This window comes from Anopheles marshallii, chromosome 2 (assembly GCF_943734725.1).
Source record: "Anopheles marshallii chromosome 2, idAnoMarsDA_429_01, whole genome shotgun sequence".
In the NCBI taxonomy this organism is placed as follows: Eukaryota; Metazoa; Arthropoda; class Insecta; order Diptera; family Culicidae; genus Anopheles; species Anopheles marshallii.
Genome location: NC_071326.1, coordinates 77,534,862 through 77,605,924, shown reverse-complemented (window position 1 = coordinate 77,605,924; position 71,063 = coordinate 77,534,862). Strand labels below are relative to the sequence as shown.

At 44.6% G+C, this 71,063-nt stretch overlaps 5 protein-coding genes across 5 annotated transcripts in view; 2 read left to right on the top strand and 3 right to left on the bottom strand.

The window, feature by feature from the left end:
- LOC128719955 (mucin-5AC) overlaps positions 1–6,967 on the bottom strand; it is a 7,359-nt gene extending 392 nt beyond the window's left edge. Inside the window, exons 1-7 of the mRNA XM_053813598.1 lie at positions 6,947–6,967; positions 6,750–6,866; positions 1,862–2,071; positions 1,704–1,790; positions 1,399–1,552; positions 408–776; positions 1–345 (exon numbers count right to left, since the gene is read on the bottom strand). The exon at positions 1–345 is cut by the window's left edge and continues 392 nt beyond it. Coding sequence (XP_053669573.1) covers positions 1–345; positions 408–776; positions 1,399–1,552; positions 1,704–1,790; positions 1,862–2,071; positions 6,750–6,866; positions 6,947–6,967 — 1,303 coding nt within the window. The remainder of the gene's footprint in view (positions 346–407; positions 777–1,398; positions 1,553–1,703; positions 1,791–1,861; positions 2,072–6,749; positions 6,867–6,946) is intronic.
- An 8,520-nt stretch (positions 6,968–15,487) lies between these two features.
- On the bottom strand, positions 15,488–19,711 carry LOC128710516 (transient receptor potential cation channel subfamily V member 5). The gene is made up of 6 exons (XM_053805572.1): positions 19,313–19,711; positions 16,582–17,859; positions 16,363–16,514; positions 16,010–16,283; positions 15,705–15,947; positions 15,488–15,631 (listed from the first exon to the last, which is right to left on the bottom strand). Exons 1-6 carry the CDS (start codon positions 19,709–19,711, stop codon positions 15,488–15,490), a joined length of 2,490 nt encoding a protein of 829 aa, XP_053661547.1.
- Positions 19,712–20,878: 1,167 nt separating this feature from the next.
- LOC128707166 (drebrin-like protein A) lies at positions 20,879–22,581 on the bottom strand. Its single transcript, XM_053802113.1, has 4 exons — positions 22,327–22,581; positions 21,898–22,090; positions 21,650–21,813; positions 20,879–21,576 (listed from the first exon to the last, which is right to left on the bottom strand). The coding sequence occupies exons 1-4, from the start codon at positions 22,579–22,581 to the stop codon at positions 20,902–20,904; spliced, it is 1,287 nt and encodes a 428-aa protein (XP_053658088.1). The 3' UTR covers positions 20,879–20,901.
- A 2,778-nt stretch (positions 22,582–25,359) lies between these two features.
- On the top strand, positions 25,360–26,722 carry LOC128708920 (uncharacterized). Its single transcript, XM_053803901.1, has 3 exons — positions 25,360–25,402; positions 25,471–25,707; positions 25,797–26,722. Exons 1-3 carry the CDS (start codon positions 25,360–25,362, stop codon positions 26,720–26,722), a joined length of 1,206 nt encoding a protein of 401 aa, XP_053659876.1.
- Positions 26,723–36,585: 9,863 nt separating this feature from the next.
- Positions 36,586–64,872, top strand: LOC128719783 (dual specificity protein phosphatase Mpk3). The gene is made up of 5 exons (XM_053813420.1): positions 36,586–37,036; positions 59,832–59,940; positions 63,722–63,917; positions 64,004–64,145; positions 64,220–64,872. The coding sequence occupies exons 1-5, from the start codon at positions 36,586–36,588 to the stop codon at positions 64,870–64,872; spliced, it is 1,551 nt and encodes a 516-aa protein (XP_053669395.1).
- Positions 64,873–71,063: the final 6,191 nt, after the last annotated feature.

Below are 71,063 nucleotides of genomic sequence, written 5' to 3'. Positions count from 1 at the left end.
TGGAGGTGGCTGGAGTTACCGTCGCCGTACGACCACCACTTCCGGATGGGCTCTTCTTGGGCGAACCCGTGCTACCAGGCACGGTGGTTGCTAGCGACCTTGAGGAGGCACTCTTCTTGGGAGATGCCTTCGGTGAGGACTCGGGAGTGGAACGGGGTGTTGATCGCATACTAAGGCGACGCCCCGGGCCTGGTGAGTTACCTGCCGATGTTGCACCACCCGTCGCTCCGCCGGACCCGCTAGCACCACCACTTCCGCTGGTAGATCCGAGATAGATGGCGGAACCGGTACCTCCGCTAACACTCAAGTCAACCCGCGACCCGTGTATGGACGGTGGTGCAGAGCCTGCAAAAAAAAAAAGGCGGGAGCTTTAGAGCCGCAGCGGAAGGATAACGAGCACCACGCACCTGTATAGGAATACAACCCGGCCGGGCTGCTTCGAGGACGAAAGGTACTGACGATGCTGCTACTACGCCGGAGCTCCGATATCTCCCCGAGGTCGATTTCGGCCGCGTACTCACCCGCTGCACGTGGGTTTTCGGGATTTCGCGTTGCCCCAGCACTGCCCTGACGCTGGCTCAATGCTTTCGAGCAGCGGGGCGACGTGGGACAGGACTGTGCTCCGCCACCACCACCAGGAGTTCCCACGCTCCTTACCGACAGCTGGGACGAGGTCGAGGGTGACGATGAGAGTGATGTGTTGTATTGCTTTTTGGAAGAGAGGCTCGGTTTTCGCGAAGGTCTCATGCCGCCCCGGGAGTCCGTCCGGCAGATTCCTGCGGATGTAACGTGAGAACTGTGGTTGGAATGTTTGCTCTGCCCTGTGTATTGCAATGAAACTCCTTAACAGTCTTCAATAGTGTTCCTTAGATAACTTCAATGCATACTGTTTGGTGTTTAATTCCTAGACTAAGATGTATAATCGAATGATGATTAGTGATAATGATCCTTACGTCAGTAGTTCCGAACAAAAAGGCAACTACCGTGTTGTGCCTTTGTTTTTTTTTTGTGTTTTCAAGGCGAAACATTATAGCTGCGGTGATTGCCACGTCATGGTAGGGAGGATGGATGATGGATGTCACAGCCATGGAAAGATGTCATAAAAGCAAGCCGAATGAATGAGAGAAGCATTGTGTGCGAAAGCATAGCGTGATGATGCTGGAGGGAGAGAAGCGGTCTGGAAGTAGGCATGGTAAATACAATCATTCGGTAGAAATAGGTCACAAGTTGAACACATGGTCACACATAAGCCTAAAATCTTGTTAAGTTGTGAGAAAACAGCTTGTTTAACTGTGCAAGGAACTGCCACTGTGGAAGTATCTGTGCAGTTGGAAGCAATTTACGATGGCATAATGGGGTGCAGTTATAGAAAATAGCTCTCTGGCCCTATCCACTCACCCGTGGGACAGTCTTTCCCGAACTTGCAATGTCCTTCGCATACTCCCTTGCTTTCCAGCAGCTCTTCGTAATAATCTAAAGCGATGCAACACTGCTCCTTATCCGTCGATTCAAGCGCCAGGCTAGGAAAGCGCTCCTTCAACCGCCTTCGTTCCTGGGATGTAACGAAACGGAAGAAATAATGAACACACGCCCGAAACGATTTATCACGTTAATCAATGTGGGGAAATAAAACTAGGTCCACATCCGATGGTTCCACTCCATTCCAGTGATATCATCTCGTACGTGTCCCGAGATGGTCTTACCTCGATCAGTTTGCTGGTTTCGAAATCCTGCAGCTGATTCTGAAAGCCCAGATTGGGATTAGCTATCGAGCGACCGGCACGTACCACCTGGAAGGAGAGCGAAATGTCTGTATAAGTCCCAAGGTTTCGTGTCTAATTCTCGAACCCGGCCCCGGTACCTTTAAAGCTTCCTTCCAACTTAACGGTGTGACGCACATGATGTAGGCAACGGCCACCGTTACCGACCGGGACATACCGGCCAGGCAGTGTATCAGTACGTTGCCCTCCTTTAGCCGTGCCGAATGGATGAAATCATTGCACACCGAAAAGTATTGCGACAAGTTTTGGTCCGGTTTATCTGCAGCAATCACACACAGGTAATGTTTATCCTAGATGTGGAGCGGGTTGAATAAGATGAAGAACGATTTCATTAAAGCGCATTTAATCATAATCAAATTTTTCTTGCAAATAAGGTTGAGATTCTTTAATACGCCGAAAAGTATGCAATTCTCTGTACTTTATGTCGTACTACGCTTAAATGATTGAAGCATTGCGTACATTCAGGCGTTTTCAATTTACATTTAACGCACTACATCCCGGGAGTACGAAATCGTCATCCAAATGGCATGAAACTTTGTAGTCCTTCTAGAAATGACCCAAAAAGGGGGCTGGGGATAGGGTTAGGACATTAGTTTCCTCATTTGGGCTATCTTGAAAAAAAAAGAATACTCGAAATATATAGAGATGAACAAAAATTCAAATTTTCCCTGCACAATTTTTACTTTTTCTTTATTTTCTTCGAATTTTGTTAGAAAGGTTTTCAACTATTTTTCCGAACTTTAGACACTGCAAAACACTACCTAAAAGACTAAAAATTAACCCACGAAGTGTTCCTGAGACTAAAAGCGCTTTTAAATTATTGTCTGGTAGTAAGGTGTATAAATGGACCCATTTCGTGTAATAAATACAGCTTTTTGAAAACGAGCATGTTGGCGTATGAAATTTTACACGCTAAAACATAATGGGTTAAGACTCTTTAATACGCCGCAAAGTATGCAATTCTCTCTACTTTATTGTATACTACACTTGAATACCTGAAGTATTGCATACTTTTGGGCGTTTGCAGTTTATATTTAAGTTCTTCAACAACCAAACTACATTAAGATCTTTATGAGTAAGTTAGAGTGATATCTTCTCGGAAGACAATACTGCACGACAAGAACGACCAGCTCGACCCATTTAAACCACTTACAATGTAGCTCGCACATACATTTCATGGTAGCTTATGTGTAAAGGTTAATTAAAGGAGGAGAAATTATGACATCCACCTGTCCCGAACTGTGACATTCCTGTACTAGATTAGGATATAATACTCACGCACGACGGTATGTCCCAGGTCTGTTTAAAGACTGGTGATGTGTGTGGGCACTTTCCAAACCGCACACATAATATATCTGCCTATGAACAAAAAGCATTCCGTTTTAAAAAACTTTAGTCCCATGGCAGTACCCTTGGGAGACGAGACCAGCGGTAGAACAGTTGTTCTTTCAGGTTTTCAGCAAGGCCCTTCGCTAGCCTGCTGGTGGTAGAACAATTTTAGCTCTTTGTTCGACCGGTTCGACCCTTATCTCGGAAAACTCTACAGGCGTAATAACCTTACATACGCCGCAAGTTTCCATTGGGCCTCAACCAGCTCGTCGATGATTCACCGCACGAATGTCTCATTTAAGAAAAAAAAAAACGGTCGTGCAATTGCTTGTTTTATCAGGAAAAATGTCGTGACTCCTTCACGGCACGTCGATCGTGTGTTTCGTGTGCGGTGGAAAAAATGGTATTCGCACACGAGAAAATGAAAAAAATGTCGCTTTGGACGATAACCCACATTCTGCGGGGCCCATATAGCATCTGTGTCACGCAAAGTGTTCACGAGCGGAGTATTGATTAGAAGGGAGAAAAACCCGCCTTCCAAAGCCGTAACACGGCAGCTCCTTGAAATGCCACCCAAAAACCGTTTCCCAAACTACTTCCTCAAGTGGTGTTCAAGAAATTGTCGGTTTGCAATTGGGAACAAGCGGATGACATAGCAAAATGTTTGCGGAACTTTGCGAAACCGAAAGGCTGCTCCCATCGTTAATGCGCATCGACTGGCAGGCGGATAGAGGCTTTTTTATTATTAAATTTTGCACTTTATAAACATATCCGTACCGGTCGGTGTTGTGCAACCCCTTTGAACATGACACACGATACGAAGCAAGGCTTTCAAGCGAACAAGATTGATGAACGCTACTTACCGCACAAAGTGGTCAGAATTCTGAGAATTCTGAGCGGAACGGTACGGGAAAGTGGAAAAAAAAACACTTCCCTATGCATTGGATGGTCCCCATTAGACCGAAAGATCCTCAACATACTGGAGAAGAAATGGGGGGGAAAAAAACCATGAGAACGATACGGGATTCTTCCGCTTGGACCACATTGTGTCTTCTTCGTTCGCTTCCATTTGCTGCCATTTTTACATGTGTACGATAGTTCCCCTATCGGGTATTATGGGATTTGTTCTCTTCCCGGGGTGTTTCCATCCGGGTTTGCACCTTTTACATCACATTCGTTGTGGCATTCGTACAAAAGTTTGATCAATGTCCTCAAACCGTGGATGGGGACACATAGTGGTTTGTAGATAACAAAACAGTCTGTTCGATTCAACCAAACAAAAGCCCCGGTCCTCCATCTTGAATATCGGGGTGGGTTCCTCTACCGAACAACTTCTGGTCATAAAACAGAAACAAACTGCGTCTAGCGTTGCTGATGTGTGCTGTAAATCATGCAACGATTTGGGCAATATAGATAAAGACATATCGTCGCGGGATGCCTGACGTCTGGCGGCGATGATGCATTATGTAAAGCTTGTCCATTCACTTAAATGGCCCTCGAATGGGTTCCGTTTTTTTTTTCGAGTGGTACGAACGTAACTAATGAACGTTTCTAGATGCTACCCAGCCGGATTGTTATGAACCTTTCCAAATGCTTTGAGATTTTTGGGACCTTCTCCCGAGGCTTTTACGAAAGTCATTAAATCAGTTTTATCAATTTAAATGCGCTATTTTTAGATATCCCATTCCCATTCTTCAAAGCTTTTCAATTGGTTATTGGGGGATGCAGTAATGGGTTTATTAGTTTATTCCGAGAGAAATATCAAGAGGCATTTTATAGTATAGCTTCCATAATGGATTCAATTGTTAATTAAATTATTAGTACAACTAAATGCAAATGAAATACCGTCTAAAGAGTCATAAAAAAGTAAATTTGTTATTCTTATTGCATACTTTTAGGCTTAATTAAGACGGTTGCGTACAGCAACCCCATTTCTCATCGACCAGAGTAGAACCAGGTGTTTCACGATGTTTACCTCTCCCGCCCACTCAATAACAAGCTTTACCCCAATAACTACAGTAAACATCAGCTGCATGTATTCATGCCCATGCTAATGACAAAATGACGAGCAATAATATTTAATTCATACTCTTCAATTCATGCATTTGCTTCTGTCTCGCGACTTGACCGTTCTCGTGCTGAGCATACATTAATACCTCTTTAGCATAACCTGAGAAAACCCGAGTTGAAACTTATCAAACCGTTCCACAATCACGGTCCCAAATAAAACATTCGCCCTACGAAAACGACTTTTGGCATGAAATAAAACTTTCCACCGTCGACGAAAACTGAAGCAAGAACGACGATGGCGTACCGTTTATCTTACCCATTTACGATCACGTCCATCAGTGGAGGGCCTCTTGGCCGGTGATCAAATAGTTTTTTTTTTTTGCTGTTTGTTTCTTGCTGCTTCTGCTCCTTGCTACGGACACGATAGACAACAACTTTCTCCATAATAATCCATCGCACGGTGGTTATGAATGTTCGGTGTCGTTCGGTTCATTTCCCAGGCTGGATTGTCTCTTCTCACTCTACTGCCTCGCGTTACGGTATTGATCTATTCAGTGAGCTTTTCCCACTCCCAGCGCAGCTTGTTTTCCTAAGCGACCCACATGGTTTCTGGTACGTTTGTTGTTCGATGACGGCTTGCTTTGGCATGGTTTCTTCAATCAATCATACCGTTGATAAGCGTGCGATAATTGTGTCAATTATATTAATTAACGATAAACTACCCGACTATAAAAAGGTAGTAGGTGTTTATAGTTCAACCAGTTAAAAACGGTCAAGTCGTGTGGGATTACTTTAATAAAAATTGATTTCAACATCGTCCAATTTCATTTTTAATTAGTACATAATGCGGATTTCTATTTCTTCATTAACCTAGTAAATAAGTTTTTTTATGGAAATATGTTTCTTAAAAAATAATTAAAAGCGATTATCAAGGGAAAAAAGATTAAATTTGCCTAATTAGTGACATTTAATTTAAAGGTTACTATGAATAAATATTTGTCACATTTTGGGCGCCTAAAGTTATGCCAATTATTTTTTTATTCCTTGAAAAAATGAAATCCTTCCCGGGCCGAACCCTGACCAAACTGACGAGGTCCCAGGTCCCAGAAAAAGGCCTCTTGATTTGTTTTGCTAAATATTTTAGTACTCGCCTCTAAAATAATCACCAATTTATTTGACTTGCCTTGCTTGATTGTTGATAAATGAACAACGAGATAATGAAAATCTTTGCACAATCCTATAAATTTAACGTAAATCGCTTCGTTTTTTTTATTTTCAACGGTGTTCTGCGGGTAACCCTGCAGAATGTTATTGTAATATGAAAATATATTATTATATATTATTGAAACACGTACACTTTACATAAAAAAAAAACATTCATTCCATACTAAACCTCTGATTGTATGATTGATTGTAACGTCCACACAATGGACGTTTAAAAACAAACAGTTGCATACCTTCGGGCGTTTTAATGTAACGCTTTCCCACATCCCACCGTTAGTTACCGTTTGAAATGCTCTTAACAAAGTAAATAGAATCTTAAATTAAAATTGGATGCATCCAAAGATAGCAGTAGGACATTTGGTAGTGGATCAAACTAAAGATATCTCAATCTCAACAATAACTTACTGGATGAAAGCGTCGTGGACTATCGTGGATGGAAACTATGTGCGTGATCCCATATCGATCCAGCTGCTGGTAATCTTTTGAGTCCCTATAGTTGCCAATATACAACCCGGGCATGACCTGTAACACACCGACGTGAAAGAATTAAATCCTCCATTGTACAAAAGTCCCACCTAGAGCAACCTTCAAAGATCGCTTACCTTGTTCATGCCATTTCCCATCTTGCTCTCGTGTACTTCTAAGTCCTGTATACGGTTTTTGATAATAAGCAGTAGTTTGGTTTGATTTCCCAAGGTAGAAACTCCCTTGCTCCCTTACTCTGCTCCAAACCCTCCTTACGTTCTACTGATATTATGAGCACTTTGAGTTGTTAACAAACAAGCAACAACAAGCAACAAACAATTTCAACAAATGGCCGCGTACACTGTTACCTGCCGCACACAGCAAACACACGCCGACGTTGGCCAGAATTGTGGCCGGATCACTTTCACTGCCCGTTTTATGCGTCGTACGACGGATTCACCAATTGATTCATGCTGCGATCCGATCCGCTCCGGTACGGCTTTCCAATTGGGACAGCTGCCCCAGCTCGGGCTCATTGCGGGGTCGTCGTTTGTACCCCGCCGGAAGCACCAACACCACATGCCACTCGTTCACGAACATCGTCCGGTTCGCACGACAGCACATTGTTCGATTCGCGGGGCAACCGGAAGGCAACCGGCTGGCTGCTTTTGATTAACGCAACCATACCCGCCGGTGTTTTACAGGGGGGAGGAGGTTTCTCTCTCTCTCTCGCTCTCGCAGTTCGCTCGACGGAAAACCCAATATCACAAACTTTATTAAATTGACACCCGCGCCCGAGCGTCTCTGCCGCTGGATAACACTACACTAGTGCGCACACAGACCGCAGGCCGTCGTCTCCGGTTGGAAGTCGTCCCTCCTCGAAGTTAAGTTGTGACATATTTTGATTATTGCACTGTTTGTGTACTCCACCGGCCCGGCTAGGCAACGTTTGCTATTTGCGCGGTAAAGGACACGGCCGCAGTCGATTTTATAGCTGTGTTTTCATTTCCCTCACCGTGAGTGATATTTCGAACAGCACGGGGCACACAATGGAGCCATCAAACATACTGCCAGTGAGGTCGATGGATATTGGTTTCGATTGATTTCGTTTCCCCTCTTTACTGCCCCAGCAGTGCGGGATACTCCCAGGACCCCACTGTTGGAGTGTCGGTGCTAAAGGACCTCCGAACGTTAATTACTTACTTAAACGTTTTTTTTTTTCTCTACCATGGCCCGTGCCGCTCCGGTAACGCCCGGAATCATGGTTCAATGGGTGCGTTACTTCCAGCCCGGTGTGTTTTGTCGATTCCGAGATTAAATCTCGTTTTCTTCTCTTTCCCCTTCTGTTCGGTATTGATTGAATCTATTCCACGCCTTCTTCTTCTGCTGGTATTGTTATTGCACCCAGCACAACTTGCCTATTTATTGTTAGTTCAAACCATTTTTATACAATGCTTTATTGTGTTTTATTAAAACTTTCTTCGATTATTTGTTTCACAGCATGGTGAGTTTGGACATATTTGCAATCACTTCATATTCATTCATAGATTCAAATTCATATTTTTGTTTGTTTTTTAGTTAACTAAACTGCTTTTTTAGTTATTTTTTATCAACTTCTAATCACTTTTCAACAGAACGGATTTTTCATTTTGCTTTGATTTTGTAGACACGATTTTGTCTTCAATCCCACCCAGATGGGCGTAGCGCTCGTAACGGTTGCAGTCCGAATGGTTCGACACACGGTAACGCTTGCCCGGTTGTCACCAACCGATGGGTCATTAAAGCAACAAACGTGACGAGCTCTTCGCACACGTTTCCTACTGACACACGACTCCCCAAACACCCATACGCACTGCTAAAGGATGACTGTCCCGATGTACACGCAGACTATCCGCGGCATGGTTCCAGTGCATGCCGACCGCTTGCCCGTGTATTATGTAACGGCAAAGCGAACTCGTCCGAATTCGGCTGCACGAACCAGCGTTGTGCGTGCGGATTCCTTGCCCACCGGGACGAAAGCGATACCGGAGCTCGTGCCAGCGCGTACCGGAATTTATGACCGTACCGCAACAGGAGCTACCCATAATGGGCTTTCGGGCATTCTACTCTCCCGTGCTCTTGCGCTTGTTGGGCTGCCTCTCTCTATCTCTCGTGCGCGCTTTGTTTGGATGAATTGTTTCACTGTTTGTTTTTTTTTTTTGCGTGGCAGGTGACGCTCCCTTATTTTTGACATCTCCAAAACCACGCGCAATCACGCGACCTGGCTGGCGTAAACAATGTGTGGCACGGCTCCACACAACGGAGCAGCTGAGCTGCTTTAACCTCTAACTGTGATCCACACACACACACACACACGGCGTTCAACAGTCATCTACGGTACGCATACTGATAACACCGTATCGCTGGCCATCTGTTGTTGTATTGTCGTTAGACATTACCGCGGGCCAACTTTGTACCGGACCGAGTACACAACGAGCACATGTGAGGACCTGCCTGGTATTAGCTTCCACCGTCTCCTTGAGAAACACTTCGAGCGGTGTAGACAAACCGACGACAAAACCTTTGCCGCGTTGCCATGGTTGCCAAAAGTCACATTACATTGGTCGATTTTTGAGTCTCATTTTTTCCATTTCCTTTTACGAGTCTCGGAGTCGGGCCCGTTTTTTTTGGAGAGTGTGCGAGTTAGATGGGGAGAAGTCGTAAATTCTCATAACACATCTACGATGGGTAAAAGTTTTTGTGGATTTGTGCATTCGGGTATTCTTTGCTTTTGCCACCCCAAAGTCCTGCGAAACACTGTAATAAAGCGTTGCAAGGGATGAATTTAGCTTTAGATTGCTTTTTTACCTTGCCCAACACACTACTACTACACACAATCGATATCACTTCACTATCTAGTTGTAAGCCTTTCTATTTGGGTTTTTTTGTACGCTCTTTTGCTTCACCTTCATGAACTTCATCACATCAGGACGCAAAAGTCACGGTGTCAAATGGGAACGCATTTTTATGTGGTTCGTCCCCCCCAACGACACTACGATTAGATGATTGTGGGAAGAGGAAAAGGCAAGCCTTTGAACCAACCCCAACCGGGGCCGACCAAAGTCCCCGGAAAAGCCGGAAAACTCTAACTTCGTTACCGAGCGCGATCAGAAAGCGAAAGAGACTGAGCCGTTGCTGCGGATGTCCTGTGCTTCGAAGCCTTGCTCCGTGTTCGGGTTCCGCTCTCCGTGCGCGATTCCAGTTGCTCTCGTGCTCACCTTTGTACGGCGAACAAACGCCAGCAGCTGAACGGTTTTCTCACTTGCACCTTGCATTTCGCCTACAACCCACCGGGTACGGTTTTCCGCGCCACTGTTGACGAATGTCGTCGCATCAAGGAACAACGGGACCCATGCTGACGTGAGACAACTACAAAATTAGTCAGCTCACTCGTCGAGCCCTGTGTGGCTGATTGCCCCTTTATGTTTCACCGCCCGACGGTTTCGCTTTGCATACACTTTGTGGTCTTGCTTTGCCGTCTTTCATCTCGCACGAAGCGAGATCATCGCATCGGTAAACGCACCAGGTTAATTTGCATGCACCGAAGCGTTGCTGACACGATTCTGTTTCGCTCCTTGCCCTTATATGCAAACCGATTCTTTTGTTGTTATGCGAAGAGAAACGGCCCGCATAAAGATGCTGCTGTTTTTTTTTTTTTTGGCGTGTTTGTTTGGTCAAACCAGTAAGAACTGGTTTAATTAAGTTCTGGCTGGGAAATACTACTTTGAATGGTGGAAAAAATGGTTCCATTATGTTTTTCCTTTTCTACAAAGAATCTTTATATACTACTGGGTGCATCTGATTCAAATTAATAAATCGTTGAAGATCCAAAATTTTTAAATTATGTATTATGTTTTTTAATTTTTAAAGGTTTATGAAGTGTAAATATTACAGAAACTTCAAAGATTCGAGAGGCTCTTTTGCTTAGTTCAGAAATCTCTGTAGATTAAAGAATCTTCCAAGACTATAGAAAACTCTGTATATTCTTTAATCTCAGTAAACTCTAAAGATTCAGTAGTCTCTGAAGATTCAGGAATCCCTTAAGACTAAGTAACCTCTGAAGAATCAGGAATCTCTGTAGACTCAGCATTCGCTGAAGACTCAGTAACCAATGAAGATTCAGTATTCTCTAAACACTCAGCAATTTGTGAAGATTAAAGAATATCTATAGACTCAATAATATCTGAGGACTCAAGAATTTCTCAAGACTCAGAGATTTTTGAAGATTCAAGAATCTTTGAAGTTTCAGTATGTTTGTATATCTCTTAAGTCTCAGTAATCTCCGAAGACTCAGAATCCTCTGAAGACTCAGTAATATCTGAAGATTCAGGAATCTCTGAAGACTCTGGAATCACTGAAGACTCGGAAATCTCTTAAGACACAGACATTTCTGAAGACTCAGGATTCTCTAAAGTCTTATATATCTTCTGTATGTTCTTATATCTCTGAAAACTCTGGAATCTCGTAAAATCAATTAATCTCTGAAGACTCAGATCACTCTGAAAACACAGGTATCTCTGATGATTCACAATCTCAGACTCAAGAATCTCTGAAGATTCTGGAATTTCAAAGACTCATGAATCTCTACAGACTTAGATCGCTCTGAAGAATGAAGAATCGCTGAAGATTCAGGAGACTCTGAAAATTCACAATACTCTGAAGACTCAGTAATCTCTAAGAAATAATTATTCTTCTGAAATTCACAAGCATCCATAGATTCGACCTTCTCGTTTGTTTCATTTCCAAAATCTAGTTATTTTAACGCATTTTAGTTTTTTTATCTACTACAATTAAGCTTTTCTATGTACATCTTTCGGCATATCTAAATAATTCTTCTAAAATATTAACCAAACACAACATCCTTGCTATATTTTATACTTCAACTTTCTAAACAAATGACCTTAAACACGGAAAGCTCTCATCGGTATTACTTAAAAAAAAACTTTCACCTAAACAAATGCTAGAAAAAATTAATGACTTACCGTTTTAACCACGTTCGTGCTTCCAACTGTCTCATAAAATTCGCTCTGCTGTGCTATAAATCCTTCCAGATGCTACTGTCAGTTTTTGTTGTTGCTGTGTTTTTCTCGATAACGATCACCTACCTCTACTGCCCACTGCTCACCGAGCATCATCATCGAATGGTAGATGATGGTAATGTTCACTGTGTCGATGGATGCCCACGCTTATATTCGTTCGCACACTAATCTCGTTCTATCATCAACGCGCTATCAGCGGGCAACTTTCACCATATCTGCAAAAGCACTTTAACCAAAAACTGCACCAAACCGAACAGCCGCCCGCACGTACTCTCGCGTGTCACTTGCCAATTATCCCATATCGGTCCCACTCGCTTATGCCACCCTGCACCACAGATAAACAACGACGAACGCTACTACGGCGCTACCGGGGCGGATTTATGGCACGGATGCGTCGATACATTATTTAGTTGATTTAATTGCAGTGAAATTATTGCACCCACCGCACACTCGGTACGCTACCTGGGTCGCATCTCACTCTCCTTCCCACGGTTGGATCGATCACGTATGAAAGATAGATTGTCATCTGTGACGCTGCTACCGTTCGCCTGGATTGCTGCAATTTGTTCGATTGAATTCATGCGTCCCCACGGTGGACGGTGGAGACGCCCGGTGTTTCATGACAGCGAACCAGAAGCGGACGCCTGGTGGTTGGTATAAAAGATATACCAGACACCTTTTCCACTTGCTCGAACGAATGGACACGACAACGGTTGACTTGTGGGGTGTTATTAATGTGTAATTTTAGGATCATATTGAAGTGGAGTGTCAAGGTGCTTGTCACTTGTCCAATCGAATCAACATTTATAATTACTCACCGTTGGATTGAAGCTTTTCATTATTTAAAAATTAAAGCTCTTCACGATTCGGTGTGATAAAGAGTTATCTTGCGGTATTATAAGTGTAATCCTTTTGCGAAATAAACGTTCGTTTTCCTGATGAGTAAAACAATCCTGCTGCTACGCAGCTGTACGCTAAAAAGCCCTAAAGCCTTCTACCCTTGCACAGTAATTTAAACGTTTATCCACTCGTGAGAAAAAAAGTCGCCTCAAGCCTCGGAAGTGTTCTGAACGGTATGCTTTTAGCGTATAACTGCCACCAAACCTTTACACTCGGCACATTAAAAAAAAAAGCCGCCTCCCCATTAGCACTTCTCATTTGTGCCGCATTTAACCGGCATCGGGCAGCTGCTACCAAGACCCGGGGGGTAAATATTTGTGTACATACAAATTCCGTAGCTCGATGCGACCGGTCCCGTACGTCTGCAGAGGCCACGGATGGCCTTGCTGATGATGATACTTTTGAGTGCTTTGTGTATAGCGAAGCCAGCAGGGGACGTGACGCGTGGTTTCGATGTGAGACTCGTGGGGCGAACGGAATCGACCTTCATTTCCTATTAATTGCTAACCCATTCTCTGTTGGCCCATATTTAGCACTCCATCGGGGGAAAACCACGCATCCATAAACACACACACACACACACGGGGATTGTGGTGTTATTCTCCCGCAGGACATGCCTTCCGACACCTTCCATATCTTCGTGTTTGCACTGCTAACCGCATGCAATTCTGATTTTCCAGGATAAAAATGAACACTTGTCCTGATTTCTCTTCCTCCGCTTTCCATCGTCCTTCGGCCCTTCGGGGACGGGCATTATGGTGAAAGTGTGCTTTATCTTCCCGAGCCACCAACCAGCCATCCAAATAAGGCCCCACTTCTGTGCCGAAACACGCTGGTCTTTGCTCATCTTTGCTGCAAAACCACATAAAGGAGAGAGAGTTCACAGGAAAAAAGACAGGCATACAATGTACACGGCAAGATATCTAAATGCTTGGGAAGCCACACGAAACGTCACTGTTGACACAGATGTTGCCGCCGTTCGATGGATGCCTGCCCCGCAGAGCTGGGCGGTAGCTGTATGTTCACCTTTTAACCAAGCGCGTTCATTGCTCGCCATCAAACAAACCATCATTATTAATTCAAAACATTTCAAATAGGTTTCCGTTCCAGTGCTTCCGTTCATTTACTGTGGCTGTTTGACGTTTTGCGTCCACATCGTGGCATGGTAGTAAAATCAAGGCCACCGCGGCCCGTCTCTCGTCATGTCCGGGTCCCGGGTGGAAGGATGATGTGACCGAACGGAAACCGGTTCACCGCCCCATAAGCAGGGCAGTATACGTTCTGTCCATCTTTAAAAAAAAAAGCCTCGCGGAGAGCATATCTCATATTTATGATTGTTTGTATCCTTGCCCACCGCCCATAATGAGCCCTTCCGTATAGTTTCTGATGATGGGGATGCACAAGAAAAACACACTCCATCCATCCATCCGGAAAGGGATGTGGTGAATCGATTTTTGTGTGTGTGCACTGTTGTGCTTTACGACCGGTGAACAAATTCTTCATTACTAGCCGCTTTTGCTTTATGTGTTTTCTTGCGAAAACTAAATATACGCTAGATGATCCAGTAGTACTCCATCCATTACCTAACTCCAACACTAACTTTAAATTTCCATAAAATAATAGCCAAGTGCATAAAATTTGTTAAAACTCGCCTTTTGCGACAACACACAACTTCCTTTTTTTGTCTTTATTTCTCTGAACGCGAAGGCTTTTCCGGGACCTTGACTGACGCTGCATGTGTATGCGTGAGCAACAAAGGATTCAAGGTCGCTGACCCACATTCGAACACTTTGCAAGGCCGTAACTAACGGGCCGTAAAAACGCAACGTTACCGAGCTTTCATGCGAATATTTTGGCAAGCTTTGGTCCATTTAACTATTGGACTGTGGAGCTTTCAAGCTCCTTACCGACGATCTACACGACGCGCTTTTGGGCGCTTTTTTTAGGAAGCTGTTGCACAATGGGGATGGATCATGAAGGTAAATGGGCATAATTTATTTCGTTGTTTATACTACCATATTAATAAAAATATAATGATAGAAAGCAATTTATATTAAATATGGATTGCAGAAACCCTTTTATAAATTAGTCATTATATATAATTTGTAGGTGTTTTAAATATTCATACCTTGCCAAGAGATCATATGTAAATACCTTAATCTAATCTAGAAGAAGTTAAAAAAAGGCAATACCGAAAACCCTGCTTCCGTGTGTGATCTTCTTAAACCCCCAAAAAAACCTGTCAAATCTCTTAAAAAACCTTCCAGTTTACAAATTAAAGTTTGATTAACATTTACGTCAATTAAAATTGTTCGTTTTATATTTCAACAACTCATTCTGACCATGCTACTAGCGCACTGATGCCGTTGAAGCGAAGCGTTGAAAAACGCGTCGTGTAGATTGTCGGTCACACGGCAAAACAATTTTCTGCAGTAGTGATTATAGCTTCTGTATGTTAAAAATATGTGAACTATTACAGTTACTATTATGGAATAAATAAATAATAAATAAATAAATATTATCGTTATTAAAATTAACACAATTAAAACCATCAATTGACAAGATGTAAACATTTTTATTTTACCTAATGCATCGATTCGGTTAAAAATTGACCTAAAAAGCTAACAAATGATCGACGAGACGGGAAGATTTTATGCTTGAATGTTTAAATTAAGTAGCCAAAACAAGCCTTCCTGCTGCTCAAGAGGACATGTTCATGTACTTCTCCCGCAGCAGACGACGCTGCTCCGCACGCGCATCACGCTCCACCTGGCGCTTCTTGTTGAGACGATCGTGAACACGCTTCATTTCGAGTATTTCTTTCATTTCCTCCTTATCCTCATCCTGGGGCAGATAAAGACATGAAGAAATGACGTTAACTTCAAGTAGGTTTTAGATTACAGCCCACCCTACATACCGTCATGTTTAATCGAAGAACCAATGCACGCCGTCCGTCCGACATTGGTTGGCTGTACGACATCAGGTTCTTGAGCCGTTCCTTCGGCGGAACGCCACGCTCCACGACGAGCACAATGCGTGCCCACTGGCGCTGCCATTCGTTTTTCGTTTCCGCAATCTTCTGGTACGTATTGCCCATCATAGCGATCAACATGTTCACCAACAGGACGGCCACAATCACCATAAACAGTACGAACAGGATCTGCAAGAGGAGATGATCACGGGTGGTTAAGATAAGCGCTAGATGAATGCATCATCCCATACCTTAGCACACATCTCGTGGTCGGTGTTCTCCAGCGCACCGTAGTAATCGCCGAAGTTCGTCAGCGACATAAGAAACATCGCGACGATCGACTCAATCGGCGACGGCATCGGATTGGCATCACCGTCCTCTTCCGGTTTGTACGACAGAAACACGATGTAGTATGCCTGCGAAAAGCCCATCACAAACACCAGATAGATCACGACGAAACGCAACAGATCTCCCATCACCATGCGGTATATCATCACCACGAAAGGTCCGACCGTTTTGAAACCTCTGGAAGATGTTTAAAACCCACAGGTGAGTGTTTGCAGAGCAGAAGCGTTCAAGATCGCCAAGGCAATCGCAGACGTACCGGCAGAAGAACAGAAAGTAGGGTGCCGTTGTTAGCATGATCGCTACCGCGACGTGGTCCTCCATTTCCGTAAAACAAAGCACCTTTAAAAATGGTACAATCATCATTATGCAGCAGGAAAACAGAAACATAACCCGGGAGGGTGCCGTCATCTGGAAAGATAAGAACACCTCGGTTAGACATCAGCAGCGTTCACCCTTGCCAAAAAGCTCTACTCACAAGATTCTCGAAGAACATTTTGCGCCCAAGAAACTTCAGCTCGCGCAGGGCAGCCAGCAGATACAGAAACGAACCCACCAGTATGATCATCTCCGATATGAGCCGCACCTTACCTTCCATACCGTCGTAATCCATCGTGTGGCATTTGGAGTTGAAGAACAGACCGTCATCCAGCGCGGAAGGATCAAACTCAGGCGACTCCTCGGCGCTTCCGTTAAACTGCGGTAGGTCCGTAAGTTTGCCGACAAACATTTCGAGTCCAACGCTTCCATTACTACCGAGCGACGATTCGTTCCACAGTGGACGGCGAAGATCCTCCTTGGTGGAAGTGGTTTTATTGCCGCCCTCCGATCCGTCCTGCTCGTCATCCTCTGCCGGTGGTGGTCCATTGCGCAGTGTGAAGCTTACCAACGATACGCAGAAGTAGCAGAAGAACATGAAGAACTGCCGGTAGAACTTATCCTTCACGAAGGTGTTCCACTTCGTTTTGAGCAGATCTATCAGCACACCGTCCAGCAGATCGAGATGCTCATCCTTGTCGCCGAACACTACCAAATTTAGCGCGGAATCTTTACTGATGTTTCCCGTCTCTACATCGATCGTGTCGATCAGCACCAGCGGATAAGCCGCACAGGTAATACTGCCCAGCTGCCAGTAGATCTCCCGCTCGATGTTCATGATGTGGAAGAACATCTCCACACGTCCGAGCTTCGCCGCCAGCGTCAACGGTGTTAGGTTTTGGTTGTTCCGGATGCTCAACGAGGAACCCACCTCATACCCCATATCGAACGTCGTGATCTTCTCGTATATCACGAGCATATGCAGCACCGTGTTGCCGTTGAAGTCTTTGTTGTCCGGGTCGGCTCCACGGGCCAGCACGAGCCGATAGCATTCCTCCTGCCCGAGACAGGCGGCAAAGCTGAGCGGGTACTCGCCCCAGTACACGTACCCATCGTAGTTCGTCATCTGCACCATCTGGACGATTTCCGTCTCTACCGTATCGCACCGGGACGCTTTCTGGTCCTCGGGGCACATGAACGTACCGCAGCAACGCTCATTCACGTCGGAATTGTGATCGAGCAGATACTTCACCATCGCTGGATCTTCGTTTACGATCGCCAGATGTAGCACACTCTCGCCGTAGTACTCATCGCACATGTACACGTCGTTGATGAGCTTGGGATAGAAGCGCAGTAACCGTTTCGCCAAGTCCGCATGCAAAGATGTTGCGTTGAGTAGACAAAGGTGAAGAATGGTTTCCCCTACGGCGCCACGTTCCTAGAAGTGAAGAAGAACAATCTGTATCTGTAATATGTAACAAACTAATATTGTAAGGTAATGTCCGAAACTCTCAGGGCCCTTTGCTACCGCCAAGAGTCTGCGCCAAGGAGATTGGAGGTTGAAGGTTAGATTGTCTACTGTTCAGCCCAGCGCTACAAATGGGCCATCCGTGACTAGGAGGTGGTAACCTCGAGGACCCTCAGCTATAAGTCTTGACATACGCTGATGACATAGACATCATAGGTTTACGGCTCTCCTACGTAGCGGATGCTTACCAGAGCATCGTACAGATAGGTGATTGCAACTTTGAAGTTGTCACCTAACATGGGTCAAAAGTCAGTACCGACAACCACCTTGATATTGAGATATGGTTTTCTACAGTGTTCTGGAAACTTCTCTACTCAAAACACCTGTCGCGACGAACAAAGCTGGCATTTTATAGAACTTATATAGTTCCAGTACTCACATACGCCACTGAGACTGTGCTTTGGTGGGCTGGTCACGTCAGAAGAATGATACCGGACGACCCAGCCCGTAAAGTCATTTTAGTTCGTCCACATGGACAGAGGAGGCGTGGCACGCCCAAATTTAAATGGAGTGATGGCGTTGATGCTTCCGCCTATAAAGGCTGGGATAATGGATATGGTAGACGATGACCCTCGACCGCGAGCAGTTTAGAGGACTCCTGCAGCAGGCCAAGACCGGCGAAGCGGTTGTAGCGCCTGATACGTAAGTAAATAGTGTTGGGTGAATCTGATTCAGATCAATGAATCTGATTGCATATTTGAACTGGATGCATGAATCTTAATCTCTATACCAAAGATTCAGGAATCCTTCAAAATTGAAGGAACTGAGAATTCTTCTTTTAAGAGTCGATTGCTAAATTGGAATGACTGCCTGCTTATGACTCTTCTCAAAAGAATCAGTAACCAGAACGCTACACCAAATTCATGGAGAAAAGCAATTCTTGTACTCCATTAAAAATTAAATTGTCAAACCATGTCAGGAAAATCGTTAAATGTTCGAGTACAACTCCTCCATAACTCTCGGAAACATGTCAATTACACTTCCCCAACCGAATGCCTCCAAAGTTCCCATCGAAACTCGGTCACCATTCCACGCGATTCCTTATTTACAAATCACAGCTGTCACAGTTACTACGAGCCCGTTCCGTTTGGCGCGCACCTGACCATTGATGTGTTGTTGCATGTTCTCCCCACCTCACCTGTCCCGACGGGTTTGCCAATGGTTACCGACACAAGCGCACAGCGGAAGTAAACACGTGCGAGCACGTGTTCCCGAAGGCACGCTCGCAATGACGCAACGGCGCCATCTTGCGCGGGTTTTGTTTTGGACACTGTTGACAGCCCAGCCGAAGTTTGTGTGGCATTCGTTCCGTGTTTTACTCCCTCCCAGTGGCCGCTGTTATGCAACAACAATGTGCCCTTACCTTCACATTCCAGCACACCTCACGGTAGCCGGACGGGTTCATATAGTACTCCGCTTCGCTCACTTCCGGACAGACGGCATCCATGTCGAAATCTTCTTCCGGGTTCTCCATCGCGCGTATCTCTGGCAGCTGTTTGTGGCGTGGCCGTTCCCGGTTTCGTAACAGCACCAGCACCGAGACGGGGACATATTTTCCCTTGCCTTTATTGTACAGGAACGGTTCGACCTTCGTCTTGATCGCATGATCTATCTCGGCGTACTGTTTGTTCTGTATCGCCCGTTTCATCATGTCCACCAGCAAACCACCACCCTTGAGGTTTACGAACTTGTACAGCGCCTGGGTAGATACTCCGGCCTGCTTCTTAACGCCACTGGTCACATTGCTCTCGGTATTTCCCATCCTAAACGTTTAGCGCTCCACAGCTACCAGTGCCAACTTCACTTCCAAACACCGAATTCGTGGGGGAGGAGGGATTCACACCTTCTCCGACCTGCTGGGAAACCCCCGGTGGTCAAAGCACGGACTTTAAACTGGACATTAACTATTAGCCACCTAGCAGCACGGGATTTTGAAGCTCCGAACCGTCCTGAAGCGGGACATTATGCGAAATAGTTTATTGAACAAACAACAGCGACATCGGTTCGGTTGCCTACGGTGCCGAAAGCGCAACGGTTCGCCGTGTCGTGGCCGTTGCTAAGGGTGACCGGTCCCTTTTTTGCAGCCCGCCCAAAGGAGCAACTTAATGCTGGTGGCGCAAAATGCTTTTACTCGCCATAAACAAACCCGCAACGTACCGTACCTTGAGTTGTGAATGGCGCGCACTCAAGGTGGTTCGTTGGGTTAACCGAAATTGCTATGCATGTGTTTGTTTGTATGCAGGAATTACAAAACAAAAAAAAAGTTTGTTAGCCTTACTCTTGCCTTGTTGACATATTGTTGCCGCTTGACCGTGTTGGATAAGTTTTTCTTTCGCACGTTAATGTTTCGCTTAGTCTACTACAGTTTAAGGTTTCATTTTGTGTATTACTGTAACGTGGATTTAGTCTTCTTCCAGGAAATTGTATTCCCGGCATCTGAGTGTGTGTGTGTGTACAATTAAATAGTTAAAACGCTTATCTACTATTACACTAGATGGGAACCGATACGTTGGCAAGGACCGAAACGGGGAGTGCGAATGTGCGAAGCTTTGCAAATGCATTGTCATCTACCTTCCCCGATTTCAAATCGACTCGAAATGCATTATACTACTTCCGCTCGAACGCCTATCCTCACTGATTAACCGGAAACATCGAAAAAACGTGTCGAGGGAGATGAAAATAGTACATTCAAAAACACGATTCCTCTAACGGCATTGTGCTGATTCAATCATTCGTTCTGTTGGCATGTCCTGATGTAGCCCCCTTGGATCGGGCTTGTTAGTGTGCGTTTCGTTTGTTACGTGTGTGAGTGTGTCACTAAGGGTATGAGCTAATCGTGATCGTATCGCACTATGTTAACAGGACTATCTTAATCATGTGATGCTTTGTTTGTCTGTTTCTTCTTAAACAAATGATAACGATGAAGCTAAATTGCTAAACTGTCTAAATGCTTTAAATGAGCTCCACGTAGTTAGCGGGAAACAGCCCATAGGTACCGTCCGGTGCCAGCCCCTGCCACCAGCCCTCATCGATCTGATCGATGTGCGTGATGATATCGTCCGGATCGAAGCTGATCTCCGAATCGTCCGCTGCCTGATAATCGTACAATGCCCTCGCCCGGATCATGTTGTCCTCGTCGGACAGATCGATCGTTGCGTTCGGGTCGAAATACTGTCCGGCGGCCACTTCGGGCACCTCCGGTGACACCACCGAACTTTCTTCCTCCGCCGCCAGCGCCGTTCCTGCCGCTGTTAGCCCTGGTGGCGTGTCAGCACCGTTTTGGAGCTCGCTCTCTAGCTCCGCCTTTAGCTCGTTGATAATACTGCGCTCTTCAAAGGATGCCGTCGGTGAGAATGGAGGGTCCGTTAGCTCCTGCGCTACCTCGGCTTGGATGTGCGTTGGGCTTAGCTGGGCAGTACTATTAAGGAAGCGAGCCTTTGCACTGCTCACCTTTCCGCTTGCTTCGACCACCTGCTTGATTTCTCGCTCCCGTTCAGTTTTGTTCTGGTCGGACGCTTGCCGAGCGTAACTACGGTCGGGGGAAACAGGCGAAGCCGACACGGCGCTTGCACCCCCCGTGGCGCTTTCACGCTTTTCAAACTCACGCTCCTCCCGTCGACGTCGTTCCTTAAGTAGAGGAAAAAAATAATTTTAATGGAGATCATCCTTTTAAATTATCTTTGCAGTTGTTCAAACGTACTTGCTCCAACAATACTGTTTCATTGAGCTTCCGCTCATACTCCGCCTGTAGTCGATGTTTTTCCTCCTCTTCCTCTTTGCGCCAAAACTCATCCCGCTCGGCCGGATTGATCTCCTTCGTAGGATTAACGCGACTGTAATTCGTACCGACCGGTTTGGGTGAATCTAAAACAACCAACGAGTAAACCGTTCATACAATCGGTTGGTACAATAATATACTCCTGCTGAACGTTTGAATCATTCCCATACCGATCGCTTGTGAGTAATCTTTCACTTTGAAATCGTTCACCACCACCTTCTGCAGCTTTTCCAGTATGCGCGCTTCCTCGACGTCGTCCTCGTTTGTTGCGTGCACCGTAATATGAGCACCGTGTAGTAGGGCCGTAACATCGCGCACATGTTTCGCACACGTTCCCTTCCGGGCGATTGGAGCACCTTCGCCCTGTTTGGGTGCGGGATAGTAGAGTAAAGGGGGGAAAGAATTATTTGAATGTTTACTTACACATGATAAGAGGCGGAAGCTTTACTTTGTGTGATAAATTAGAAGCAACATTGCCTCTTATCGCGATAAACACACGGCCTGATAGGGATATGTTTCACTCCAATATTCCATGCTAAAAACTGACTTGAGCAACGGTTTGAAATATTGAATCAAGAACATTGAATCAATTTGCTCACCTGCCAGTTAACGAAAACGAATTTGGCGATGCCCGTTTCATTGTTGTCCACCCTCAGGAATGCGTACTGAATTTTGCCCGAGTTCAGTTCTGCAGCCAGTTCCGAAATTCCATCCTCGCCGGTTTCCTGCAGCTTCAGCACATTCGTCTGACCCTCGTACCCGAACAGTGCCCAGTTGGTGGCACATTTCCTGTCACATACGGACTTCCACGCGCCAACCATCACGTCCCGGTGTTTCTGCACATCAACCGACATCTTCTCGCGCTTGTGCCCAGTCAGCAACTGCTTTCGAACCGAAGCCTACGGGAAACCCGTCCACACACTGCTGAGACTGTCGTTGGCACCAAGTCTGGGAGCGTTGACCCACTTTCACGCACGAGTGCGCTTTCGTCGTCACACCAATCACACCGAAACAAGTTGTGGGAGTGGATCTCTCGTGGCAGGTGGCAAAGCAGACGTTCAATGCACCAACATCATGCTGCAACCCACACCCACGGGCTTGTGCCGGCCGGAAATGCTCGATGACAAGACAATGCTAATTACCGAAAGCCTCCCCAAAGACACTACCGTCCTTCTTCTTCCGTTCACCACGGTCCAAGACGTGTTCCCTTCGTGTGGGGCACTGATTTCTAAAACTTTTAAACTGTGTTTTGGGCAGAATCAAAACTGTATCACATCAAAAACATGCACTTTATGTATGAAACTGTATCCAAAATTACAATTTTCTTTATGGAGTCTAAGCAAAAACGTGTGGAACTTGGACAAAACCACCGAGTGTGGCGTATCTTTCTTCAGACATTGCCGAAATTCTTCTTGTACACCGTGGTTCGTCTTTTTCGGGTATTATTGGCTCGGGCATATTTTGGTCCGAGAACCACCACAGAATGGAACAGAAAAGGTGAGTCCATTGGCATTTATCTCACTAACACACACAAACATCTTTTGACGATTCTGGGTAGTTTTCACTATACAAACGAAGTGGGCAGGTTTTTCAATGTAAAAGCTTTATTCGACACTGAAAATGATAAAATAATTAATTTTCTTTAAATCTTGCACATTTTAACTTTAAAAAGGAAAGGAAATGGTGCTAAACGTGTAACGCTCGCTAGACAAAATTAATGCAAGATGGCAGACTAATTGCCATTGTCCAACCTCGTGTATTTTAGTGTCGCATGTCAGCAACTTCAAAACATGTGTTTTGCTTTCTAAGTTTTTTATTTAAATTCATACCTTTTTGATGAAAATCTCACTCAAATCGTTGATATCTTATAATTTTTCGACAGTTTCTTATAACTTGGGGTAATTGTGGTCTGTTTGTACGTTTCATTTCATTCAATTCTGCCCAAAACACAGCTTCCGTTGCGTCAAGCCCAAACTCAAACTGTAGTACTGAACCCATCGCTCTAGCCTACATCTTTCAGCATCAACGTAATAACAACAACAGCAGCAACAACAAAAACTCCCCGAAATTCGATCTCGTTCTGCTACAACAGGAGCAAATGTTGTCAATCGAGAGCAAAGTGCGTGAAGAGCAATAGAATAATCAAAATATAGCTGAAGGATACTACCAGCGTACGGTAGCAACAACATCGGATTGGATTAATTGCTAATCTGCACGAGTTCCGTCGTAGTGGAGCAACAGGTTAGAGTAGCAGACGTTTTACACCAAACCACCGCGAAACCGTTCGACGAAGAAAAAGGAACGATCGCGATCGTTCGCAAGTGAAGAAAGAAAGTATATTTCCGCGATCGATGTGATGTAAAGATTATGATGCAGGTTGTACAGTGTCGAGCAACAATGCAGCGAAGTGGTCAGTAACGTTGGATCTTTCCATGTTATGTTTATTTTCGATTCCGTCCAAAAGGAGACTGAACCAGAGGCATTTCTCTCCAAGCGTAAAGTAATGATCGATCGGATGTTCAATGCGCTAATCCATCTTCAACCGTGTGTTGCGTGGTTTGTTTTTCGAGCGTAGCGATATTGCTGTTTGTGTTAAGCTTGCGATCCTTATGAACAAAAACAAAGCAAAAGAAAGGTCCCATAAAAGGAAATCTATCATTCGCGTTTGCCGTTCTTCCTAGTCCGGGATCCTTTGCAACTCATCGAAAATAGCCCCCTGATAGTCGCATTAGAATCAAAAGCGAAGAAGGCTCCACTATAAAGAAAGGCGAAGAACGAAACAGAGACAAACCCTTCGCCAGTTGCACCTACCCGCACGTCCGTCTTTCCGAGTGTCTTCTCCAAAAACCATCCGTTCCAACTTCGTCTGCTGCTTTCTTCGTCGTACGCGACGTCGCGGAATCGGTTGGGGTTGAGAGTCGTGGTGAACGCGAACAGGCGTTGGTTAAAGTGAAATAGACATCCCCGTCATCCAGCTTCCGTGGGAGGAACAGAGATCGCCCGGAAAAACGAAGAAGACGCACAGCGAACTCGCCCCTCGCTTGCTCACCGTTCTTCCTGCGTTGGAAGAAGAGATACTGAAATGTGCAGTGTGTGCTTAAATCACAAAATAAAAAATAGTTTGTGATTAATTGAACCTAAGCTAATAATTCTCCGGGCTGAACATTACGCACCGGGTGCAAAGATTAGGAACAAAGTGCCAAAAACAACAAGGAAAAAAACAGCCCACCAATCTAGCAAGCTCGTGAAAGGTTTGCGTTTTGACAGTTCCTTTCTCATCGGGGCTCCCATCTCATCTGGTGAGTTGTGTTTGGGGCTCACTGTGCCTTCACGATCGTGTTCGCCCGCAATCGGAATCGCCCGTTTGCGGAAAAAGGAGAGGAACCAAATCCTGCTGGCAGGAAAACAACAAAAGCAATAGCTTAGTATTTATTTCGTACGATTCGGAGACGGGCCGCGGCTAGTGCAAACAATTCGTTAATCAACTTGCAAGCAGGTTAACCGGGGGCTTGGACTCCCGCTGTAGTGATACGATCATCAGCCGAGGTACATTTCTTTCTGGTAAACCGGACAGGGATCGCGATCCCGCAAACGCAGTCACGCTGAAAAAGTTAGTGCAAACCCGTCTCAAGATGATCCGAGATCCCGGTGGTACATCGCCAAACGAACATCAAGGTAAGTTTTTTGAAGCAAGCTAGCGTACAATCGTCCTTTATTGGTTGTTTTCCACTTTCCGTTTTCAGACTCGCCACCTTCACCTAAATACGATCGAATATTGGGACGTCCGCCACCTATGGATGAGACGGAAATACCGCTGGACATGACTGTCAGGCGGAAGGATTCGTCCGACGGTCAGGGATCGCCCACAGGGAACGATCAGTCGCGCGATATACCGATCAATCTGAATGTGCGCCCGAGTGTCATAACAAAGGCACCGCCACCACCAATAAAGAAGCGCATTAGTCACATGCACACGAATGGTAATGTATTCCCAGCTGCTCTAATGAGAATGGAAGACAAAACGCACCATTAATGCTCACTAATATAATTAATTGTTTTACTACAACAGGTGAAATCGTGCTTAAGAGTAGTGTTAGGACGACCACCGCGACTACCACCGTCGAATCGGCCCCGATCGTGAACGTTTCATCCACGTACTGTGATGTATCGATCGAGGAACATTTTCGCCGTTCGCTCGGTCCGACCTACAGCTCCATTTACGGTGACAAGCAGCAGCTACAGCAGCTGCAACTGCAACAGCAGCAGTCATCGGCACTGAATGTTTTGAACAACAACGCCACCATTGGTGGGCAAGGATCACCAGTGCATCATCATGCCACACAGCATAAAGTGCATCCACTGCCGATACCGCTGCTGTTGCAAAAGCACACGATGGAAACGGGAGACTCGTTACCGCTGACCGGACCGGCAGTTGGTACAGGTGGTGGTGGCGGTGGGATGCGGAATCACAGTAGCAGCAGTATTAGCTCCAGCTCGTCCGTCAGCTCAAACAGTAGCATATCCAGCAACCTCAGCAACACTAGCGGCATTAGTAGCAGCAGCAGCAATAATAACATCAGTATCAGACCGACCGGCCCGATCGGTGGCGTCGGTGGAATACGTGTGGTTGCGCCGGACACGATCGAGCTGAAGCTCTCGAGTGATCCCGCACCCCCAGTACCGCTCGTACCGGCTACCGTCCTGCCACCGTCGCCCGGTGCACCCTCATCGGCTGCCAGTGTGGCGATTGCGCTCACATCACCGAAACACCTGCATCAGCAACCACCACCGGCCATCTCACCGGCCTCACTCACCACCACGATGTCACTTTCGTCCTCGTCGCCATCTTCCTCGTTAGCATCTTCACCGGCTCCGTTTCTTGCAACGCAGCAGCAACAGAAGAGGCCCGACTCCGGCGAAGAGGTCGATGATCATTTCGCGAAAGCGCTCGGTGATACGTGGAAGAAAATTCAGGAGAGTAATATGAATTTGTGAGGTAACCACCATCATCTAGGTAACTTCGGTAATCGATTTCGTGTTTTATGAATGCGAAAGCTGTGAAAAGGGGATTGAAACCTGTTGGACCATGCCATTCAAGTGAGCCCGGCCATGTTTGAGGTCATCATCCTACATTTGTTTCCTTTCTTTATTCTCTTTTTATTATATGCTCTAGTTTACGGACTGTGTTTTTTTAAAGTTAATTATTAAGTTCCTTTTCTTGCTAAGGGCGAGCAAACCATTTTAATTTGTGATTTGATTGAACGCGCCTAGCAATCGCAAAAATCGCGTTTGCTGTCGCCCAGGGATAACACGGCTAGAGATTGACCAGCAACCAGGAAGAGATTATATGAAGAAATTTTGTTAAATTATATTTTTATCGCTTCCTAAAAACTAAAATCACACATCAGACGGAAAGGAAGTAGAGATAGATTTAAGCGAGCGAGTGAGCAGGATGAGGAAAACCCCGATGAGATTCGTTTAGTTATGAACATACGCGTGTGCTGTATGTTTAATAGTTTGACTATTTCACGATCACTTTAAAATATTTACTCTACTGTGCGGGCATGCGAGGAAAATGAGTCAATTGGTGCAATCGTAAGGAACACGCGTGCACACACTTTCACACTCACATTTCATTGACTTGTTTAAAACGAGTGCATTTACTAATTCCTTCTTGTTGTGTTGTATACGTATGTAGAGCGACAAATCGGTGTATCATGTGTGTGTGTGTGTATGTGTTGCATACACAGGTACTAAAGCCCAATATATTTGGCTTTCTAATACAAAATTCTTTTCCTTGAAGATGTGAAGGATGTACTCAGCGGGATTGTAAACACGGAGCTATGTATAAACACGCAACGCTCTTTATAATTCAAGCAGTTCACTGGGATTATCGTTAACGGTTAAGGTTCCCAAAAGTTGTAAATCCGCCACAAACATGCAATGGTTGTTCTAGGTAACATCAACGATTTTGCGTAGAATCAACCATTTTAATAGTCTCTGCTGCTTTAAATACTCCAGTGAGATAATGATTGATTCATCACTCGTAAGACCCGAAAGATAACTAGCAATGTAGATAGATTGTGAAACTTATTAAATCTCCAGGCAAAATTTAATTGAAGTCTCTTGAAGTGCAGAACAAGACAAGACTCACGCTTGTCACTTGCACTATTTACTCCACTTATGTTGCACTTTGCAAAGCAAATGTTTATAATGTGCATTTCCGTTTAGGCTTATAGTGGCTCACCTATTTGTTCTTTTTTTCTCTTTATGATCACTTTGTAGACTATTGTTCGAGCCTATTTTATATTGAATCGTTACAGATAGTGTCACACCTTAGAAGAGAATGAATATCATGTAGGGGTTAAACACAAAGAAGCTGTGGCCTTTACCAGGTAATGTTTTAATGTTGCATAAGCTGTACACGAATGCGGTTTTCCGGTTCGCAACAAACCGAACTGTTCCTGTAGTAAAACAAACAAAAGAAAAATGGTGAAGTAAAGGACTCCTTTATAGTTGCTGTAGTAAGTGCCCGTTAATGCACTTTCTCTTTGTAGATGTAAACCATACCATAACGTTATCTGTGTAAAGGGAAAAAGATTTTTTTTAATAAGCGCAGTAAGCGTACTGGCCGAAGTGATATAGCAAACCTAACCGCAAAAACCGGACAGACATGTAAGAATGATGTCAGCGTAATGGAATCAGAGGTTGTTTTGTTGTCTGTAATGTACACTTCCTCTGAAAATGTCTATTATATAGTAAGTTATCGCGTTAACAGCAATACTGTGCGTGCTGTCCGAATCAAACAGGACGACGTCAACGGTGTTACAGCGTAGTTGTAAAAAAAAAGGATGCGATCTCGAAAATCTTCCTTCCTTTGCTTTTGTATCGATTGGACGTATGAAACTCTACTGCGTGTGGGTGTGCGTGTTTTCTTAGTGACGTGCAATGGCAAAAAGAGGATCCGTTTTCCCGAAAAAAAATGAACACCCCCTCACAAGTCGTGTTTGCTTCGCTTCTGCTGATTGTTGGTTAAGTAAAGTTTCCACGTTGCCGTTCCCTTCTGTCCGGGTACTGATTTCGAATGGTGCTAGAACGATTTCATATGCCATCTAAGCACCGATAGGAAGCCAGTGCCCGTTAGTGATTAACCTGTTGTGTGGAGCAGCGTTGCACACGAAATGCACCCATTTGTTTTAATGTGTAAACCGATTTTGATTGAGTTCTGCAAGAACAAACGCGCATTAAAACAAGCAAACCAATTGTTGCAACACACATTGCGCGGATGAGTTTTAGCACGATATGTAGAGATTAAGCAGTGGAGCGGTGTTTGGAGATTTTACGAACTAATAGAGAGCTAATGCGGTAATGTAAATGATGTCCACCCTTAAGGTGGCAAACAATGGAGAAGGATGGAATTGAATCAAAATTTTTATATGTTACACAGGTTGAACCGATCGTGGCGTAAAGTTTAAAAAATCCTTGGTAGAGTGGATCGACACAGCAGTAAACTGTTTTAACTATAGCGATGTAAGCTGAAACTGAAATCAAACTATATGTAACGTTATGACATTATTATGCGACTTTGAGCGAAGATTTGTTTTAGAAAAAAAAACTATATTGAGTGATCTATAGGAATGGGCAGGCAATGATCCGCGTACTCGATCGACCACCGATCGACGAGTGGAGTGGTTTATAAAAGTAAAAGCAAAAGCACGATGATACATATTTTGTGATAAAGTATAAAGTGTACACTAACGGCATTAATGGTGTAGTCTTGTTTCCGGATGGTTTTTGCGAAATAACGAACTGAGATACACCTGTTTCCACCTGCGTTCGAAGCTCGTACCCGTTTGCTTCGAATCGCGTACCAATACGTTTGAATCATGTGCCGCCAACCATTGGATTTTTGACATCTCACAGTGTTTGTTCGCATCTGAACTTGGCTTGCGTTGTGCCCAGTTGCAATCCGTTTATAAACCGGTACAAGAAGGGTAACTTGAAAGTAAATTATCGCATTTAATTGCATCGAACTTTTGAGCTGTGCTCTAAGCAGGAGTTGTCAAAATTCCAATCGTAGTGGCCTGTCATTCGAACGAGATGGTACGTAAATTGAAGATTCCAATAGCAACACGAGCGGCACAAGATTCCAACGTAAGTAGAAACAGGTGTATATAGAGATGAATCCTCCACAACATATTGTCACCACACTTCAAACTGTTTAACGCACTCACTAGTTACCGGTTTTATTCAAAGGATGCGATCACTTCTATCACCGTCCGAAAACTATTGCTTCCGAATCCTGGAGGGATTGCATTCACAACACAGAACCACACGCGGGCACTCGGGCGGCCAAACACTTACTGCGCCCTGCTGGTGATCAAGTGAACGGTTTAAATCAACAAATCCTACCTGCCGAACCCGATGTCATCTACTACCACCACTAGAGCGGGAGCCCCACCAGGTGTGCGGTTTTTTTTTCTCTCGATGTGTGTTTGTGTGTCCCGCTCGGTGACAAATCTAGAACGAAGTGCAACTATATTAACGGCCACAGCAGGTAGGTGGCGCACAGGTGGATGACGTACGGCGGAGTCATCCGATACGATTACCCGGTGCGTGCAACTGGTGCGAACATGGAGATCACACACTCTCGGCTCCGTTTTGAATTGTTGCGCAAAGCCGCTCCGGACGATCGTGGACGAAAGCGGAGATCTGGATAACCTTTCATATCTGTAGTGGCATCGCCACCAAAACCGTCGGCCCGCTCGGCTTTGTGTGAGGGTGCCACGATCCATGAAGGCATGAGCGTACAGGGAACGGATCGTATTACTTCTAACCTCATGCCAGATCCAGCAGCTCCCCAATGTGCGACCCCAAAAACCCACCGCAACCGAGTCGCTGTCTGGTGTGCTGTGTAGCTCTTCGGCGGAGCACCTAGTGGGCATCGTTTTACCACGTGATTCTAGTGTTTCTTTCTCCCGGTGGTGTGGAAAGTGCACCGGTACACGACTGGCTGCACACATCTGCGCGTTTGAGCGGATGCACTTGTTTCTCACGTGTAACGGAGACGCTAGCAAAACACCTGATCCGTAGCCTACGCGGCTGCCTGTTGTTGTTGTCTGGACGCTGGAGCACAATAGAGCAGCGAGCTTTGTGTATGAGCGAACGCACCATGAGACTGATAGCTTGCACCGAGTGTTGTATTTTAGGGTATCCTCTTGGCGGGGTGTGTCCCGGCGATGCTGCTCAAACTAGCTGTATGTCCGAAGATGGTTACCCAAGCCAATGCGCATCCTTGGTGGGTGTGTGATTGTGTGTTGGCAGACATTTTCCTGCCGGGTTGTGCAAGAAAAGGTAACGCACAATCTTAATTACACCTACGTGACATGGAATGCTTGTCGTAATGCAAACCTCCACAATGCTCAGTGGCATTTGCAAAATGTCACATCTTTATGATGGCTTCTGGAAATAGTAGAGAACTGTGATATGAACCCCATGAGCTGGAAGAACTTTGAGAAATGATAACCTTTCTATGAAGTTCCTTGAATGTACACATCAGAAACCCACACGAGTTGGAGCTCGCGGAATGCTATTGCTATTTATCAAGGACCGTTCTCAGTAGTGAGTGTATACTCTAATAGTAAAATGTCCAACTATCTATAAATTGTAAAATAGGAGTAGGTCACAATAGCTGTTGGGTGAAAAGATGATACGAATCTGATTGAATCTCTATTTCAAAGATTGATGCATTGATCCTCTAAGATTCCACCTGGTCATCGGATGCTTAAGACCTCGAAGGTCTACTGTAGGTCTACTCTAGGTCCAAGGACTACTCTAAGCATTCATGAAGTTTTCGAGAGTCGATTCCAAATTTAAATGATTCCTCACCCTTGACTCGATGACTTTTCTCAAAACGTCCTTTAAGCACTCGCCGCCCCAATTAACATTAACACTAGCCCCAATAGATCCGGACTGGGTGTATTTAACATTCCATTTTGAAATTAAATCACCAACGAAAAGCTGGTCCAAGGCCGTGCCTGAGCGCTCTAGAATCATTCATAAATCTATATGTTTTCCAATTACTCTACAAAGCCAGCCTGCTTCTCAATGAAAAGTAACTAGGTTCGTAATCCTTTTTTGCATTTCCCTGTGCACCGATGCTCTTTGCGGAAAAGGGAGAAAAACTAATCCTTGCTGTTCAACTTCGAGAGTTAGAAACTTCAGCTGCAGCACCCATTCATGGCACAAGAATTGCCTACCGTTCTTCCCTGTCTCCGTTTAGTTCGGTTGGGTTAATTTAATTTCCTCCACACCGCATACACAAGCGCCATCCGCGTCGTGTATCAATCAACCGGAACGACTAGAACGAGCAAATAGCAATTTTCCACCTTTGCCAGCTGGTAATGCAGGTGCTACTGGTGCCTCTACTGATGCCGCACAACCCATTGAGCTACCACCGAGACGAGACAATTGATGAATTAAACTTCCATTTGCTGTGCCCCAATGTGTGCGCCCTGGGCGCTCCTGCCGTAACGCATGCGAACTTGCCGATTTCAGCCCGACGCGACGGAAGTGGAAGTTGTCCTTGCCTCCATGGTGCAGTAGAAGTGGAGGCCCGGTTACCCAATCGAGCCTAGAATTGTGGCAAGGACGCCCAGGCATGCAGCAGGACCTGCACTAGTGCAGTTCATGGTGCTGCAGCAAGATTCCACTGCCTCTGCTGATGCTCCGTACCGTGTCAATAGGCGCTCCTCCAAACCGCACCGATGAAACAACGGGGTCGAATTCCATGAATGAATCCGAAAAACACGGCACAAGCTCATGAGCGCTCTGTCTCACTTGCGCTCTCCCTTACGTTCGGCCGTTTTACGCTTTGTCGCACTCGTGGTCTGTTGGGCTGGGCGAAAGAATTCGTCCTTCAAGGTCTCGCGGATGTCGCTCGCTGACGGGGTGGCCCGGTGGGGGTAATGGGAGACGGGCGATCCAGCAATGTTTATCCCTTGTCATCCCTGTGCCTGCTGCCGTTTTGACGGTTGGGTGGGGTAGGGAGGCCACATGACAGGTCGGTCGGGTCGGGTTCTCTCGATGTTTGTTTGCGCGCATGTGCGTACCAAATCGAGGCGACGGTGTGAAAGCTGGCTGGTTCTGTTTTAGTTCCCATTTCACTTCTTCGGAGGCTGCAAGTATCCGACCACCAGCAATAATTCTCCATCACGGCCGGGCCTGGTACCTGACACATGCGACTGTGTTTTGTGCGAGTGTGTTCTGTGCTGTTTTGGGGGGGTGGGGGAAGAGAACTTCAAACGTTGCATCAGGACATTCGGGAACAGTGCCATTGGAAACGGCAACTCACAACCACTCAGGAGGTGTTGGACGCTTCGCCGTGTGGCAATTGTTGTGCAAGGACACGGACGCTGTAACAGGGGATTGCTTGAAGTTTGGTTCTCTTAAGCCCCAGAGAGTCCCAGCTTTTATTTACCATTGCTATATTCGTGTGCGAAACTTCGAGCGGTAGATTAAGTGTGTCTATTATCAGTAATAGCTGTGCGGGAAGAGTGATAAAGTTAACAAAAAGACGGTACGAAAGACAATCCGCCCATCGCTGCTAGTCGAGTTCGGTGGATGTGTGGTCTTCGCATAACCATCGCACCATCCTGCGATCCTACGCAGAATAGGCACGCAATGCTTCCAACTTGACGTCAATAATCGACCTGTGCGTGGGATCAACACGGGTTTTGTTCGGGGTCGTCTACATCAAACAGCATCCGATGGCGCCCTCGCAGGGATGTCTCTTTACCGAGAAAACAGAACGTTGCGGACGTGTTAGTGTACGCCTTTTCAAGAACGCCCTCCCATTCGCACGTCATTGCTTACGCATGCTGGCCGCATAGGCCGTGTGGGTGATGCAGAACCCGACTTACTGACGGCGGCGGCGTTGTGCGAAATTCATTATCCTTTTTCGACGGCGGGTGTTTTTTTTCTTTGGTACGGGACACACACTATTTACTTGCCCGCACCTTTCGATATGCCGATCGCACCAGTGTGCGCGCACACACAGTGCCACGGGCCGAGTTTTCGAGAGCATCCTTCAAAAACACACGCCTTCGCACATGAGTTCGGGCGTTGGGTGGCATTCCTAGAAAAAGGATTTACGCAATCCAATTCCTCCCATGGTCGGGTTCTAAAAACGCGCAACCCAAGCAAGGCTCGCAAGGGTACGCGTGGGTAACTCGGCTGACGGCCGATTGCGTCTGGAGGCGTTGGAGGGCGTACATCCCCTCTTTTCGCCAATCGGCACACCGCTCTGCCGATAAGACATATTTGGCTTTTTTTTGGAGCGTTCAGTTGTAATTTGAAAACGGGGACCGCACCTTGTTTCGGTTGCATTGCATCGCACGATGTGCTGAGTCTGGAGATTTATGTGCAAGAGAAGAAACCGTTTCAAGTGTGTTACATGCAATGTAATTGAAGTGCTGTGGATATTTCGCTGAATAAAAACGCAAGTGAAAGTGTGTTGACTAGCGACCTGTGGTTGGTGTGAAGTGATTAACATTTTTCATTGTTTGATGGCCTCGGAATCGGACCTCAATCCACGTATCCACGTGCTCACAAAAATCCTTGGAATTGCTGTATTTACCTCGCAATGCACGCAATGCTAATTTCAAACAGTTATTTTTTTAATTTTCCAACTGACAATTCCTGCTGTCAAAAGCCCCGAAGCGGCAACCAACTGTCATTAGGTTAGGACACAGCTACACGGCACTTTGCTGAAATGTGGAATAATTGTGGTGGTTAATATTTATGTTGGATCGTTATGTTTGGTTTGGTTGAGCAATAACAGTGAGAATAGCGTTTATAATTTGCATGTGCTTGTGGAAACAAGGTACCAAGCAGTGAGTGCAATAAAAAAAAGGCAAATTTCATAAATATAATCAAATTTCCTGAGTCGTGTAGACGGTGCTTTACAAGCTTTAATTTTTGTTGACATATTTTTCCAAACAAGGAGATTCTCTTGAAGCGAGTGGTACAGATTGGAAAAAGGACATCAAATTGCTTTTATCAAGAAACTTTAGAATTATTGAGTAAAGAAACAAAACTGGAAACAAATCGACACCGACTTCAGGTAACAAGAGTACTGGAGTGTACGCCTTAAACCGTTCACGGTAAAGGAGTGTGCGTGTGAAACGGTTTGCAAGGAGTGCATGTGTGCGTGTGTACGATTGGTTTCGAAGTGATTCAAAACACAACACCCGTTTGTTTCATCTTCGCGTACATCTTTTCATTCATTCTTGTTTCACGCTTCCTTCGCCGAAGGTGGTACAACGCTCGCGCGCAGCAAAATGCGTTTATGACCGGTTCTTCCGTTTCTTCGCGTTCCTTTTTCCAGTGCGGTTTGGTGTAAGTGTGTTTTTTCCTTCCGTGGCGGAATTTTGAGTCCAAATATTTGTTGGCAGTGTTGTCACCAATCAAGCGATAGTGAGCAAAGTGCTAGGTGTAAGTGGAAAATTTGTAACCGAGACAGACAACAGAAACTTTAGAAGCCCTCGGCAAAGGCGAAAGAAGCGTTTCATTCCAAACCCAATGGCAAGGTTCCGGTTCGAAGCTTTCTCAATATTTCATTGTTTTTTTTCGCTGGCGTATCAACTAGTGTAGTTGCGTGAATGTGTGTGAGTGCGTGTGTGGTTGTATGGGAATGTGTATAGGCGCGCGCGATTGTGAATGGCAAACAAGAGGGAAGCGACACACCAGAAGCAAAACAATCAGAACCTTTCCAAAAATGCTGTTTGCTTGCAACACTCGGAACCATTATGTTCTCCTAATGTGTACAACGCTAAACACTGCAAATGAAACATTTACGCCAAGCAGAAGCATGTATGAAACAGATATAACCTCCGCGTTCATTACGAGGTGACACAATGTAGAGCAGGCGGGAGAGGTGGAGAAGGAAGAAGAGAAAGTGGACGCGAGAAGGAAGCATTGAATTGAAAACAATTTCGTACAATTGTTTGCAACACACAAACGCGAAACGAATCAAGTCACACGCATTTAAAACTTTTTTTTTCTTTCGGTCTCTCTCTGCTCCCTCCTCGGTTTCCTGCTCTTCTTTTCCCCCTTTCCCTTGTTCCATTTCTACATGTGGTAGTGGTGGTGGTTCTCACTCAAGTCATCGGTCATCGCCAGGAATGAGCAGTTGGTGAGGATGATGAGATGAGCAAAGTTTGATCGTGCTCACTCGCATGAGAAATGATCCAACACATATTTACCTTGCGTATATGTGTGTGAATGGGTGCGCGTGTTTGTACGGTGCATTTGTGCAACCGTGCGAGACTCTCGATCGTGGCGAGGGAAACGTTGCGCTGACTGTCATTGGTGACGTCATCAGCTCCCCCCAATATTGCTGTGGTTCATTCATGGTTTTTGCTAATCATTATCTCGTTATCTCACTCTCTCTCCTCTCCTCTCCTTCGCCTACCTCTACTTTATACTTTCAAGTATTACACACGAACGTGGGCGTATATAAATGATTTTTTTTTCTTTTTTTACATAAAGTGATTCAATACGAATGATTGACGTGGTTGTGTAGTGAAAACAGTGTACTGAATGATATTTTCCCTTTAAAAAAGTGATTGAGAAATGTTCCGCTTTGAATCGTATCCGCGCGTACTGCGATAGAAGGTGCATGCGGTCCTGGTGCAGCGCATCAACAGCAAAAGGTAAACAAACAAAGTGTCAAAAGTGCGATAAGCGATAATACAGAGTCGAAGGTACCGGGAGGACGAGAACCGGCAAACTTGATAGGCAACGGCGAAGACAGGCAGAGGCTTTCCAGTCCAACATCGACCACACGTACACACACAATGCCCGATCACGATATAGAGATGATAACGAGCGAGCAGCTGCATGCGGCACTGCGCAAGTCGCAGAAGCATTTCATCATACTGGACTGCCGCAGCTCGCACGAGTACACGGAAAGCCACATCCGGACGGCGGTTAACTTCTCCATACCGTCAATCATGCTGCGCCGGTTTGCGGCCGGCAAGATCGACATCACGTCCACGATCAAGTGCCGCGATCTGAAGGAGCGCATCCTGTCCTGCTACAAGGAGAGCACCTTCGTGCTGTACAACAACAGCAACGAACCGGTCGGGGATGGTGGTGGGCGTGAAGATCTCGCCCTACTAACCGGTGGCGGAAGTTCCGGCCTAATATCGACAACAACGGCAACGGCCGCCGGAGGTAACGATACCACGATTAATGTGCTGCACCGCAAGCTCAAGCAAGATGGCTGCCGGGTGGTCTGTCTCGAAGGTAAGCTAACACTCTCCATTAACCACCGTTCTGACGCTTCATGTACTTTTAGATTTCGAAATCTTTACTGCCATCCGGATTAGTGTACGAACAAAGCGAACCCGTATGCGCAGGTCCGTTGTGTCCGGATCGTGTATTTAGCTACTAAAAGCATTTCATGTCCGGCCGCGCATTATGAATCACGCCGCGTTTTGTAAAGCGTGCGAGCGAGAGACGTGACCACTGGTGCTGTTTCATCTGGGTTGCGCATCTTCATCAGTACCCAGCATGTCTAAAACGTCCGACGTCTAAAGACCTCGAGTGACTCGAGAAACTTTAGGGGGGGATGGGGGTTTGGATTAGTCACCGTTGAAAGCATACTGAACGAATGTTTTGAACGATAAAACCCCCATTTCTTGTATGTCGTTCCTCGCAAAACATGTCGTAAATATCGCGGATATGTATGATATCCGTGTCCAGTTTCGTTTAAAGTCAGTGCAACAATTTAAATCATCACATTGCATTGTGATTACCCAGGCGGAGACACGCGGCCGTATCTTCTCCGTGCCCCATCGGGCTGTGTAAAGTAAACGCATCGGAATTTCCATTGGGTCAACAAATTAAAACAAAGCACACGCAAAGCGTCCGCTTCGCACAGTGCTGGCGGGACCAGTGCTCGCACGGAGAACATTCCGAAGTGATCGTTAAAGCGAATGTAAACGATGCAGCAGTAGCGGACCAGAAAAGGGCCACCGATGATTTTATGGTTTCTGTCTTCCTTTCTTCGCCGTATCGGTTTTCCGTGTCGGTTTTTTTTTTGTGTGGGATAGGTCGACACCACGACGCCATGACGCGGTTTCCGCAGCGCACGAGTCACACTGCAGGCCGACGGTTACGCTGCACGGCGGTGAGGTTCGACGGCGATACGCGCAAACGTTTCCCGTTTAGCGTTCCGCCGGAAACGGGTCGCTTTGGCGTTTGTATATTCAATCGTCATCTTCACGCGGGACACGAATTGTCGTTTCCTTCCAGTGCAACGGCGATGGGCAGGTATTTCCGTCTTTGCCATGTGGATCGGAAGAACACTTCCTTTCCGTGTTGGATTTTGATTTTATTTTTATGAGGGGCCGTTTGGCCGTATCACAGGGGACATACACGAGAAAAAAGAAACCCATCTTTGCTGTTCGGTTCTTTTCTGTCTTTTTCGACCGGAAAACAATTTGGTATTGTTTCGCACATCTTCACCCTTATTCGTACCCTTTCGTACAATGTAGTATGGTTTTTGTGCCGATGATTTTTTCTTGCGTCGTTTTATAGCACAGCTCAGACACATGTTCAGGTTGTCTCGCAGATAAACTATTACAGTCGGCAACGGAGATCCATGTACGTCGAATTTCCTTGTATCTCAACTCCTGTTACAATGTCGTTTGTTTTTCGGCTTTTTTAATCTATTAGCAATGCATTAGGGGCGGTCCGGTAATGCTTTGGTAGACTGCTCTGAAATCCCATCCGGACCAGAAATGGCGTAGCTTTTTGAATATTTTGAAAGTTAACAGATCCATAAGTCTGAAAGAATCTTTGAACTGAACGAATAGCTCTGAATCTCTCTTCTGATGATTCATTGATCTTTGAGAATTGATAAATTCTCATCTTCAAACATTCATGTGTCTTTGAAGATTCACGAATCTCAGAAGAATTAAGAACATTTTTACAGTCTACTCCTGATGTGGATAAATCCCCACTCCCCCACTCTCTTGTTGTGGCGATAAAGAAGAAGAAGAAGAAGAAGAAGAAGAATGTTTTTCAGTGAATTTCATGCCTTCTAAGAGGGTTTACGCTTCTTTTTCGAGCTACTAATTGTATCTATTGAGGTCCTCCTTTTTTGCACACTATTAGAAGCTGAAAAACAGACAAACCCATGCGGGTTTGCGGGTGGCTCTAGAATACATTGTTACACTACCTTATTGCCCTCGGTTAGCGAAGGTTGACATATGAGTTGAACTTTGCAATCAATGAATCAGTAGTGCAAAAAAGTGGAGAGCACTACAATCTAGCAACCACTTTGAATGTGCTTTAGCGCTCAGTTCAATTCAACCCACCCTCCCTATCTCCTCCCTGCCGCCCTCTCTCCCCCGCCACGTTTTCATTCACACACAAACGCGCAAACGGTTTTCATTCATACACCGCTGCTGGTGTCGTCCGCTTGTGCACCATTCATTTCGCGGTTGCGTGCGCGGGTTTGCGCTTCCCATTCATGTTGCTCGCCACGATCTATTGTATGAACGAAAAAAAAAACAACAACAACAAAATAAAGACCCACTTCATCAACTCGATACGGGCGCGCGCACGGCACCGATGGGTATGGGAATTTTGTGTGTGCAAAAGCAAAAGGAAAGCAAGCGAAGCAAAGCAAGAAGCAAAAGGGAAGCAAAATCATTTGCGATCGAGCAAAAACGGAAGAATTCCCACTCTGTTTTGGGGGTACGGTGCGGGGGAATGGGGGGGGTAATGTCACCTTAAAGGGAAAAGGGGAGTGTGGAACGCGCGGGTAAGCGGTTTCGTTCCGTTACGTCCCCATCTTACGCAGTCCAGCCCAAGAAGGGGCCGTTCGTTACGAATCGTTTCAGATTCGAGTGGAGTCTTTCATGTTCGCTTCCTCCGGTGTGTGTGGTTGTGCGTTGGTAGCCGTCTTCTTCTTCTTCCCTTCGGTTGTCATTTTTCGAATTCCCCGGTTTCATTCGGTGCACTTTTTCGCCCACCCGTGGGCTTTTTTTTTCGTGTGTGCAACCGAACCGAACCACCCATTTTGCGCACTTACGTGCACCCGAAACATTGGAGGGGAAAGAAAGAGCACACGGGCATGCCGAAGAAACCAAAGGAAAAAAAAAACGCATACCGGTGGCGTTGTCCAGCGAAGCGTAATCGTACCTAGGGGGAAGGGGTAGGGGTTAATGGCAAGGGGTGGAAACGGATGCAAAGTGGAATGGTAGTTGTGTGTGTGTGTGTGTTGGGGGGCAGCAAAAAAAAAACACCATGGAATGGGGGTTATGAATGGAGTTACACGAATGGAACATATAGTAAGGAGGGGTGAGAATCTTGGCAACGGAATGGTGGAGGCTGGCAGTGTGAAGAAATGATTACAACAGAGCCCATACACATTCACAAACACACTCACACACACAAACACCGAATGGCACTGGCTCACATGCATCGATGCGAGAGACACATAATAAGTCATTCATAAATATTCAAAGCAACCGTCCGCAATACCCACCACCCCCATTACAACCGAACCTACCCCCCCCCCCCCCCCCCCCCCATCCCGCGTTGTTCAGGTTCGAGTGCCTTCCGTTGCCACCCAGCGATCTACCCTCCCACCTCACGATCGGTTTATAAGTTGCTTGTACAACTTGCAAAGCAGGGAAACCACTCCACACCACACCGGCGCGCTCAAGGTATTGTTTATGGACACCGGTAAATTTATGGAAAAAGCGAGAAGAAAAAAAAACAAAATACCAACCGTAGACGGTATTTGAAACTAAAAAAACAACATCTTTCCACTTAAGTTTTAAAGGAAAACCCACGCAGAAGACAAAACCTACCGCACATCATTGGGGGGGGTGGTCCTACACAAATGGGGATTGGTGGCAACTGGAGCTGAATAACATAAAAACCAAACAAAAACCCATCAGGTTAAATCGTCACGGCCTACTAAAAATGTGTATCATCGTGTCGCGTCGCATTCTCGTCTCCCGCGGTGGCGGTTTTTTTTTTGCTGGATCTGAACATTTTGGTTACTGTCAAAACAATGAAAACACTGGATACGCGGTGCCGAAACGTGTGTTCACTTTGCACAATTTTGATCACATTTTTTTAGTGGATACCGTTCTTTTGCAGCGGAAAAGAGAGAAAAGTAGAGTTTGTTGCATTTCCGAGGGAGGAAAATCAGAGCTTAACTTGTGCTCGGAATCGGAATATGTATGTTGTTACAGGGTTTTACAATAGAAAGAAAATGACGAACAGAACATACTGAATACGCACAAACGAATAAGATAAACGGTAAGATTGATAGTGAAACACACAAACAACTTTATCGAATCGCAAAAAACTACATATGGAACTCGTGTGCACAATTTAGTGAATGCCAAATCGGTGAGCGTGTTTACGTTCAGGCGGTTTCAAAGGTTGAAATATGAAAACGAAGTTCGGAAACTAAATACAAGTTTTTATTGAAATTGAACACTGTAAGAACTAACTATTCGGCTGCGTGGTAAAATAAGTCTGGTCAATCCAGGAATGGCAGGCATGACCTAGTAGGTCGTTATAAAAGAAGAGGAAGAAGAACAAAAAAAGGAAAAAGAAGTTTTTATTTTCAGGGTTTTTATCCTTTAATCGGACAACTGCTTTGACCCACAGGTGACAACCGTGGCACCTGTGACAGGCAACCTGCTGCTGCAGGCGGACATCTTAGAGAAGGCATCGTTGAAGCTACAACATTATAGATCCCTTTAGTTTTTGATGAACTTCCTATCGTCGTACGTAGAGTTTTTTGGTTATGTTTGAAAATTAAAAAACATAAAAATAGATCAATTCTTTGCACGTTAAAAGATCCATGAAAATGTAAGGACAGATAATGCTTCATTATTAAATGTAATTTGTAAGAAAATCGGCACAATATCGGTACATTCGGCACAGTTCTGATATTCGACAACTTTTAATATTTGAAAATTGATAATTAATTCATAAACAAGATAATTTTGTATAAAGTTTAGAGTTTTTTGTGAAACTTTACGAGTGAACCTTTTGCGAGTCTCGTGAACTTTAGGCCAGTTTGTTACACTTACACAGTGTAATACCCTCTTTAATGACACTTTTTGTCACGACAAGGTGATCATTAGTAGGTTAGATTCATACGTGTGACGTTAGTGGCATGTCACCAGCGCCGCATTTCCGAACCTGTAACACAGTCGATATAAAACCGTTTGGTAGGCCAGACCGATTGCGGAATGATTATTTTTTTATAACATTGCAACCCACACACATACCCGGCACAAACTTACCTGTGGTCCCGTTCGGTAGAAATCGGAGTACACTGTAGTGTACCGTGACCGTCCCGACCAACCCACTACTAGCCCGTGTTGCTGCGAAACACGAAACAACAGCAACAAAAAGCGAGTGAAAAATGAATAACGCCGGCCCGTGTATGCTAAACAGACGCTCTCAACCAGGCCATCGTAACTCGAAACCTTACACGGTTCCCTTCCCTGGGTGACTCCACCAGTCGTGGGCAGAAGTTAGCCTTCCCATCGCCTCTTTGCCTGCCTGGGTGTCATTTGAAAATTCATTCGGACTTTGGCGTCCCAAACGTTACGAGCGCGACCATATATACCCACCCCGGGGTCGGGCCACTACACAACTCCATCTTCAAAAACTCCTTCGAAACGATCACAATTTCCGCCCCGGCAGGGAGATATTACATGTCCACCACATGTGGGCCGCGCGTGTGTGTGGACAACCCAACCCGTGGGCCGTCGTTTGTGTCCGGCCGGTTAGATGGTGGGAAGGGTAATATTTCATTTACCTAAGCGGTGTAGTAGTTTTGGATTCAATACCGTTTTTTCTCGATTGGATCATTTCCTCTGGGACAAGATTTGTTAAGTGATAATTCCGTAGCTGAAGTTGTTTCGTCTTGTAAATGAAGTGTCAAAAAGCCTGTTGAGAATTGTTTGAAAATAAGCGGCGTTTGGAAGCTAGGAGAGTGCCGGGTCTCCTACATACAACGGGAAACAACGGTGGCAACACGAGCCTCTTTTTAATATGTGTGACATTATTAGATAACAAAATGTCCATATAAAGTGAAAATACTCACAATGGCTGCCTTTGAGATTTGAACCCAGATGGGGTGTGTTGCTGAGCGAAATGCACTACCGACTGTACTATTTGACCGACGCGCAGTTGATAAGCAAAAAGTGATATTTGTTCGATATACTAAGGCAGCTGACTATATAGCCATTCATGGTGGTCTAAGTTGGGATTTGAAGAATTTCTTCTAACATTTAATTTTGTTTTAATGCAATTCTTTTAATTGCTTGTTTGATCAAACTCCAATTTATTTTCCTGAAGGCTTCCTCCACATATGAGCCTTCCTTGTGATAGAAGTTTGACAGTTGTAACTTTTGTTTTGACATTTGTTGAGCAACTTGGCCAAAAATCTAACCGTTAATGTAAAAGTTAATAAGTAATTTGATTATTTTAATAGTTATAGCAGTTCAGATGTACCTTGTTGGAGTTCAGACTACTCCGATTCTGAAACTGATAGATAGATACTGTACTTTTTGTTGATATGCCATGTTCCAGCTTATATTAACCGTCAGATTTTAATACAGCAGCAAGAACTTTTACCACAAAATCCTGGTTACACGCAGAGTAACTTAATGTTGCCAGTTAGTATTGAAAGTTAGCAGTCTCTTTAACCTTCGTACGTCAGAACGCATTAGAAAAGAACCGATTGAAGGTATCGTAACTCCCCGCGCATAAATACAGTCATGACATTTGCAGTAATCTAATACAACACACCAAGGTTACATGATAGATTCCATAAAAATGAGCGTCAATTGCTACCTTAAATCAATTCATTTTAAAGAATTCCACTCGAGACTGATTGCTCCACAATAACTTCTTCGATCCCTCACTCTCTCAACAGTGATAAGATTGTGTGCGGTCGTCCAATCATGTCGTTAATTGTCTTCCGGTGCGGTACACCCATGCACTGTCCGGCGTCTTTCTAGTGCGGATTTCCGGATTGCGCAAAACCGTGTACTTCCGTTCGCGCAATATCAAAAACAGAGCGCAAGCAGATTGTGCTGATAGCGATGGTGACACTGCTGTCCGGTGCATGTGGTGCTCCTGTTGTGTGCAACCATGCTTTTTTCGTTTGTTTATCAAGAAGACGGCACAGGAAGAGTTCGATGTGGCGCAAGAGCAAGTGATGTGTTGTAGAGATTGGAAATTGTGCGCCAATAACTGGAGAAGAAGAGTAGATGAGTAGATACTACTGGCATTGAAACTATTAAATTTTACACCAGAATTCCATTGTAGATTTTGAGAACTTTTTGAGACGAGTTAGAAGAAAGTGGTGACGTTCTGCGCGAACTGCAGCGTACTTGATGCCTTAAACCAACGTATATCTGGAGGTGACGGTGTAAATTTTGGGTGATAAAGCCGTACGTGGTAGGCACAGCGCAACCAAGCCATGTTTGACGTCACACACTCTCGATTGGCTTGACCGGACGCCAACGTTGTGTGCCGCCGTCTCTTATCGAACCTGGATGTTGATCGTTTGCTGCTGGTGCCTTGCCCACAATCATCATCCAAGCACGTCCACCGGACGAAAGTCGCTCCAAAACCTCGAGTCGGTGAAGGTGACGTTTTCGATTTTGTACCGCGATTGTGTACCGGCCAAATCGTGCCAAACCATCTCTCCGTCATCCGCCCTCTCGATCTGGGAGCATTCTGGGAGCGGAGCACGGAGGGGGGTATTATTTATAACTTCCTTATCACATGCGCGCTTCTGCCTGCGTCCGCGGGTCTGTGTGTGAGTCAGGGTTCGGGTCGTACGGTTTTTCGGTGTTTGATAGGGTTTTTGTTGTCTTTCTTCACTCCCGTAAAAGGGGGCACGATGTTGGTTTGGAGTGAAAATAGAGATTTTCTAACTAATTAAGAGCCGGGAAGTAATAAATTTAAACGGTTTTAATGTCCCATTCGCACATCCGTTCGCATTGTTTGGATGATGGCTGTTGGTGCGCTTGGAATGGCCATTTATTTTTATTTGTTTATTATTATTACTTTACGTTGAAAAATCTCATATTTTGACAACTGCATTCGAGCATGCATCATTCATCCGGCAGCACGTTCATCAACTGGTTCATTACATCTGTCAAATGTCAGTATGTTTTTTTTTCGTTATTCTACTGTCATCAATGACAGCCACAAGATCAGAGTTGGTCGATTCTCTCGTTCGAAATCGTTTGAAAATTGATTCGATTAGCGTGGGAGCCCCTACCGCTTCTCGCCCTTCGCTCGCCCCCTTCCCGACGGTGAAGCACTTGTTGCCGTTTATAGTGCGTGCACCCGTGCACACACAGCACGACGTAGGTGAGAGATGACATTAGGTTCGGGAAACAATTTAAAAGCAGTCAAGCCAAAAAAAACAACAACAAAATCGCCTGAAACGTGATTTCATCGGTTGTGAACAGCAAAATGGTGATGATATTGAATGAATATCGTGTCAGCACGAACGGATAGAAAGAGAAAGGGAGAGCGCTTGTATGTTGTGTTTGTGTGTGCGTGTTATAAGAATGAGAGAGAGAGAGAGGGAGAGAAAAAGGTACGCTTGAAGAAACAGTGTGGGCAGAGAAAATGCATGAATGAAATTCGACACACTGAAATACAGCGGCGTCTCTCTCCCTCTTCCCCATTTATACGACCTTCCCTCCTTTCTCCTTCCCTTCATTTTGTCAACCTTCTACATCCTTTGGCCAGCTCTTTTAGCTCATCTCGGTGGATTGGCTTTTTTGCTTTCTCGCTCGCGAGAGAGAGAGCTCTCCTTCTCGCTATTTCTTTTACTCGCTTGTTTGCTGTTCGTCACCTTGTTCGGTGGCAACACAGGCGCGGATTTTACCAACGCATACTTTGATGAGGAATTTTTTGTTTCCCTTATGTTCCTTATACAACAAGACGCGCAAGCGCACCATTCTCTTGCCGTTGGCATGTGTGTGAGTGTAGATTGAAGTTTTTTTTTTTGTTCAATAGTTGGTCGCGTTCGCGTTCCGTTGCTATAGTAGCTTCCCCCGTTTGCCTTACGTTTGCTCCTTCTCTTCCACCCCTTGCACGCTCTTCGACATCGTCATCGTCATCAGCGCTTATGGGTTGGGATGAGACGCGAACCGTCATCGATGAATGGAGGAAGAATCAACCGGATGCAAACGCGACAATCACCTTCGATAAACGGAAAACAACCCGACCCTCACTCCGATCTCCGCGCCCGACGATTCATCAACCCATCCTGCTCCAACTTAGAATGAAAATGTTTCCTCACGGCACAAATCAAAACGCCGAGAATGAGTTTTTTGCTGCTAGTTGGAAGTGTCTTTTCGTTGCTGTTTGTTTTGCTTGTATTCTAACTATCGTTTCGGGCGTGTGTGCGTGTTGGTGGTGATTTGATTGGCGCTTGCTAGCACTGTTTTGATGGTGTGTTGGTGAGAGGGCGGTAGAAAAAAAAGTACACTGTCGGAATGTGTTTAACACGTTCTCGTCGCACCACTCGCAGTTGGATTTAAAATTCTATAAACTGACGCTTGTTCGGATTTAATTACACTTTACTGTTGCCTGCTGTTCTGTTTACATGGGTGTGACACTTTTGTCGTTGTATTTATTTATTTGTTCTTTAGCCTTTCGAGCGGTTTACGAACATGATTTTAGCATCAAGCTTCAAGTTCAAGTCAAGTTTGCAGCTAAATTGTTGGCAACGTTTTATTGGAACAGCAAAACTAAACTGGTGAAGAAGCTTAAAATCATTCAACATGAATGATTCATAAATCCTACGAAATTTATGAATAAAAGTGAGATTCTAAGACATTCGTTCGTTTCAAAGGTTCAATCGAGCTCATGAAACAGATTCATTCCACACTATTCATTGATGAAATATTGTATGAATCATTCAGAGAACAGTTGGAAATTGTATGTTAAATGAAAATAAGATGACACTACTAAATTGATAAGTGAAATGTAACAACAGATGTCTTAAAAGTGTCTTAGAAAAGAGACGAAACGATATGTTTACACACATTATACAGCAAGAAAGCAATCAACTGTGTTTTAATTGTTGTATATTTCATTCAATTTGAATTTAATTGTTTCCCGGTTCCTGTTCAGTCTGTGCAGACAGTGCGTGGTGGCTGTCCTTGCACCAAAACCAATTACAATTAGATTTCACCATTTTCCACCATCGGCCACTTGATCATTCGACTTCTCGACACCCAATCGATCAAGCGATCGTGTGCCGCGCTGGGGCGAGAACAAACATCGATCCGATGAAAGATGGAAACACAGACCCCCCCCTCTCCTACGGGCTCCCCCCTTCGCAACCCCCGTTCCCCCAAAACAAGAAGCGAAGGGGGACCATGTGGGAGGATGATGATACCCCAACTGGTGAGGTGAAAGTTTACACGCACACACATGTTCCCGGTTCGAATTTCCTTCCCCTTCTTCTTCTTCTTCACCACCACCCTAATTTCAAACCACCCCCACTCGAGAGGAGCGGATGGGGCGAAAGGTTTTTCTTCCAAGGTCGGTCATGCATCTCGCTCGCAATTGTGTGTGCTTTTGTTTCGCTTTGCGCCAGCAGACGCAGCAACAAATCCAACATCGACGCACACACGGTGTGTATATCTGTGCCGCATGTGTTTAGGCTGTTGGATTGTAACAAAAAAAAAAAACTAATGTGAGATTGTTTACAGAGCGAGAGAGAAAGGGGAACCAATTTTCGTTTTCTTCAGAACATTTCCATCCCACCACCCTCACCCCTTCCAGGTTTTGGGGGAACGAAAGCAAGTTTGGTGGGACGCTCGTTCGTACCTTTAAACACGCGGCACGGTTGGGTCATCCGCCCGTTGTTCTGACGAAGAGTTCCGCCAGACCCAGAATGATTCCACAGTTCGCTTCATTGGATTCATCCGGTCCACGCACTCAGCGAACGATGACGCGGTTGGGCGTCAAAACACCAGCTCTGCGTTTTTGTGTGTGGGTCTCTCCCATTGGAACAGTTTGTTACAATTTCGTTTTTTGTGTGTGCACTTTTTTGTGTTTGGTTAATTAATTTTGCCCGGCTCGTAAAACCGGACCGGACAAATCATTCATTTGCAGCTAATGCAATGGGTTGGGTCTGGTCCAACCGAGAACAGAAGAAACGCACACACGGCACGCCAAAGCATTTAATTTCAACGATGATTTATAACGGTTTTTTTGTTAGTTTGTTTAAAAAAAAACCGGTAAACAAAGTATCTCCAATGTTAAGGCGCTCGTACAAGAAGGAAACTGACACCAGAAAAAAAACAGGGAGTAAAACACACACGCCCCATTCGTTCTGTGGCCGAAATTGCTGCTGTGAACATAACGATTCAATAAGAAAATCATATGGTTGCGTTTCCGCTGCGGCAGTTATTCCCACAGCGCTGCGGCCGGTACCGTCATCATCTTTTCTTGGCCTTTCGATTGCTTTCCCTTTTTGCGCCTCCCGCTTGGCTCCGGTCCATCGAGTCACAGCGAACACACAGCCCGAGTGAAAAGGCCATTCATGTGTTGTCAACGGAAACACAAGCGACCTTTCTCCCCCCCTACCCGTCACCCGTTAATTCCCTTTCTGCTCTGTCTAATTTCCATCAACTTCCGGCTTTACTGTGTTGGTCGCACCCGTGTCGAGGTCGTTTGGGAATTGGAAGAATCGGGCTGTCGTCTGGGTGTGTGTGTGTGTTACAAACCGGAAACAATAGAAAGAAGATAGATGTGTGATGCAGAAGAAGAAATGGTGGGCTCCTACATACAGTCGTTTCTTCCGTTCTGTTGATTGGTTGTTTCTCTAATTCCTTTTTCGTTTTATTTATTTGCTTATCCTGTATAATTTCAACGTTTTTCTTCTTTTAATGTTGTGTGTTATATCTGTTTTGAATGAATTATTATATTTGTTTCGTTTGTATTTTGCTATTTTCATGTGTGTTGTTCTCTTTTTCTTCCTTAATTTTAAGATGATCATTTTTTCATTATTTATTTTTATCCTTTTTATTTTTTCTCTATTAACACCCTGTTCCAGCCATTTTATGCCTATCATTTGAAATTAGAAATTCTCTCTCCGATTGTTGAATTTAAATGATAATTTGTTGGAAATCTTTTGCATAATTGCTAATTCTGTTTTTTCGCTTTCCGTTTTTGCTTTTTGTATTTGTTTATACTGCTCATCTTCAACTATTTTTTTTTTCATGTAAAGTTTGCAAATTTTCAGGTTTCGTTTTTTAATTTTTTGCTTAAAAAAACATTATATCGGTTTTTTTTATTTATTTTTTTCTACATTTTCCTAACAGCAAATCTCAACTATTTGCTTGGAATTGTCGGTTTTACATCTTCTATTTTTAATTTCAATTAAGTGATAACGAAAACATCCTTCACAATTCCGGCTTCTTTTTGCATTTCCCCAACCACACATTACTTTTTGCTTTATAATTAAGCCTTGCAATAGAGTGAAATGAAACCCCGATGCGTTGTTCTCCGGTCTCGGTGACCTTATTTCCCAGAAGTCCTACCGCTTTTGTTTGATGACAGCAAACACAGCAAAAAAAAAGGCCTAAACCTCCGTTCCTCTCGACTCTTCCATTCACCACCGCTTTGGATGTACGATTCGTTTTTTCGTTGTAACGAAGAAAATTTGACAAAATATAGACATTCACCTTTCGGGATGCAAAGCGCAAAACGTGTCCCAACTTGACGCGTGCTGAATTTGTTTGCTCTCGTCCCGCACCCGCACCATCGGGCTTCTCTTCTCCCTTCGCTTTCCATTTCGAGTGAGTGGATTCATTTGGGTGAGACATAATAAAAGTGAATCGTACGCGCTAGTAGAAACGTTCGCTTCGTTTGCCATTTTCCATGGGTTCTATTTCGATTGTGTGGAATTTTCCTATTCCATCACCCACCGGACAGATTCCTGGAAGATAAACTTGTCAAGGGAGGGTGGTTTGTTTGTAGCTTCTTCGTCATACGACACAGGCGTTGGGTTGCCATTTTGGAGCTTTCTAGCAAGTGTGTTCGCGTGCGTTTGTGAATGTTTTTGTACTTCCTGGAAAGAGATGGTTCAGCTTGTCTATTAAATGATGCAAAGCGATGTGTTATTATTTTCTTTTACATCCAATGTTGATATTAAAAGCAATCAATTATTAGTCGGAATCCAAACAGTTAAAAGCGTCCAGAATGGAATGCTTTATAAGCAATTCAATCATTTAGAGAAGGTCCTCCGTTCAATGGAGATTTGTTCTAATTAAATCTAAGATTGCATAAGAATGTATGAAGTAGAATATATTTACTTCTCTGATAATTGTATGGCAGGATTTGTGGATACCAAATGGTTCCGTGGAATGTTTAATGTTAAATATTTAAACCAAATTTTTCAAAACAAGATGCGAGACACAAAGAGAGCTAGAGGAGGTGCGTGGGGTGCACATTTTCAGACACGGTTGGGTGGGTTTTGATGCTTCGAAATGGAAAAGTCAGCCCACTTTTTCAAAAGAAACACGCGCCCCGCGAATGTGCGCCCGAGACACAATTCGATCATACGGTCGGGCGCAACCTACACCTAGACGAAAGTCGTAACACCAACGCAACACGGGGGTTGCCCTCCCGTTTGTCCACCCTTTGCCGAAATGTCGACGGTATGAATCATCCTACAAACATTTCGATAGTAACGCGAATGAAAATTCAACCGTCACGATCGAATACTTAAATGCTACTTTATTATTTCTTTAGTTTATTAAATGTTTAAATTTTGCAATAGATTAAAGTTTTTTAAATGGTAAAACAGTTCAGCAAAATATGGTATATCAACGCCCTCTTTTCTACTAGCGCTTAAATTTGCACTTGAAAAATTAAGAACATTTTGCCTTGCGGATTGCATAGTTACGGGCGGTTTGCGTAGGAAGCGCGCGAGCTAATTATAAGCGTTCTGTGCTCTCCCATTCGCTGTCGTTCCCCGTTGGAGGTGGCGCTCATTCATAAAAGCATACCACCGGCACTCATTTCTCGCATTCGCAGCACAGGACATCAGCGGGCTTCTCGCTCTCGCCAGGCGGACCCGGGCAGCTTGCTAACAGAACTTCGCATCAATGCTTTGTGGGAGCCTCGGGTGTGTGAAGAGAGAAGAGAGCAAATATAGTACCATCCTAACTCCAATGGGTTATCCGTGTTACGGAGCGGGGTCTGCTCGTGGAAAAGGATGCGCAGCTGCGTATGGTGCGGGCTGCCGTGTCTGTGCTTTCGCTTTCCTTTTTTTCCCGCTGTGGGAAGAATAAACGCGTGGGCGCACGATGAGGTTGGATGGAAAACTACCCAAAAATCAATGATCACCATCATGATGATGATGGCAAAGATGAGAAACACACCGCCCAAAAAAAAAAACACACACACACTTCTTCGCTTCCCTCCACGTGTTCTGATGGAGGCGCCCAGTAGGTTGTCCTTTCGGGGGAGGTTTTTATTGCAACCGAGGGTTGTTTTTTTCCTGGTGTTGGTGTAGCAGCATTTTGCGTGGGCTGTCGTTTTTGTTGCAAAGCGTGGGCGTACGTAACAGCCAGCTCACTTAGCACTGGTTTCCTTCGGGTCGCTTCTACTCCCTTGTGCGGTCTCTCGCGTCGGTGTACCACGGGTTTGCTGCTGGTTTTGGCTACTGTATATCCTTGATCGTTGAACTATATATGTAAAAAAAACACACACACACACACAGACAGAGAGAAGCATTATCCTCGGCACAGGTCGAGGGCGGTATTTCGTGGAGGCGTATTCGCAGAAAATAAAAACAGAAGAACCGTCCCTCGCAATCCCGTCCAACGCATCGCAAAAAAACCTTACCAACTGCTATTGGGAAGCTAGTAGGAGGCAAACGAGCCGGTCTAAATTGCACGTGCGTAGGTGCCGTTGAGACGTTACCAAAGGTAGCACCGGGTCGGCTTTTTTCTTTTAAGACCAAAATCACAAAATAAATCGAGCTGGCGTCAACAGATACGCACCCGACAGCGACGACGGGGACCGACTTCGAATGTTGTTCTCGGGCGAGTCCTCTATTTAAAGCTCCCGCGTGGCTGCTGGTGGTGATGTGTGGCTTTTTATTTGTGAGTTTCGTACAAGGATATGTGCACGAATCGGCAGCAAGGCAATTGCTGCCCACCAGAATGCTAAACTTTGGAGCGCCCTCAGGCAGTGGATAATACGGAGATGATTTCAATGTTCACGTAGGAGGAAAACGGAACGTCTAACCCAGCGGTTGGCAGTACCACCGAAACGCGCACATTGATATCAGTGATCAGACCAAAGCGCGCCCCAGAGTCTGTAAATCTGTCCCCTACACTCTTAGATTTAAATTGTTTTTTTTTCCTCAGCTTGTTTGTTGATCGACGTGGGTAGCAAACATTCATATTCGGTGCGCTTATCGTCCTGCTACCGGGCAAATATGTGTTGATTAAAATTATTTGAAGCGGGCGCCTGGTACCTCACAATACGTAGCTGGCTGCGTACGTGATTCCGTTCGGCATTACTCACGCAACAAAGGGCCGTTGATTCACTGATGTAATCAGGAGCTTAAGAGAAGTTTTTCTTTCCTAATATCTATACTTGGTATATTAAACAAATTGCGCAATAGTAGTGCTTTGTTTGATTTGTTTCGGGAATGTTATTTCCTTCCCCAATTCTGCTTAACAAACGTCCAAAAATCATATTTAGGCATCAATACCAGGAAAAGCTCCCCTTCTGTCAGTGTTCATTCGTCCGAAGGTAGAAGCTTTCGCGCTGACGTCACCGACGTATGACGTAATGCCCACCAAAGCTTCGCATGAATTCCGCACAAATGTATCGTGACGCTACCACTGCACAACCGGAGTTCTTGAAAAAGTTTGCTTCAGTTGCCACGCTTTGAAGGGCCGTTTTGCCGGCGAACGTTTTGTTCCTGGGCACGCAAGAATGGGCACCAAAAGATGGTGGAAAAATGTTAACAAATGAGCGTTGATCGCGCATTTTTAAGACGGCTAAAATGTCGTGGCATTATGGCGTCTTTGCAGTCACTTCCGCTACGAAATTAGTTCCATCGCTTTGTGGACGTACGGTTGATGGCTTTGTTTCGTTGCCGGGTGCAAACATAATGTTGGTGGTAGCAGCAGCAACTGCGTGAAGCAAATCAAACCTGATTGTCTTCGTTACGGTTGCGTTGCGTCGGAACGCTATTTCCGGCGATCGGTTGATGGTTTCCGACTGTTCCGTTTCACTGCTGTGTCGTAGCAAGTGCTTTGAGAAGGTTCTCGGCGCGAAGTTCACTTAGTCTACCAAACAAAGAATTATTACTTTGCCCTTTTAACATTTGCCTGCATGCCTGGGCTCTTTAAACGAATGAAGTTCAGCTCAACTGGATGCGATATTTGACGCTTTCCACCTTCATTTGTCACTTTCGCATGCGTGTCCAGGTGCTAGCGTGCTTGTGATACGTTAGGCTTTCTGCAAGTGGAATATATAACATGCGATATCATGTCCAGTGTGCGTTCCGTGTACGAATAAACCGTCTCCGCTGTGTGTTTCCTTGTGGAAAACGGGTATTAAAGGTGCTACTGTGTCCACGGGGCACTGCCACGTTCCAAATCGATAGCTTTTCTTTGTTTGGATTCGTTTGTACTGGTCTGGTAAGCAACGTAAGAATATTTAAGAAAGATATTTTAGATAAAAGTGGGCAAACAGAACGGAAATGATGATAATACATCGAATAACAGCAGTTCGTTCCTCTCTTTACTGTCTTTCATCGTTTAACTTTGTTTTTCTAAAAGAATTTAAACCTCAAACACACAACGCACATTGTTAAAAGTTTCGGCAAGTTCTTTTCTAACGTGCGCACGTATTTAATGTTTTTTTTCCTCCTCTATTTCTCTGCTCACTGTGGCGTAATCTATATTCCTTTACCTCACCAAAAAAAACAGAAAAGAGGAGAGCAAAAACTGGCCACCTTACTCCCTCGGTGTATGTGTGTGTGTGTGTGCACCATTTTTTGGCCGAGCAGAAATCGATCCACACAACACAATTTTCTGAATGAATCCCACGCGCGCTCCACCGATGTGGGGCATGCGCAGTTTCGCAGCTGCCCCGAGCGGAACCTTGTGTAAGGGCGTTTTTACACCACCCCAGACCCACCGAGCAACCCCCCTCGAATTGCGGGGGTTGCGGAGAAAGGCATCGTAAAAATTATCTTTTTCAATGAACCGGGTGGCGCACGGGAGGGAGAACTCACGATCGATGAGTGGCACTTGTCGAATGGAAACCCGGCGATAGGTTGGCTGCTGGTTTGATGATGGATGTATTGGAGCAATAGAAGGGAGGGGGGCGGGGTTTTTCTTTTTGGGGTGATCGTGACAAATTAATGTAGGAGTTTACCCTTCCCATGCACATGATGCATGATGGATTGTAAATGAATTATCGATCGTTTCTCTGGCGGAGACCCTTTGGAAGTGACAGCTCAAAATTCACCAACACAAAATTATGTACCACACACGGGGTTTCAAAAGGGGTTTCTTGAGCGCAGGCTGTGTTCCGGGGGTGTCATTTTAGATCACCGACCACCGCAGGGACACCCCATTAGCCTTCGCCCACCAACACACCCAGCCGCCGGGCAGGGTGTTTGTGTCATGTGTTGGATGAGTAAAAGAATCCCGTTCCACGCCGGACCGCGTGGGTTTACAGTGGCGACACGATATCACCTTTTTACGAGAACGAGCAAACGAACGGTATAACAAAATGTCGAATGAGTGTAAAGCACGCGCCACCACCGACCGAAGAAGAAATGGAGCAATAAAAAGCTTATGAATGAAACTACACCCACGCAAATCACCGCCCGCCGGGAAGGTGGTGCTTACCCAAACACCAACACAGCTGCACCGTGTGGGGTAGTGTCTCCCGCCGGCCTCCATCGTCCGTTGCTTGCCCTTTTGGGTGGTTGGTGGCTGTAATTTGCACACCGCGAAGGCAAAAGACACGTTCCACTCGTTGCGTTACGTGGCGTTTGTCTTGGGCGGGTTTAGTTGATAAGTCTCCCCGGGGGGGGGGGGGGGGGGCAAACAATACCAACCGGTTCGGTCCAGTAATAAGAAGCGAATTTGCCAGCGTAAACATTCGCACTTCGTCTCGGAATATGGCTCGGGGGTGCGACAAACACAACCAGATTGCAGTACGGTACTGGCAGTAATTTTAATAATCTCTAGAATATCTAGTGCTTGCGCTAAAGTTTTCCCACAGAAAGGCTATCAAATTGGGACATTTTGCAGGTTTTTTTTTTGTGTTTAAGAGGCAAAGTTAGACCCTATCTATGTTTTTTTTCCTAGTTGAAGTTGAACATTTACAGGGCAAAGTAGACATTTTCGTCCATCTATTCCTTCTTTTGTAACATGAAGTAGTTGCTGTCGAAAGCTTTATAAGTTGCCCCATTTTGACATGATAGTGAAACGTTTGTTTTCTCAAAAGTCTTAAAAAGTAGTAAATATACTTCATTTATTTGTACAAAATTTACTTAAAAAGAATCGAAATAAATTTCACAATTTGCGCCCTTGAACAAGAAACCCCTGTAAAGTGGCCTTCAAACATATTATTCATATTAAACAATTTTACAACTAACTTCAACATTATCAATCAGCTCCAAGAAGAAACTCCCCTCGTGGGTGATCTCTTCAAGATTTTGCAGGGTTTCCGCATTCAAGTTAAAATTGGAACTATTTTTGGACTCTTTTCAAAGTGAAATATGAGGAGGTAGATGTGAAATCATTCCATCTTTCTACCGCTTTCTGAAATGGGCAGATTATGAGGCAGATCATAGGATAAGTTAGAAAAATTAAGCTTTATGACCAGTTCACGTGCCTTTTCGTCCAAATAACGTCATTATTTACACTGAATTTACAGGGTGGTCACGTCAGTAAAATGATACCGTACTGTCAACCAGATCCATAATTCTATCTAATGATGCCCATATACATGAAAAAGTTAAAATTTTCCCCCGAATAACTATTGGAATCAGATGATTATGTAGTGCTCTCTACGTATAACAACTACTACTCATAACACAACAGTCCACTTAAGTAGCATTCGCGAATTTATTGGAGTTTTTTTTAAGGTACTGCCTGTCATCTCAACCCGTTTAATTGCCTTGCTTTTCATAATAGTACTCTACTTTGTCCAAATGCCTCCTACGTTAGACATTAACAAGCGGCACCTTACAGAGAAAATGGAACCAGAACGTCCTGCCTCACAAACGGAGCTATAGCGACCGAGTTATGTCAACGATTGGCTCACGATTTTGCCGTTCGGTTCTGTTCTAATCAACTCGTAACTAGGTACAAGGTATTATGTGAATGAGTTGTTCATTTTCACTCACATTGTCTGCACTTGACGTTACGATTGTGCCTGTGTCGGAATGTTTGCAGCTTCAGCAGCGTAGGAGGACAACGATTCGTTCGTAAGATTTATGAGGCTGGACTGAATTGTGTCACTTACGTAATTAGCTGAGATTTGGCAATATGTTGGAATGGTTTTTTTTTAAATAAAAACCCCACAATGATGCCGCTTGATCGGTGCGATTATTTAACACTAGAACTGCCAAGCGTTTTAAGCGTTTGTCATTGACGATCACTTTACAAACAATTTCAATGTCCTAGATTGTGTTTTAAAACGTTTTTGAGTTCGTTATACATAAAAGATATGTAAAAGTCACGCATCAGCTGTGGTAGAATTGTTTTACTGCAAAAATTTATGTAATGAAAATTAAGCGTTTCAAGAAAAAAAAAATGGCTGGTCTGATGGTTGTAGTGTCAATAAATATAGTTACAGTGGAGCACCGATTATCCGGGTCCCATTTTATCAGGTGTTGGATTATCCGGATGCAGCTCGGAAATGACAGTTCCAAAGGTAATTTGATCTGAACGTCGGGTAACACCGATAACAGGAGAATAAAAGACGTGTTTGCAACAGTAAAAAACTGACAACAGGAAAAATAAATTAGGCACCAAAAAAATACCCTACGCATGATGCTGGTTTTTATCACAAAAAGCAGATGTGCCTATTATCCGTGCTATCCGATTATCCGGCAAGCGTCAAGCCCCGCGGAGCACGGATAATCGGCGCTGCGATGTATATTGTTTATGCATTTGTGTAAGATAAAAGTTAAATAGATTCATTCATTATCGATGAGAGACTATGATTGATATTTTTTCACATGACGTTCCTTACACCTCCCCATCACTAGCGTTCCCGGTCTCTACCGCGCTATTCAATATGAATTGTTTAATTTATAAATAAAGCACAGCTTTCACTTCGTTTACCAGCTAGTTTTCAATTAAAACAGCTTATCAAAACCAACAAAGCTCCGAGTCGCAAACAGTTCACTTCAGCCCCGGTGCACACAAATAGCAGTGGCAAAGCTTTTCTGCTGCAGCATATTTTTAGCACAGGTGCGCGGAATAAAACAGGCCATTTCCCCTCTCCCGGAAATGGAAAACCGGTGCATATGTATTGTATGTGAGGCGCTTGTATGTCAACCACTCGTTATGTGCCGTTTCGGTTTCATTCATGCCAGCTTATCTGAAATTGAAAGCTAAACATAGACGCATCGATAGAATAAATACACACCGACCTGCTGCAGATAGGAACCTGCTGCCCGGTTCGGTGTCTGCAGCAGACGGTTTGCGCACGTGGGCGTCCACCGAACCGGGCAGCGGGCGTCCTTTTCAGTGTCCTATTTCGATTTGGCTAAAATTAGACATCCATCACAACTCGCCCCTTCCACCGGCGCTGGATCAACGGCAGCTCGGGGGACCGTACGGGGTGGTGGTTTTCGGCGATGTAACGCTGCAGGTGGGCGTCCGTTACATCCAACAAAGTAACAGCACGCGTAATTGGGTAGCATTGTGGCAAGCATTACCCCGTCCCGATTAATGGGTACTGACCGCGTGAGAAATACCTTGCCACACTGAAGGAGAAGAAAGGAAGTTGGAATGTTTCGGTACGGAACCCAATCCGCGCCAGCTTTCGATTTGCTGCAGCGGGCATCCCCATCACCCCCTTCAGATTCTGAGTGATCCTAAAAATAAGTTTACTCAATGAATCGCTTCTGTCGCTTCCCTCCGTGTTCTCCTCCATCAGCGGGTTGGTGATGGTGTGCTTTCGTCGATTCAAAAGCAGAGATTGAATGTAACATCTCAACAATGGAGACGACGCTCACGCTTATATACGCCTCGGAGCTTCAAGAACTCCCACGCTAGAACTTGCCGGCGTTCGATTTTGTTTTTTTCGGTCTACTCCATGCAAGGTGCTGCTTGGACATCCTCCGTTGGTGGGTTGATATATAAGAGCTACTACATACATATATCCCTTTCACCCAGGACGTATGTACCACCTGCAAACACCCATTTGTAAAGCAGATGCTCCAGAGACCTGAGCCCCAGAGAATCGCTCTTGAAGAGCGGCCACAGATTTTTGTGTCGACCCCCGGGAGAACGTTCTGCTGGAAAGGTGGAAACTCCGGATGCCCCACCAATCACCAATCTCCCTCGGCAAATTCTTGGTCTCATCGTTCCCTCTCGCTCTCTACATATACTGGTTTACGTCACAAGCGATGATTCATCGTTGGTGCCCTATGTACAGTGTCTAGCGCGCATCGTTCTCCGGCCAAAATCGGTATCGATCGGGCGAACCAAGGGTTTTGTGATGCTAGAACGATAGCGTCAGAATGGAGTTTCTCCTCGCACGGACCTCAGTAAATTCTCTCCGGTATGGAGCAGAATTCCATCCCCGATGCATCCTCCACACCCCGCTGTCACGGTGATTCTAGAGACTTCTTGTAATGGGGGCCACGTGTAATCGAAATGTGTGTGTGTGTGTGTATACACCTTGGCTTTGATGCAAATGCTTTCAACGCCCACATGGCCACAACAATCAAGCTCGCTTTTGCGGTAGTTGCGAGAAGAGGGATGGTTTTGGTGTGCGGGACGACAGACGACTTCCTGCGACACATTCTCAGCAAAACCTCCCTCCAAACTCGCCCACGCGCGCCTTTTAGCTCGGTTCGGTTTGCTTTACTTTCGGTTTCTGTTTTGATCGTCCGCACACAAACCGTCCCTACATGCTGTTATGATGGTGTGTGGGTGTAATGCGTGTGTGTGTGTGTGTGTGGGCGCCATCGTTAGGTCGAGAGTAGTAAGAAATGCTCGGAAGCTTAGCGGGAATTGCTGTGTGTGTGTGTGTGTATATACGATCATTATCGGTGCTTATGGGCAAGTGGAACCGGTGGTTGGTTGGTGAGTAAACTCTTACATTCCAACTCCCTTTACCCCACCCACCACCCCTCTTACTCCCTCTACTCACATGGACATCGCCACCGCAAGGACGTCAATGTGCGAACCGTGAGGGGGGAGGTAACGAAAAGATGAATGAACGAGAAACCATGAATGAATTCGTTGGTGGACGGACGACGAGACAAGACCAGAATTGATAGCAGGTGGGAAGGGTTGGGGGTGGGATTTTACGTAGGCGAGCTTATAACCGTGTCTCTACCCGTAACGTACGCAGCCAAGTCAGCGTGGTATGGACGCACACATTTGTGTATATATCGCCGGATTGAGTTGTAATTCCCGTTCCCAGTCGCGCTTTAGTTACATCGCGTCATCCAATAAACATGGTAGAATCACAATCATGACCAATAATAATAACAGACAGAGAAAAAAAAAACATTTACCGGAAGTATTGTTTCGATGTAATGATTGGGGGAGGAATGAGACTATGTAAACGAAGGCGCCCCGGTCCCCCCTCCCCCCGCCCAACATTTGTTTGCATTACATTTTAGTGACGGGTGGTGGCCAGAATTCCATGCTCGAAACATTCTCCCGGAACGAAATGCTAAAAACTAATGCTATTTCTTTCTCTTCCTCTCTCTCTCGCTCTTTTTCATTCTTTTGCATTTGGAACACGACGCGCGGGTGGCTGTGTGTAGGTGGCTATGCAAACTTTCGTCAGTCATTTCCGGAGTGGTGCGAGGATGAAGTCATCAACGCTAACCTGCAGACGGGCTGTGCGGCAACGGAGCAACTGATGGGATTAAGGTAAATAATGCTGAATTTTCGCTAGAATTTGGTTTTTTCGTTTGTTTCCTTTTGTTATTTATTTGTTTAGCAGGAGTGTACACTCGCGCGGTTTGTTTGGGCAAGTGTTTCGTTTGAGTAAAGTTAAATTGTTGTTATATTATTTCTTGGGATTCATTTTCACTGTTGTAGTAATGATATTTGCTTTATTTATTTAACCAATGTTTGTGTTTTTGAAAAGACCCGTTTAGTTAAGTGTCTAATGTTGAAAGCAATTAGATACACGTATTAAAGTTTACTGCAACGTAAAACGAACGCAAACTAACACCGATACAAACAAAAGAAAGCAGAATCAAGATGTAACTCCCACAGTTAAAAAAGCTGTCAAAAGTACGTACGCAGCCCACTTTTATTCGGTAACGTACGCAACCTAATTTTGAAAATGGATAAGCGAAGCCAAAACAAGTAGCAAAATCTCGTCCGCTTTCGAGAAAGCATGAAAGTAGCCCGAAAACCAACGAAGGATGGTAAATTGCTTTTATACTATCATTCTCCTTCTCTCTCTCTCTTTCTTGGGTTTTTTGTTGTTTGCTCTCTAATCTAGCAGGGTTGTTACCTTACTTCCTACAAAGTGATTAAATTTCTGCGAAGGTGGATGCAAATAGCAGCGGTACACAATGCTGCTGCCGTAAGAAAAGGTTAGACATCGGCTTTTTTTTGCGGGCGGTGAGAAAGTGGTCCAGTTGTAGGCTGACAGGTTGAGAAGATATTTATATTACACCACCACGCGCGCTACACCACGCTAAAGGACGCCAACCCGAAAAAAAAAAATCATGTTTTGGTCCTTTTTTCTTCAACATCCCACCCCAGTTCTGTGTGTGCGTGGGTTTGGTGGTGAATAGCGTTGTGTACACGCGAGAGCGAGAGAGAGAGAGAGAAGCGTGGAAATTGCGTGGTAGAAGACTACGTTGATGGTGAAAGGAGAGGCAATACATCCCCCCCCCCCCCCCCCTCCTCCCCAAAACCACTACAACTTTACCTTTCATGCTGGGGTGGGCGGAGGGTTTGGGAGTCCATCGTCTACCATTTACAACCGCGCAGTTACATGAGTCTGTGAGTCTTCTCTCTCTCTCTTCCGCTCTCGCGCGCGTTCATTCGTCGCGCTCTGTCCGGCACGAGATGGGAACTCCATTGAGCAGCAGGCAGCGCACACAACGCGTGCTTCGGTTACTACGATCCCGGTTGTTTCCAACGTTGCGCCCTGGTGCTGACTGCTCGTCAATGGTTCCTTCGACCAGCGTGCGTCGAATCCCAGTCCGTCAGAGTACGTTCGGCCGGCTACCGCACCGGAAGGTTAATGACAGAACGGTTTTCGCAACAACGCTACAGTCCGTGTGTGTCGTCGCGAATGTGTAGAGCGTCCGTCGTCGAGTGGGACGCGCGGTGACTCGCGCGATACCAATTCTTCTACGATGGCTTAGCAGTGTGGTGCGGCTTTCGTAGTAACTTCTGCTGAACCGTACGCACATATCATAGCTGTAAGCATTGTTGGCCGATAGTGTGGCTGAACGAGTGGAGTGGTTAGGCTGAACGACGAACGAATCACGTGTCGTGGAAGGTGAAGATGAGAATGTGTCTGGCAAGGAGGTGAGCAAATGCTGGTGATTGAAGGCAACCCAAAACAACAACAAAAAATCCATCCATCATTTAACACAGTGTCGTTTGGTCCGTGTGCCATATCCCTGAAGTTAGTATCGCTTTCCTTCCCGTGATGATACGATTGTCGGTCAGGCAGTCTGTACCATATCCCGTACCCGTCCTAGGCGGGGTGATGCAAAGCGTTCGGTATTAGTTTCCGGTGCGGTAATATACACGCTAAGCTATAGCTTGGGAACAAAACACATGAATCTGGCTCGTACGGTGGTGACGCTTGAAGATGGAGCTACAGCATCGGCAGACGCAGCAGCAAACCCGGCAGCTGAATCAGCAATAACGGCGGCATGTTGTCTCAGGACGATCGAATCTCCCGAAGTAGTACGCACAGGCAGTTTGTATAGCTTTCGCACCAGCCGAAGGTAATTTACTCCGGTATCTAGAGAGAAAAAAACGAAGAGACAGTGAGAGCAAGTGTGGAAACGCTTTGGTAACATCAGTCATCGTGTGACACGCGGCGTTTTGGAGGAATACATCGTTAATCGAGTTTTTTTTAAAGAATAGCGTGACAAACTGTACTTTAGTGGACATAATTAGTGGTTAAAATGCAATTAATAGATGAAATTAGGTGCCGCAAACTGTTTAAAGTCCCAATGCGATAAGACAAACAACGTCCCTCTGTGGCTTCGTTATCCACAGCCTACTTTTCTTTGGATCTGTACGACAGTTAAAACGATTCTCTTACAAAAACACTTTCCGCCTAAATGTATGCAACCCACTGAGCAATGTTTAAGTATAAACCGTTCGAAACAGTGTTGAGTGAATCTGATCCAAAGTTATGAACTGTACGACGCTAGATCTCTTTTCTAAAGATGTATGAATCCCCGTATTTGAATAAATACCTAACAACGTTAAACTTAAATTAGAATTATTATAATCAAATTTTAAACTAGTTGCTAGAATAAACCCGTAGTTCCTAGAATAAACTAGAATCGAAGAGCAATAGTTTGGACATCAGTTCTATATGCTAAAAATACAAACATACGCAAACTCATGATTACTTGACGATTCATTAATCTTTGAGGACTCATAAATCTTCAGGGATTTGTGAACCTTTGTAATGGGATTCCCGGGACTCATTAATCTTCGGGGATTTATGCGTCTTTGAAGAGTCGTGAATGTTGCGGGTTTCGTAAATCTACAGAGATTCGTAATTCCTACAGAAATCATGAGCTTAGGGGATTTATCGATTTTCGAAGTTTCGTGAATCTTTGAGGATTCATGAATCTTTGCGAGACTCGTAATTCTTCCAGGATTAATGTTCAAGAAATCAAAAATCTTCGGAGACTCTTGAATTTTTGACGATTTATGAATCTTTGGAGATTCGTGAATTTTCTGGAATTCGTGAATTTTTGACGATTTATAAATCTTTGAGGACTCATGAATCTTTGGAGATTCATAAATCTATGAGGATTCATGATTATTTTGAGTGTCGACTCATGATTTGAGTGACTCTTCGCTGGGGATTCATATGAATGACTCGTCTCAAAGTTTCGCGAGTCACAAGATTAGGTAAATTTGCTGGTTCTATCATTTGCTGGCATGCTGTTACAGATAAATTGCTTAATTTAAAAAAATAATTAAAAATTATAAAATATTTGCTTTACAAATATTGCAAACCGCATCTGATTGTGTTTTCCATAAGCCAAGTGTAAATTGTAATCCTCGTGAATAATGTTTGAAAACTATATTTTTTTTTTTTATTATTGTTTTGTTATTATGTTAGTTATTATTTAAGAATCCTAAAAAAATATATTATTGTTACACAGTGATTGAAATACATCGAAATCATCTTAGTGTCTTAAAGATGCTATTTAAATGTGGCCATCAATGTATTGGTGCTGTACCGATTGCATACTGTCAGGCGGATAATGCCATTAAAAGGAGCGAACTGCGTCATGAAGAGGTAGCAAAAGGACAAACACATTTGTAGCGATGTGAAACGGGAGTAAAGGAGGAATCTTTCCATGTGGTAAAGAATTCTTTCTGTTTGCTAATGAAATAATATTTATTCAAATACGATTTTACATTACGAGTCTTTAAGTTTTTTTTTACTTTACAATTGTTTTCCCCTTTCTCTCCCCAACAGATCACTCCGCATTTCGATCCCATTTTCGGACTCGGCGTGTAGCAGCAGCACCGAGTCGTCCGATTGCGAAAGCAGCACCAACTACCTGTCGGAGTCGGTCGTTAGTGTCGAACCGGTGGAAATACTGCCCGGGCTCTTCCTTGGCAATGCATCCCACAGCGAGGATCTGAAGTCGCTGAAAAAGTACAACATTAAAGTAAGGTTTTGCACCATAACGAACGGAACGGGTTGTAGGTTTTGAGGTTGAGTACTAATTTGCCATTCTTTCCCCCCCGCTTGCAGTACATTCTGAACGTGACACCGGATTTGCCGAATGTGTTCGAAAGGGACGGCCAGATACGCTATCTGCAGATACCGATCACCGATCATTGGTCGCAGGCCGGTGACCTAGCAAACCATTTCCCGGATGCGATCAAGTTCATCGGTAAGTTTTCGGGGGTTTGTGTCCTTGTCACACTTTGACTAATGTTAGTATTTTTTTTTGTATTCCCCTTTTAGATGAAGCCCGTTCAAATGGGTGCGGCGTGTTGGTACACTGTCTGGCCGGTGTGTCCCGTTCGGTGACGGTGACACTCGCCTACCTTATGTTCGCCCGGACCCTCTCGCTGAACGATGCGTTTCTGCTGGTACGTTCGCGCAAACCGGACGTTTCGCCCAACTTCCACTTCATGCAGCAGCTGCACAGCTTCGAGCAGCAGTTGAACATTGACCCGACACAGTCGGCTTCCGCCAAACAGGCCCTCTACTCTGCGTCCTCTTCCTCCGCCGCCTCGTCCTGTTCATCGTCTTCCGTTGGCGCTGGAGTGGGAGGTGGTGGAACGTCCTCAAACGACGGTGGTGGTGGTGGTGGACATTCCGTTTCTACCACCCCGTTCAGTGCCAGCTCGGTTGGTTCGTCCGGTTCGGGTTCGGCCGGTATTGAACCATCGTCGCGTCACCAAGCGCAACATCACCATCCGCTACAGCCGAAACATGCGCTGCATCAGGTACATTCGCGCCATGCCGTCAAGTACAACTGTGCGTGCGTGGAGGTGGAGTGCAAGTGCACGCAGGCGGCGATCGATCTGCTCGGCCCGTTCACGACCGGCATCTCGCCCGACTCCGGCATCGAGTTCGACCGGTGGACGCCGAGCAGCAACACGCCGAAATGAGATACGGCCGGCGAGGGTGGGCGGTTCCAACTGCCGGACCACTTCCTCCTCCCCGGCCACGATCATGCTGCCGCCACCGAGGACAGCAACAATAGCGATGGCTAGAGGCGCACCGCGCCGGATTAAGGGTTTTCGTTTACTGGGACGTCGTTTTCCGGCTCACATTCTCCTGGCACAGCCACGGGGTTGTTTGGTTAGCCTGTTTGGAGGGCTTTCAATGCCAAACAACGCGCACCACACACGCATATTTTCGAATCCCTCCATCATCTTCCCTCGTTCTGTTGAAATCCCGTCTTCCAAAGACGCCGGAAAGACTAAAACGCACAGCAAAAAATGAACCATTGTTCGAGGGATTTGCATCAGCGGAAGCGGAATCAAACGATCGAGGGATAGAGGGATCACACAAACACAACCACAAGTGTGTTATTGTGGTTTGCAAATTAATATGCGTGGGTGATCACTTTAGTAACCAAAAGGACGAATGCAGTAGGGGAACAGACAGATAAGCGGGGGAGAATTAGAATGAACGCTAAAAAAATCACACATATATATATATATACATATTAATTACAGAATAATATACATCCAATGGTATATAATATAGATATATTTATGTTAACACGTCGTTATACGTTATAAGTACACACAACCCACACTACCCAGCAGATAGCGATTATTTCCCATTGCTGCCAGGTTAAGCGCCTGTGTAATGTGTGTATTTTCCGGGTGTGTTTACTGTAGAGCCACCTCCTCCCGGATAGCCTTCCTGTCTGTAGTTGTATGTATGTGTCTTGTTGTTTTAGAGACTGTCGGGCACCTGTTTGTTCGATGCGCACCCTCAGGAAGAAATGAAACCGTTCACGGGACTTTTCCTTTCCCCGTTTCTTCCTTTCCAGCCAGCTTCCCTCAGTGTTTTAACGTTTTATCAAACTAATGGCGAACGGATGGAACTCTCTCTCCTGTTTAAGGAAGGCGCGTTGTGCATGCGCACATTGCCCCAGGCACAGGTTAGAAGTGCAGCAGGAAGAAAAAGGAACGGTTCGGTAGGAAGGGAAAAGATACATTAATTACTGTTGTCGTTTGTCGATGGATTTATTGGAGGCATGGGATTTACAGGTTAGGAGTGTGCGAGTTTCCCGGACCTGAATAAGATGCACCGCCTGTGGTGGGTCTTTTTCACGTTTGTTTTGTATTTTGCCCGGAAACTCGTCTGAAAGCATTTTGGGATTTTGAAGGTTTGGGTCTATGCTGCGTACAGAAAAAAAGGGAGGAATTTAAAACGAGACACGCTGATGGGATGAAACAATCGACGAAAGCGCACAAATTTAGCTGGAGTTTGAGTGAAATGGCCAGAGATAGTCAGGACATTCCGCATTCCGATTTATATACACTTATATACACGGTACTGTACGATCAACGTATCTCCTCGCGGTCAACCATGGTTGACGGAACGGTGGCTCCTTTTTTTGTTAATTGCAAACAAAACATAACAATGTTTTTTTCCCAAAGATTTCTCTCCTGCTGGCTGCGTGTCTGCCTTTTAACATTGTTTAACCACTTTCAATCCAATCAAAATGCCTCCACAGCAGCAGCTCCACTAAAGAAAGAGAGTGTTCCAAGAGCGGTTTGTTGGGAAGAGGAAGAAAAGCCCTTTTGAAAGTCAATAAAAAAGAAGAAGTAAAACTTTGCATTTAGTGCGGGATGGATTAACAAAAAACAGTCGATTTTTCAATCATTATCGTTCAATAGTGTGTGTGTGCGTCTTTGTGTCATTGTGTACGAGGAAGAAACTAAAGAAGAAAGTGCTACAAAAAAGAAATTTATTAAGTTTATAGAGAAACTAAGTGAAGAAGAAAGTCTAAGCAGTTAAAAGCCAGCCAAACTTGTCTTTTTATGAACATTCAATCATTTCAAATGAAAAAAAACGGGAAAAGAACACTTTTTGACAGATGAAACCAATGCTTTTACAAGGCACTGCGAAGAAGAAAAGCACATACACACATGGAACAAAACAACCCCCGCCCCTCCTCGCTCCCAACAATGCATCCCTTTCCCTTTGGTCAATCTTTTACCCAATGTGCAAAAAGGAAGAAGAAAAAACAAACGTTTATGATGAGACAAACAGTAGAAGCCACTAATGAAGCGAAACAAAAAAACAAAGAAAACATTAAACAACGACTGTGAAAATTGTGAAAACCGACCCCGTCAAATGGTTCACCGCGTTGCTGCCAGACACCGGTGCTTCCGGTGCAGTGCAAGCAGGACAAAGTGTGTGAACTGTACATGGCAAACCTCCTCTTACAAGAAAACGAAAAACAAAAAAGGGAAAAAACACAAACAAACTAAAACCAATACAATTTAGCAAGTGCATTTTGTCACCACGCAAAGAGACAGACATACACGCAACAGTATAACAAAGCAAAGCGACAAGCAAATTGATATTTATGTCAACGTGCGGACGAAAAAGGACGACAACATGGAAAAGGCACAAATCGTTTGAAGCAAGGCGCGTTGAACCCAAGCGCATTAAAGCAGAAAGAAAACAAAAGCATCGTAGGCGCCTATATGCTGGATGCTGGATGAGATTGCAGCAAGCGTGCGAACCACAGTTTGAAAGCAAGCAGAACAAACAAAGCCAAACAAAACAAGTAATAATAATACTATTAATAATAAAAAGAATAATAACACAACTCTTAAACACATTGGTTGCGTTTCATTTCGATTGATTTGCATACATTCGGGCAAATTCGGAAGATCAACAATGTATGCAATCCGCTTACCGTGAGAGTGAGAACGATTATTCTCACTTTACCCCGATCCGTTCACTACAGTGAAACGGCACTGGGTGAGAAAAGGTAAATCTCGCTGTTACGCACTTTTCTCACTGTGGGAGCAATCGAAAAGGTGTTTAGAGATTTTTTTAATATAAAACTGAAAGAAATTGCATATTAAATAAATAAATAGAATAATATTTACATTTCCGGTGCTACAACCCAACTGCCAACATATTATCCCGATTTTTTTCTGGTGGATGCATCAACACCATCTTGGTCCATGTGGATGACCTACAAGGAACTTTCGGTATGGGTCGTCCGGTGTCAATCTCATGACATGTCCAACTCACCGGAGCCTAGCGATAATGAGTTCATCGTACAGCTCGTAAAGTTAATTGTTGTAGCGATTACCCCCATGAGGGTTTCGGACTAATTCGAAGGTCTCAAAGGCATATGTGAGTGCCGCAACTATAAAAATTCTATAAAGCAGATAAGTTTCCTCAAAGTGCAGTAGGAACGGTTAGCAGCGGTTGGGGTTGTTGAGAGTAACCCATGCATACATCAACTGGCCTTATCACGTTGGTCATTGCAATTCGTACTAGTCTGGTAATTGTGACTGATGTACCAGAGCAGCTCGCTTTTTTACGACAGCAATGAGCGAACTGCTTTGAAATATTAATCACACTTTCCAGACTAGTATGAATTACAATGTTTTACTGTTTTACCCCTACAATTATTATACGGAATATTGGTTTGTTAAAATCAATACCGTTTTGTATAAATTTCTCCACTTCGCACGCAAAACAAAAGCAACTTTCAACTGCTTAAAAGAATTCACTGGAAGGTTTTTTTCACAACTGACAGGAGATTGAGAATGAGAAAGATCATCCTTTCTCGCCCTGATCTTTTCGGATGATTTCTTTACCCAAAAAAACGCGCGTGTCTTTATGTTGAAATTTTCATTTGTATCTCAAATTATATATTTTTATCATTTTCATGTCATAAAATCCATTTTATTCCATGCGCACCTACCTACCTAACCCACCACAATTCCCTCTCCCTCTCTTTTATATCACCCTTCACTTCTTTACGCATGCTTCACTGTACTCAACTCACTATGTACAGTCAGACAACCAAATTTTACAAAGCTTTCGCGTTTTTTTTCTTCTATTAAATAATGTAAATGATGACCACATGGGATTGGGTATTTTTTTTTCGTTTGTAATTGATTACCGTGTTTTTATTCACCTTTCATTCCCCAGTGACTTTGATAATTATCGAGTAAATTCACTTTCCTTTTTTTGTCTTTGAGAGAGAGAGAGAGAGAGGGATAGAAGAGTAATGCGTCCTGTTATTTTCTTCTTGTTTCTTACACTAGGGGCGAAGTTAGGTTTTCTTCTCTGTTTAATAAGTTATTTAGTATAAGCTTGCTGCTACTGGTTACCTCTCGCTTACACCCTATAGTACATACACAACCGCAAAACACACCACCAAAGACGAGGATGTGTTTCAACTGGGATGCAACGAAACACACACACAAACATAACTCTGTGTTGTGTTTGCCTTTCGTCAACAACTTAACAACTTAAGTAGTAAAGAGTGTCCCAAATGTTTCTTTTTAACAAATTTGTTAAAACAATAATGTTAGTAAATCGTTCCTGCTTGCCGCTTATTTTCCCTATGTACACAAGCGATTTAACTTATCTCTTCTTCTCTCGTGTGTGCGTGTGCTTCTTTTCGTGTTCGTTCCTTCACTTAGCGTTCACTTAGTGTTTGTAGTTGATTGGATGTGTCCGTGCGTTACCGTTACAACTTTTCCAGCACTATTTATAGCAAAAAACAATTTCCAAAACTTCTACACACACACACACATCCGAACTAAACGAACGCACGCAAGCAAATTGTGTTTAGTTTTGTTTAAAATTGTCCATTGAAAAGTGCTTACTTATATAACTACATCTCTCCAACCCTTGCACAAGGCCTTTTGCCATTGCAAATTGATTATAGAGCTTGCTTAACGCTTTTTATACATTTACATATATATTACATAGAAGCAGCAGCCTGCACAGCTTATGACACAAAACACAAGAGAATCGTACGTGAGAAAATTATACACAAAACCAAATGAACTTGTTTTCACCCACCACAAAGTGGCTAAATTAATTAAAAATAATAATTACATTAATTGATATATTTTTAACTGAGAGAGAGAGAGAATTTGTGTTGTGTGTGTGTACTGTGTTTCTGTCTTTCGGTAAATTGCATATTGTTTCATATGTTCCAATATGCAATATATGTGTTGCTAGTAGAAAACTAAAAAAAAATAACAGAAAGGAAATAAAAGAGAGTTATGAGTTATGAGGAAATTGTACCGAAGAAGAACGCAAGAACAGAAGTGAAAGAAAATCACATGTAATGTAGTTCATATCTCACTAACAAAAGAGACTTACTGACGACGACGTTATTATTAAAGCAATACAAACAGTGTAAAAATTGAAATGAAACCTAAACACCTAAACCTGTGTTTCTCGTTCGATCGGAGAAATTCTATGCTCAACAATTCGATCCCTTCACAACACACACACGCACACGCTGCTAAACCTCGAGAGCATATACCAATAGCTAATGAAAAATAAGATACTAAAGATAACTCTGCGGTTCCCATCCAGTTACCCCATTACTGTTGGCGATCTCCTAAAGCTAGCTTCTACCCACACAACATTCACCTTCTAGTGTGTGTGTGTGTGTGTGTGTTTATTAAATTACTTCATTTGCAAAATTAAAAAAATATATAGTTATACAATATATAGTTCGATTTCTCCTGCCGCGTTTCTTTTATTCCCTGTGTCTCTCGCTTCTTGCTTCTGTCTCGCTTTTGTACTTTGTACTAGGTGTACGCAAACCCACGCAAGCATTTCGTGTGTGGCGTGTGCCGCTGACATTCGAACGGTCTCTCTCTCTCTATCTCTATTATATTACCTCGCGTGTCCGCATTTCGAACGGGACACAACGTAATGGCCGCTTTCGGCGCCCGCGTTCCTAAGTTTGATTATTTTTTGTAATCTCTTGCGTTTGATCCTTTTTGATATTTCGAGCGTTATTACAATTTTGATTTATTTCTGTGTGCACGTTTGTAAAGTGCTTCGTTGACATTGGGAGACAGACAAATGTGTAGCAACAGGAAGAATGAAAAAGGGGGTTAGAGGGTTGTTAACCTTTAGGTTTTGAAGGAAGGACAAGATAATTGTAGTCTGTAGCTGTATATAAACAAAAATATCCTTGCTTTGTGCTTGTCGCAAAATTAGGTATTCTTTTTCAAAATACGTATGTTTCCTTTCAACGCGCACAAAACCGTTCAAAACGTATCCACCGGAACAAGAACTGACTGGTGCTGGGGCGATTACTGCACCAAACACA

Bases quoted from the DNA above. Each gene is read 5' to 3' on its own strand.
- LOC128710516 (XM_053805572.1), bottom strand. From the start codon at position 19,711: ATGGGAAATACCGAGAGCAATGTGACCAGTGGCGTTAAGAAGCAGGCC. The intron at 17,860-19,312 runs GTAAGGGCACAT...CTTCACTTCTAG, and splicing joins AGGTGTGCTGGAATGTGAAG to GAACGTGGCGCCGTAGGGGA. The intron at 15,632-15,704 runs GTATGTAGGGTG...TATCTGCCCCAG, and splicing joins TTCTTCGATTAAACATGACG to GATGAGGATAAGGAGGAAAT.
- LOC128708920 (XM_053803901.1), top strand. From the start codon at position 25,360: ATGATCCGAGATCCCGGTGGTACATCGCCAAACGAACATCAAG. The intron at 25,403-25,470 runs GTAAGTTTTTTG...TTCCGTTTTCAG, and splicing joins ATCGCCAAACGAACATCAAG to ACTCGCCACCTTCACCTAAA. The intron at 25,708-25,796 runs GTAATGTATTCC...TTACTACAACAG, and splicing joins TAGTCACATGCACACGAATG to GTGAAATCGTGCTTAAGAGT.
- LOC128719783 (XM_053813420.1), top strand. From the start codon at position 36,586: ATGCCCGATCACGATATAGAGATGATAACGAGCGAGCAGCTGCATGCG. The intron at 37,037-59,831 runs GTAAGCTAACAC...GGCTGTGTGTAG, and splicing joins CCGGGTGGTCTGTCTCGAAG to GTGGCTATGCAAACTTTCGT. The intron at 59,941-63,721 runs GTAAATAATGCT...TCTCCCCAACAG, and splicing joins GAGCAACTGATGGGATTAAG to ATCACTCCGCATTTCGATCC.
- LOC128707166 (XM_053802113.1), bottom strand. From the start codon at position 22,581: ATGTCGGTTGATGTGCAGAAACACCGGGACGTGATGGTTGGCGCGTGG. The intron at 22,091-22,326 runs GTGAGCAAATTG...GCACCCAAACAG, and splicing joins TCGTTTTCGTTAACTGGCAG to GGCGAAGGTGCTCCAATCGC. The intron at 21,814-21,897 runs GTATGGGAATGA...TGGTTGTTTTAG, and splicing joins AGATTACTCACAAGCGATCG to ATTCACCCAAACCGGTCGGT.